The 68,879-nt window shown below is 48.2% G+C and overlaps 1 protein-coding gene, 1 long non-coding RNA gene and 1 other non-coding gene across 6 annotated transcripts; 2 read left to right on the forward strand and 1 right to left on the reverse strand.

Annotated features, from left to right (window-relative positions):
• The first annotated feature begins 18,161 nt into the window (after positions 1-18,161).
• Positions 18,162-59,438, forward strand: EMP2 (epithelial membrane protein 2). 4 transcript variants are annotated; one of them, XM_081559228.1, is made up of 5 exons: positions 18,162-18,224; positions 50,080-50,221; positions 53,287-53,383; positions 54,684-54,830; positions 55,891-59,438. In XM_081559228.1, the coding sequence occupies exons 2-5, from the start codon at positions 50,144-50,146 to the stop codon at positions 56,076-56,078; spliced, it is 510 nt and encodes a 169-aa protein (XP_081415354.1). In that variant the 5' UTR covers positions 18,162-18,224; positions 50,080-50,143; the 3' UTR covers positions 56,079-59,438. The 4 variants fall into 4 exon arrangements, with proteins under 4 accessions (XP_081415354.1, XP_081415355.1, XP_081415353.1 ...); XM_081559229.1 differs by having other exon boundaries at positions 53,287-53,377; XM_081559227.1 differs by having other exon boundaries at positions 53,287-53,370; positions 54,656-54,830.
• Positions 34,280-43,405, reverse strand: LOC145532983 (uncharacterized). Its single transcript, XR_014073739.1, has 3 exons — positions 43,369-43,405; positions 40,287-40,393; positions 34,280-34,556 (listed from the first exon to the last, which is right to left on the reverse strand). It is a non-coding gene; the product is annotated as an uncharacterized LOC145532983 (long non-coding RNA).
• On the forward strand, positions 36,388-36,459 carry TRNAQ-CUG (transfer RNA glutamine (anticodon CUG)). The gene has a single exon. It is a non-coding gene; the product is annotated as a tRNA-Gln (tRNA).
• Positions 59,439-68,879: the final 9,441 nt, after the last annotated feature.

The following is a 68,879-nucleotide window of genomic DNA, read 5'->3' on the forward strand; positions in this document are numbered from 1 at the left end:
TCCCCGGAGGTGGGAAGGACTGGAGGATGTGGCCCTGGCAGGGCTGATGGACGCCGGGCTGAGCTTGGACTGAAGATGCAGGCAGGGCTGCTGCGGCACTCACTGTCTGCCCAGGGCACCCAGGACGCAGGAAGTTCTCTTTAAGTCTTGGAATAATGCAGTCTTGCAAACAAGGACCAGCCTGCTGGCCGGGGAGCGGTGCTCTGGGATGGTGGTTGCCCAGGTAACCATCTAACCACTCTGCAGGGACCTGAGGATGGGTCTTCAACAAAAGCCCCACAACTACTCTCTCCTCTTCCAAACCGTGTGTGCGTGCTAAGTCCCTTCAATCGTGTCTGACTCTTTGAGACCCTATGGACTGTAGCCCGCCAGGCTCCTCTCTCCCTGGGATTCTCCAGGCAAGAATACTGAAGAGGGTTGCCATGCCCTCCTCCAGGGGATCTTCCCGACCCAGAGATCAAACCTGCATCTCTTGCCTCTCCTGCACTGACAGGCAGATTCTTTGCCACTAGCGCCACCTGGGAAGCCTCCCCTTCCAACCTAACCCCCTTCATTTTGTTTTCCTGGCAGGGGGCTACGGTGGTCTTCAGAAAACGTGGGTGGGATCTATCATTCCCCTGCCGAAACTCTTCATGGTTTTCATGTTGTCCCAACTGAGTCGGTAAAGAATCTGCTTGCAATGCAGGAGACCCGGGTTCGATTCCTGGGTCGGGAAGATCCCCTGGAAAAGGAAATGGCAACCCACTCCAGTTTTCTTGCCTGGGAAATCCCATGGATAGAGGAGCCTGGCGGGCTACAGGCCATGGGGTCGCAAGAGTCGGACACGACTGAGCGACTCAATCACCACCATCAACAAGTAAACTCCTGCCACAACCCCTGAGAGCTGCTCACTGCAGTCCCCAGCTCTCTGATCTCTCTACCCACCATCCCCACCCTTGCTCATTCCAGTCCTAACACCTCTGCTTTTCCTCCCCAGGGGACTCTTCACTTGCCCTTTGGCTGGTGGTTCTTCTCTTCCGCCTGTCACCCTTCAGAGAGGCCTTCCCAGATCAGCCTGCTTTAAACAGCCCTCGCACTGATGTCTCTGTCATCCTGTTTCATTTCTTTCCAACACGTATCACTATTAAAATAAGTCTCCTTATTGATTTGGTGTTTTTTTTTTCCTTCGTGGTCTGTCTCTATCCCCAGAAAGTTAAGTTCCTCAAGGACAGGAACCTTGCCTGGCCTGTTTGCTGTGAGTTCCTGGGCCCGGCAAGTGCTCAGTAAGTGTTGGCTGAATGAATGAATGCAAGAAATTAATGCAGATTTTCACAGCGCATAGGGGTTTAGAAAGAATACATCACCATCCCAAATAGAATACACGCCAAGGATGTATGTTGTTATACACGCTTTAGGGTGTGAACCCAATCTTTCAGCAACTCTATGAAGTAGGCGGTTGAAGTATTACTCACATTTTATAGATGAGAAAATGAAGGCACAGAGAGATTAAATGACATGCCCGAGGTCACATAGCTGTCAAACCCAGGCATAGCCAACTCTCTATGCTGTCTCATCTATGGGGAAACATGAGGTGTGATGCAAATTATTTATATAGGTTACACAAAACAGAGAAAGTCCATTTTGTTGCATGTGGCCACTCCCATTGAAGGGCAGGGAAACCTGGTGTGCTGCAGTCCGTGGGGTCGCAAAGAGTTGGACACAACTTAGCAACTTAACCAACTCCCCCATGGGTGTAATCAAGCTGCCGACAGCAGGAGGCAAGGGAATAAGGCATCCCCTAAAAGAAGTAGCAGAATCCTAGGGTGGAGCAACTCAGAAGCCTCTGTGTTTCCTGCCACCCCAGACTCAGTTTCCCCATTTCCAAAGTGCAAAGAGGATGGGATGGGTGCTAGGGGGGTGGAGATGACAGTGAGTGGGAGGCAGGCAGCAGGGCTAGGCCTGAGGATCTAGGTCAGAACCCGGAGGTGGAGTGCCGTGAGCACCTGCAGTTTCTGCTTGCCTGGTGTCCGGGTCCCCTTCGGCAGGCAGCACCCATTCTCTTTTGGGAGGTACACCCTGGCGGGACGGGGGAGGGGGCTGTCCAACAAAGTGCCCTGCCTGCCCCTGGCCGCCTGGTGGGCATGTGACCCAACTGAAGCCAATCAAATCCTCTCTCCAAACTGGGGGAGTCCCAGCTTGGGCGAGCAGGAGGAAAGGAGGAAGGCATACCCTTTCCAGGCTCTGCCCAAAGCGTGCGCATCCTCCTAGCTGGGGAGCCCGCTGTCACACTTACCATCCTCAGGAATCTTTGCCTCCCCACCTGACCTCATTTCTTACCACTTCCCCATCACTTGCCACTTTCCTGTAACACCATCACCTTTCTATTCCCCAGACCAGGCAAACTTCTTCCTGCCCCAGGACATTTGTGGCTTGCTGTTCCCTCCACTTGGAACATTCAGCTCCAGACCTTCCTTTGCACGACTGGCTTCTTCTCATCATTTCAGCCTCCATCAGAGGTGTCCTCGGAGAGGCCTGCCAAGATCTCCCGCTGAGCCCTGACCCACGCAGCTGGCCATTGTCTACCGCATCCTCTGATTGTGTTGCTTCACGCATCCATCATCACAGCTCAAGTTGTTTCGCCGATTTACTTGTTGGCTTATTTCTTTCTGCCTCCCCTCACTTGATGTCAGCCCCATGAGAGCCCTTCTCTGAGTATCTCACTTCCCACCACCTCCCCAGGCTTGACAGAGCTCCAGGCACTTGGTTGGTGCTCAATAAATAAATATTAACGCTCTCCTGGTGGCTCAGATGGCAAAGAATCTGCTTGCAATGCAGGAGGCCTGGGTTTCATCCCTGGGTCAGAAAGAGCCCCTGGAGAAGGGAATGGCAGCCCACTCTAGTATTCTTGCCTGGAGAATCTCATGGACAGAGGAGTCTGGAGAGCTACAGTCCATGGGATCGCAGAGTCGGACACAACTGAGTGACTAACACTTTTACCGCATATATATGGAAGCTGGAAAAATGGTGAACCTATTTACGGGGCAGGAATAGAGATGCAGACATAGAGAACAGACTTTGGACGCTGCAGGGGAAGGAGAGGGTGGGACGAAATGAGAGAGTGGCATTGAGACATATACATTGCCGTATGTAAAATAGATAGCTAACGGGAAGTTGCTGTATAACACAGGGGGCTCAAAGCAGTGCTCCGTGACAACCTAGAAGGGTGGGATAGGGTAGGGGGTAGTGAGGTGATTCAAGACGGAGGGGGCATATGTATATATACCTATGGCTGATTCACGTTGTTGTATAGCAGAAGCCAACACACTACTGCAAAAATCAAAAATAAATTTCAAAAATACAATTAAAATTTCAAAAGTTTACACATAAATAGCATTTGAATGAATGGAACAATGGAGTAAGTCTAACTCCAGGGAATCCTCACAGGGTATAATACTTCGAGGAGAGGATGAGGGAATTCCTTGTCCTGTCTTCGACCAGGAAACCTGGGGCCTAGCAGGAGAAGAGGTGGCCAGTGAGGACTCATTCCACCCGCTCTTCCTTCCCTAGGGGAGCAGAGTTTTACAGCCTCGCTTGGTTTGCGGTCACTTCCCACAATTGTGAGCAGAGTCTCCCCGAGGGCAGGGAATCCCCATCTGTAAGCCTCCTTTTCTCTTCTCCCCGAGCTTCCAGGAATGAGTCTTTGCTTCTCTTCTTTGCGAGAAACACGTGTGGCCTGAGGAACCTTTGAACACCTGGACCAGAGGCACCTGGGAAGCGGGAGGATGGGAGGACAGGCGGCCGACAGGCTGGGTCCTGCCCCATGCCCGTCCAAACGCATCGGCTGGCATGTGGGTGGTGTGGTCCGACTGGTTGGGTAAGGATAGGGTGTGGGCTGGCAAAGGTGCCAGCCAGTGAACTGCGACAGCCCCACCCTGGAGATGGGCATGCTCTGTAGGAAGACAGCTCCTCTCCAGCCCCATCAGCACTGACTCTGGGTTTAGGACCCTCAACTCAAGAAGCCCTGAGATTTCCTGGCATCTTTCCAGGAGCCAGGGAGCTGCTGGGCCAGACGACACTGCCATTTGTAGGGGCGTAGAATTTTCTGGGTTTCCCTGGTGGCTCAGTGGTAAAGAACTCACCTGCCAATGCAGAAGACATGAGTTCGATCCCTGGATCGGGAAGATCCCCTGGAGAAGGGAATGGCAACACACTCCAGTATTCTTGCCCGGAGAATCTCCATGGACAGAGGAGCCTGATTGACTACAGTCCATGGGGTCACAAAAGAGCCAGACACAACTTAGCGACTAAACAACGACAATAAGAATTTGCTGCCCTAAAATATGTCTCTTTGACATATTAATTATTTTAAGCTGGTTATTTTCTGGAAAACTCTGAAAACCAAGTAGGGGTTACCCTTTTGTCAGAAACATTTACATTAGGAAGGGGAATCTACATTTGCAAGGGTGTCTCTGCACCTGGAAGAGGAGGCTGACCAAACCTCTAGAAACTCTTAGCTGCAGAGCAAGCAAGGACTTAAATTTGCATAACGACCTTACCTTTGTTTACTGTGCCTTTCCTGGTCACTTCTCAGAAATGACTTTCCCACCCTCAACATCCGCTTTTGTCTTTAGCTGAACAAAGAATTTAGGTGAGGCTTTTGGTCATCTTGGGTTTCCCAGGTGGCTCAGTGTTAAAGAAATCTCCTGTCAATGTGGGAGACACAGGAGATTCCAGGAAATCGACGCAGGTTCAATCCCATGGAAGACCCCTTGGAGGAGGCAATGGCAACCCACTCCAGTATGCTTGCCTGGAGAATCTCATGGACAGAGGAGCCTGGCAGGCTACAGCCCATAGGGTCACAAAGAGTAGGACACGACTGAGCAACTAAGCACGCACACCCATGAAGATGGTATTAAAGGTGAGGGTTTGGCCTTTTGGGGGAATAACTCAGTTTTCCTGGGTCTCTTCCAAATATACACTTTTTTTTTACTTTTTACTTTTTTTTTACTTTTGTTTGAGTTTCTCCTGTTAATCTGTCTCATGTCAGTTTAATTCTTAGACCAGCAAAAAGAACCCTGAAGGATAGAGGAAAATTTCCTCCTTCCTGACACATACATACAACAGATACTTGTTGAATATCTCCTATGTGTTCCATAACATCTTATGGAAAAACCCAAACAAACTTTTTTGGCCAACCCAGTATTATGCCTGATAGTGGCTGTTGCCCTTGGGGGACCTACTTGGTGCCAGCTATTGTTTTAAGCATCTCATATGAACTAATTTGTTCGGCTCCCTTTGCAGCCTATGAGGCGGATACTGTCATCTCCTTTTATGGGCATACTGAGGTACAGAGAGGTTGAGAAATTTGTGAAAGTTCCACAACTAGAGGCTGAAAAAATTGTGAACATTCCTCAGCTAGCTAAGTTGTATTCTTCACAAATTCATCTAGATTTCGTTGAAGTCTTAACCCCTCAGAATGTGACTGTTTGGACTTTGGGTCTTAAGAGGAGTAATTAAAGTAAAAATGAGCTCATTAGGTTTTCTTAGAAGAAGAGGAGGTTCGGACACGCAACATACGGTTGCGTGAGGACACAGGAGAAGATGTCCCCCAAGAATCCAAGGAAAAAGCCTCAGAAGAGATTCACCCTGCTGACCCCTTGATCTTGGGACTTCCAGCCTCCAAAATTGTGAGACAATTTCTGTTGTGTGAGGCGCCCATCTGTGTTCCTTTGCTGTTCAGCCCAAACAGACTGACAGAGATGCAGAGCCTGGTGTGGATCCAGGCAGCTTAGAGTGCCTGTCCTAACCACCAAGCTCTCTCCATAGGCGCTGGAGGCATCTTAGCACCTGACTAAGTCTCTCTCCTCGTGGTCGTCAGAGAGACTGAATGGGACTTGGAAAGAGAACACCATTCTTCTTCTTTTTTTAAATTTTTATTTTATTTTGGCTGCAGTGGGTCTTCATCACAGTGTGCAGGCTTTCTCCAGTTGTGGGACGGGGGCTCTCTAACTGTGGCACATGGTCTTAGTTGCCCCACGGCATGTGGGATCTTAGTTTCCCTTCCAGGAGCTGAACCCACGTACCCTGCCTTGGAAGGCAGATTCCTAACCACTGGACCACCAGGAAAGTCCCTGAGAACAACATTCTTAAGCCATGATTTAGTGTTACTGATTGCATCCCTACGTATCCCATGAAAGAAACCATCACCAGGATTGCCAGGGTGTATGGATCTCACTTTGGGAAGTATAAACTGGACCGGTTAGGACGAGCCTGGGTCCCTGACAACCCACAGGCCCCAGTTCCCCAGTGGTCGACTCTCTCAGGTTTTTGCAGGATAGCTGAGCATCTTCAGATTCTCCAGACTGGTACTTAGCTCTACTGATCTGCGTGAACTAGACCACCAAAAGCCATCTCTCCGGGATCCCACCACCGGATCCTATGTGGACAGGCCCCTATGTGACCTCATGGAGTAGGGCAAGGCTTCTCAGTCTAATGTGCATCTTCTGGAGATCCTGCTTCAGTTCGGTCTGGGCGGGGCCTGAGATGCCACATCTCTGACAAGCTCCCAGGTGATGCTGCTGCTGCTGCTGGCGGGGAGGGAGGGTGACTCAGGATCTGGGCTCATGTGAAGACTTCAACAGATTCTGTGGGTCCCCACCATGCACCAGAAGCCAGTAGTTGGAGAGGAGGTTACTCCTTCTGGGAGTGGGAAAGTTTAGAGATCATTTTTGGAAAAAAACAAAACATCTCCTTACTTAATCTGCTAAAGGGTTCATTTGCAAATTTTCTGGCAAATCTGGGATCTGCCATGAAGGAGGTCCTGGAGTTAGCTGGTTCTAAGCCATAGGACCAGGGTTTAGTAGATTTTCATACTCCTGAAGCCCAGAGTAAGACTAGGAGCCTTGGCTTAAGCTCTACAGTGTGATGCAGAATTGAGGTGAGCTGAGGCCCCTATAGCTGCGTGGGGAGGGGATGAACCAACACTGATGAATGGTCAATGCCTTCTCCTTCTCTGAGAATCTTACACCCTGAGTTCTGACACTCCACGCTCCAATTCATTGCACAATCCTGGACAGATTTGAGCATTCATTCCAGAATCTTCCAACTCCTTCCTCAAGGATCACCCACTTTCCAGGATCAAAAGACACCTCTTCAGAGAGGCCTTCCTTTCTTAGATTCCCATAGCTATTCTGTCTGATACAATTCCTTCCCCCAGTCTGTTGTTAGACTGTCTTACAATTTTTTTATACTGTGATCACTGATTTTTTTTTCACTTTCTTAATAGCAATTGCCACACCTTGAAATTACGTGTTTGCTTCTTTATTTATTTATCTCATGATTCCTCCACCAAATTGTACCTTCCCCTGGAGGACCATGTCATTTTCATCCATCCGTATCGTTCATCTCCCAGCACTGTATGGAGCCTGGCCCTTGAGAGGCCCTAGATTAATAGTTGTTGGATGAAGAAATAAGGACACCACCGCTTCTGAACTTTAACATCCATATGATTCATCTGGGGATTTTGTTAAAATGCAGATTCTGATTCAACTGGTCTGGATGGGGCCTGAGAGTCTGCATTTTTTTTTTTTTTTTTGACTGCTCTGGGTCTTCATTGCTGTAAGAGGGCTTTCGCTAGCTGTGGTGAGCGGGGCTACTGTAGTTGCAGTGAGTGGGCTTCTCATTGCAGTGGCTTCTCTTGTTGCAGAGCACTGGCTCTAAAGCGCAGGCTCAGTAGTGTGGCACAGGGGCTTAGTCGTCCCAAGGCATGTGAGATCTTCCCGGACCAGAGATCGAACCCTGTTCCCTGCATTGGCAGGCGGATTCTTAACCACTGGACCACCAGGGAAGTCCCGAGAGCCTGCATTTCTCACAGGTTCCCAGAGGCTGCTCAGGCTGCTGGTCTGTGGACCATGCCCTAAGTAGCTATGACCCAGGGAAAGTCTGTCCTCATCAGCCATCCAGCCAGCCCACCATCCACTTCCCCTTCCTCATTGCTCAGTGGAGAGGTCTCAGAAGGAAGAGGCTACTGAAACCCAAGGAGGATTAATAACGGAGTAGGAAAAATTCCAAGGAGCTCAGGATTAATGATGGTGCAGAAGCTTAGCTAAGTGTAGCACACCAGGCTGGCAGCTTACATGACCTGGATTGTCTAGACCTGGGAGAGCTGGACAAGGATGGTCCCAGGATCACTCCCAGCAAGGACCTAGGCTGTTTCAGGACTGGAAAACCTAATCCTTGCCTTACCAGCTTGTCTCCATTCTCAATGCCAAGTTCACCGTATACGTCCCAGCAGTATGACACATCTGACGTGGATATTTCAGTGGTGGGTGCTCCACATTGCCTTGGTGACAATATCTGTCCCCCACCCACCAGATTACTCACACACAGTGCTCTTTAGCAGTAGAGAGATGCGCAGCTCTCCTGGGATCCACCTCTGTGGGAAGGTAAGGTGGGCTTCCATCGGCCAAGAAAACTTTTCTCAAAAGGATGTTAACTCACACATGACTAGGGTATTGGGAAACCCGATGTTCAATTTGACGCTCAGTGACTATGACCACATTTGGATAAAGGACTAATGCAGAGTTCCTCAAACTGTGGTCCACACATCATCGCATCAGAAACATTTTGCAATTGGGGATTGTTGAAAGACCTTATTAAATATGCAGATTTGGGGGTTTCACCATCAGACTTACTGTTCCAGCACTTCTAGCAGGGGGAGTGGGATGTGTGGAATTTTCATGGTTCATAAGTTCTCCCAGGTGATTCATTTGTGCTGTCTCCTTTCAAACTCAATGGGCTCATATATCTGCTTCCTTCTCAGTCTGTGTAGTTTTTATGTCCTTTTGTGTCAGTTCTATTGTGTATATGTCTTTGATCGTCAGCTGCCTTAAATCCCTTTGGAAGCCAGATAGCAGAGTAAATACGGAAGGCTTCAAATGTGACCGGGTGTCCCAGGGATCCAGCCCTGCCCCTTTGATGCTCTTCTTGCCAGTGAATCTACCATCAAAGCGAAGCTCACACAGAAGCTGCCCGATGAGCCTTCCTTTATACCTGAATTGAGCCAACTGGTCCCTGTGTTTTTAGGAAACATTTTCAGCTCTTCAGGAAACATCTGCACCCTTGGACATGCCAACGGACCAAGCCAAGCCCTTCACACTGGCTCAAGACAGTGCCCATTACAAGTGAGCCCCAGACCCCTCAGACTTCTATGTAAGGTTATCTTTTACAGCTCCCTGAAGGGACTTCTGAGTCTCGTTTGGGTTATTCTTCTCCCAGACCCAGCATCATTCTAAAGTGGGAGTAAAATCTTGGGTTCCAAGTTACTATCATTTCTCACCTCCTAATTTCTCTGCCTGAGCCCACTCTCACCAACCCCCAACCTTCACACAACAGTCAACCAGGGCTTTCATGGCTCAGCGGTAAAGAATCCGCCTGCCAATGCAAGGGACACTGGTTTGATCCCTGGTCCAGGAAGATCCCACATGCCTCAGGGCAGTTAAGCCTGTGTGCCATGACTACTGAGCCGGCACTTTAGAGCCCACGAGCCACAACTACTAAGTCCACGTGATGCAACTATTGAAGCCCGTTCACCCAAGAGCCTCCACAAGAGAAGCCACCACAAAGAGAAGCCCCCTTACCGCAAAGAAGAGTAGCCTCTGTTCACGGCAAATAGAGAAAGCCTGTGTGCAGCAATGAAGATCCACCACAGCCAAATAATTGATTCAATAAACAAACCTTAAAGACATAAAAACAATCAAACCACGTCACTACTGCCTTAAAACCTTCAACTGTTCTCATCACTCCTAGAATGAAGTCCTCAAACTACCTTAGCTCAACTGCCTTCTCCAACCTCATCCTCATCCCCCCCGCCTTCCCAGCCACACTGGCTTCCTTCAGACCCTCCTACCTACCACATTCTCACCCACAGGGCCTTTGAATGTCCTGCTTCCTCCCTCCCCTTTTGCCCAGCCAACTCCTAGCTACCCTTCAGCACCACCCTCTCAGGGAAGCCCTCTCTGATATTTCTGTCTGGGTTAAATCCTGTTACTGCAGGCTCAAAGAGCACCATCTTCCTTGTCCTTCATAACACAATTATTGCATTTGTTTGAGTGATTACTTAATTCATTAATTCACTGTAGTAAGGGTGCTTGTGCACCCATTTCCGTAGGACAGTTCTTATTTATGACTATTGTCCCACTGGAATTATCAATAGCATCCCTTTCTAGTTAGGGAGTTTGGGATGGACATGTACCCACTACTATATTTAAGATGGATAACCAACAAGGACCTGCTGTATAGCACAGGGAACTCTGCTTGATGTTATGTGGCAACCTGGATGGGAGGGGAGTTTGGGGGAGAATGGATACATGTATATGTACAGCTGAGCCCCTTTGCTGTTCATCTGAAACTATCACAAGTCACTGTTAATCAGCTATACTCCAACATAAAATTAAAAATTAAAAAATAGCATCCCTTTCACTCTTAAGGGTCTTCCCTGGTGGCTCAAATGGTAAAGAATCTGCCTGCAATGCAGGAGACCTGGGTTCAATCCCTGGGTTGGGAAGATCCCCTGGAGAAGGAAATAGCAATCCACCCCAGTATTCTTGCCTGGAGAATTCCCATGGACAGAGGAGCTTGTCTGGCTACAAGTCCATGGGGTCACGAAGAGCTGGACACGACTGAGTGACTAACTAACTCTTCTTTTCACTCTTAAAAGTGTCTTACTTCAGATGATCAATTGTGTGGCTGTCCCCATGACAGCTCACCCCCCCAGACTGTAAACCTTGTGAGGACACTGCTCATCCTTGCACTCGAGAGAACTGGGCAGAGCCGGCATGGCTATTGATGCCCTACACTTGATAGTGACATAGCATCACTCCCACCATGTTCTGTTGGTTGAACAGATGAGCCCGAACTCTCAATGGACTGAGTATTTTAAAGAATTTTCAGACAAGTCTTAAACCCCCTACATATCCCCAAAGACTTGAGTTTCATTCACTAACTCATTTGTCAAATATTTATGGATTCTGGTGCTCCTGCCTCTTGTCAGGAGTTTGGGCATGAGAGTTCCTAGCTGAGAGGTAAAGAGTGAAATCTAGCCTGTTCACTAAGCCATATGCCTGGCTTGGAGTTGTGTCTGCTTGGAGGAAGGAGCACCTTTTCCCCTCTTTGTATGAAGGTGACCTCTTTATGGGCTTCTGTGGTGGCTCAGATGGTAAAGAATCCGCCTGCAAAGTGGGAGATTCGGCTTTTATCCCTAGAGCAGGAAGATCCCCTGGAGAAGGGAATGGCTACCCCCTCCAGTATTCTTGCCTAAAGAATTCCATGGACAGAGGAGCCTGGTGGGCTACAATCCATGGGGTTGCAAAGTCGCTACTAACTGAGCAACTAACATATACACTATGGCCCTCTTTATACCACTCTGTATGTGCCAAAAGGATGCCTTTTTTCTAAATCATTAGGTTGGAAGGGGCACTTTTCCTGATTTTCATAAACGTGCTGTAAATACTAGCAGAGACCCTGACTGATCATCTGCGACGTGTCAGACATGAATGAAAAAGCCACGGGCAAGACAAGAGGTGGCCTCTGCTGCTGGGGACCTCATGTTCTATCGAGGAGTAAAGACAATGAGTGAGAAAGCACATAAATAAAAAATTAACAAATATAATTACAGATTATAAACAGTGTGAAGGGAGAAAAGTCCCATCTCTGAGCGCCTCCTCTGTGCTGGTTGCAGGAGGCAGAGGCTGGACAGCAGGCTGCCTTATCCAGGGCTATAACCTCTCAGGGGCGGTCATGCAGGGGAGCAAACACAAATGGGCTGTGTCCAAAAGGATTTCTATCCCAGGTAAGGAGGGAATTCCAGACTATTCAGGTATAAGAACATGACGATCAAGAAGTGCCCAGAATGGTTTGAATACCTTCTTGTCCAGAAGCATAGAACAGACAGGAATTTCTGGGTCTCCTCCTGTCTTGTCACTCTTTGAATTTTGAACTGCTAGACCGTGAGTGTGGTGTGCACATGTGTGCCTATGTGTATGTGTGTGTGTGTGCGCCTTGGAAATTTAAGGCATCCTGATTTCTCTATACCCAAAGATTCCTAAGGACTTGTGAGCCCGGCTTCAGTCCTGAGGCTGGAGTTGCCTGGCTGGGTTGACAGTCACTCAGCTGAGGGGAATGTGTCCATGGTTTTACAGCCTAAGAGACAACCCACATACACAAACATACCCAGGAATCTTAGAAAGAAAAACAAAACAAAACAAAACTCGTATCAGTGTCAAGCACAATAGTGAGTGCAACTGACCAGGGCTGGTTAGTAAGTTCCAGGGAGCAAAGGTTTTTTGACCAGCTCGTTCACTGCTGTCTTCCCAGTGCCTGCCACACCGAAGTCACAGTAAGTACACTTTAAGCAAATGATTGGAAAAATATTGTTTTCCTGACCAATTGCTTGGCAGAAAGAAAGGAAAGGATGTTTTTAAAAAAATAAAAAATAAAAATATTTAGAAAAGTACAAAGGATGCTCTCATAGACTGAAGGAATAATATTTATGATTGTACTTAAGATCCCAGGAAAACAAGAGCACACCCTGGGACACTATTAACAACAGGAACTTTTTTCTTCTCCTTTTCCTTCTCGGTGTCCAACTGTACTCTGTCTTTTCAGAGATGGGCCAAGAGAACTGGCCTCTATGCACCTTGTGTGTTGGGAGACACGTGGGGATTTGCTTTCGAACTTGCCCAAAACATCCACTGGGCCATCCTGGACTCCAGACACTTGGGTGGTAACGGCATGGGTGGTGGGAGCAAACTCCCACACTTCCTGTTACTCTTTCTGACTGTATTTCAGGCAAATTCAAACCTGGGAGTGCTCTGAAGCTCTGTCCCTGTGGTGCCAAAACTCCTGCTGCAAACGAGAAGTGCAGTTGAGCAGCCAAACATTTTTGGGTCTCAGTGCCAAACATTTCTATAATGGGAAAAACTCAGACTCAGCCCTCAAGTTCTGCTCACAGTACATTTGTGCTTATTACATGGTGGAAAAAAGAAAGACGTGAAAGTCCCAAACAGCATGGGTGTGCTCAGTCGCTAAGTTGTATCTGACCCTTTGTGAACAAATGGACTCCTCTGTCCATGAAATTTTCCAGGCAAGAATACTGCAGTGTGAGTCTATTTCCTGCTCCAGGAGATCTTCTCCACCCAGGGATCGAACCTGCGTCTCCTGCATTGGGAGGCAGATTCTTTACCACTGAGCCACCTGGGAAGCCCAACAACATGGCATGGATAACATTTCCAGAGGTTTGGAGAGTCTATGGCTCTTGTCTTTGGTGATCAGTCATCAGTCAAACGGACAATATTTGTCTTGTGAATTCTTCTTGCGCTGGCAAGAAATTTGATGATAAAGAGAAGGGGTGGGACCCAGAGCTCCAAAGTTTAAGTGGGAGGACATGAGAGCTTGTTTCTCTGCTGGAAACCATTGTCTCCATCCTGCCCCCGACCCTGTCTGTGGAGGTGGGCGACAGGGAGGAAATGGTCTCCAGAGAGTGTATTTCTCAGCTACATACTCTGGGAATTCAGATTTCCTGAATCTCTAGACAGCAGGCACGAAAGGGCTTTTCCCAGATGTCTCTATGTGCAAGAAGGGCAGGCAACCGAACCCCGTCTAGAAGTGCTGATGGCAGGATTTGGTTTGCAGGACCCTACTCCATATCTGGAAGAGGAGCCAAGAGAAAATGTTGCTTGCCAGGCCTTTGGATGTGCTTGTCATATTCCTACACCGAGAAGCATTTAGCACTGTAAGCTGAATGCAAAGATAGAGTTGGATCCTGAGGGGTGAATGACTTGCCAAGACAACGCGGCTAGTGGGAGATGTTTTTGCTGCTTGGCTTCATGACTTGCTTTGCCAATGAAATGTGAGCATGTAGAAGCTTTTAATAGCCAGTGAGTGGTTCATCATCTTTTCTTCCCAATTCCCAGAGACCAGCAATGGTCCATGTACAGGCTGTTCCATTGGCCTGCCTCTGGAAGTAAAGATGATACGGACTCATGGTCAAAATCAATCCAGAATGGACATGTATTATGACGAAGATATAGCAATACTTTGCACATCGCTGGTGGTTCAGTGGGTAAGACTCCGTGTTCCCAATGCAGGGGGCGCAGGTTCGATCCCTGGTCAGGGAACTAGATCCCACATGCTACAACTAAAGAGTTAGCATGCTGCAACTAAAGATCCTGCATGCTGTGACTAAGACCCAGCACAGCCAAATAAATAAATGAATATTTAAAAAATGGGTAGCAGAACCTTAAAACACTCAAGCCAGAAAAGACACGCAAGAGGTCACTAAGTTTTCAACTACTTTCTATCTCCACTCCTGAGCCAATGCCCCAGCTTTCTCCATGTTCTTTCATGCTTTCAGATACCTTCCTTACATTTCTCTCTCCCAACATGAGATGATCTTTTTATCAACCAGCTACAGCTGGGAAACTGACAGCCATGATGCTCCAGTGACGTGCAAGAACAGACATCATTTCTCATTCACACGTCCACAGCTTGGCTGGCGCACTTCTGCGTCCCACATGGAAGTTCTGTGGGTCACGTAGGGAGCATCTGCTCCCATGTACATTTTTCTGGGGCCAGTGGACTACTGGAAGTTTATTCTGCTCATACAAATGGCAAAAGCACAGGAGGGCAAGACCTACCACTCAAACACGTTCCGAGCCTTTGCCTGTGTTGGGTCTGCTAATATCTCACTGGCCAGGGCCAGTCACATGGCTTAACTCAAGGCCAAGGGGGTTAGTACGCTCTACTAGCCACGAGATTACAGCTGCAGTGTGGATATACTGCTCCACAGTGGGATGAAGAATTGGGACTCAGAACTCAATCAAATACACTCTTACTCCCCCCCCCCACCATGCTGAAGTTTCAAACTTACTACTGAAACACCAGGAATGGGGATACAGTGGTTATAGCGTAGGTTTCGGCCTCCGCTTTTCCTGGAGCGACAGATGTGTATTTATTTATTTAATATTTAATTTTTCATATTATTTTGGCGGTGCTGGGTCTTTGTTGCAGCCTATGGGCTCTTTGTTGCAGAGCGTGGGCTTCTCTATTCTCTAGTTGTGGCGTGCAGGCTGAGTTGCCTCTCGGCATGTGCGATCTTAGTTCCCCAATCGGTGATCCGACCGGCGTGCCCCACATTGGAAGGTGGATTCTTAACCACTAGACTGCCAGGGAAGTCCCCAGGTGTATGTTTAAAGAGAGAAAAATCTAAGAGGTACAAGTAACAGGTAAATTGCTCAGGCAGGTGGGGCTCTGGAGAAGGTTTGGAAACAAGTGAGAGATACAACCCATCATTCCTTTCTCTGGTCCTAGAGAAGCATCTTGGTGTCTGGCCAGGTTCTTCCCTGTGTGGGGTATGCCCCACGGGCAGGCAAATGGGAGGTGTTTTTTTGGTGACAGGAGGAGGCATTGACCAGCCTTGAATCATAGAGTGAGAATGTATCCCCTTTGCCAATGATCTTGCAGTAGTTTTGATGACAAGACAGTCTCCTGAGCTAGCTTGACTCTACCACCTGTCTTACACATGCTGATCTCCCTTTTTCACAGATCTTAAACCTCAGGCTCATAGACTCTTTCAGGCAACAGTATCTGGTTAGAAGGTACTAACACTGTTTTCTCTGGGTAGTGTTTATATTTGTCTTCTATTTTTGGTAGTTGGGCATTGGTTTCCTGTTTACCATATGATATAGGGCTTCCTTTTTTAAAATAAATATAGTTAGATAAACAGAGTTGATTGAAAGAAAAATGTTAAGTGAATACTGGTTTAGTTGGCCTGTAGATATGGCAGAAATCATGGTGTTTTGTAAATAGGGATACAGTGAGAGGAGTGAGAGTGAGGTTTGCTACAGTCAGAGTGGGTTCAAATTCACACTCCATCTCTTGAATAGGGCCTTTGGGTGAGTTACTTAGGTAGCTCCTCTGAACCTCAGTTTCTTTATGGGCTGTTGTGTCGTGTTCATGATAGAGTTCGTGGCACAGTGTGAGGGCTCAGCAAACAGCAGAAACACACCTCTCCAGCCTCTACCTGGACTGTACATTCTGGGAGACCTTTGGGTTTTTCTGTCTCCCAGATGGCCACGGGACAGGCAGGCATCACTGTTCCTGCTGGTGGTGGGCCCTGCACAGACCCCCTCTACAGCAGCCAGACCCCCTCTCCTCCCCTTTTATGTGGGACTTCAGTTCACATGGACACCTTCCTGGCCCCTTGCCAGCCCCACAGAGAATCTCTTGCTTGGGAGATGAAAGTCTCGATTAGTCACAGAATTTCAAAATGAAAAGAAATGTGGGATGTCAGACACTTGTCTAGCTGGGGAACCTCGAGATGGGGCTTGGAGTGGCCCTTTGAAGGCTGCCTCAAATTGCCTAAGGATCTCTAATCTAGACCCAAGGAAGCTATCCCCTTCCACAGTTTCCCAACAGGATTGACGACAGACTCATCAGGGGACTTCCCTGGTGATCCAGTGGTTAAGAATCTGTCTTCCGATGCAGGGTACACCAGTTGGATCCCTGGTGGGGCAACTAAGATCTCACATGCCTCGGGGCAACTAAGCCTGTGTTCTGCAACTACTGAGCCCACACATTGCATAGAGAAAGTCTGGATGAGGCAACGAAGACAGAGCACAGCCAAAGAAAAAAAACTTCAGAAAATTTAATTAAGCATGGTTTCCCAGCCAGACCAATTATCACACAATAAGTTAGCATTTCTTAAAAGAGTTTCTAATTCTTTTGTTACTGGCACAAGTCCATTGCCTTATATTTTGGGGTGTATATGAGTAACATTAACCTGTTCAATTAAAAGCTTAAAAACCTACCATAATATTGTTGTGGTCCTGTTTTGGAATTTCTTTAACTTTTTCAACAGTAAATCCTCCCTCCCTACGACAGCTCACCCCCCACAGATGGGAGTCAGGCCCCTCTGACCTTTTCCTTTATCCCACAAGAGCCTCCAGGGCAGATTAACCCTCTCAGTCCCAAATGGGGAAACTGAAGCTGGAGAGAACAGTTTGTCTTTTGATGTCATTTCCAGGGACAATAAATTCCAGGACTGTGGGTTCAAAACGTGTGGTGGTTTGTGTGAGGCAGACTCTGGGGTCTATGATGGGGTCCCTGGTTGCCCAGCCACTTCCCACCAAGGTCAGGGACTCTTTGTCAGAAAATGAAAATAACCATAGTTTAGATTGGTGGTGGTTTAGTTGCTAAGTTGTGTCCCACTCTTGGGACCCCATGAACTGTAGCCCGCTGGGCTCCTCTGTCCATGGGATTTCCCAGGCAAGATTACTGGAGTGGGTTGCCGTTTCCTTCTGCAGGGGATCTTCCCCACCCAGGGATCGAACCCAGGTCTCCTGCATTGCAGGCAGGTTCTTTATCAACAGAGCCATCAGGGAAGCCTATAGCTTAGATTAACTGAGCTTAGATTAACTATGTACCAGGCACGCTCAGGTACGACCCTTTCCGGTTTTACAGTAACCTAAGGAAAGCGGTTCTACTGCGACTTCCATTTCCAGAAGGGGAAAATGAGGCAAGAAAGATTAAAGACAAGATCACTACGTTGAGAAAAGTGCCAGCGAAGGGGTGCTAAAGTAGGGAGTCGATTCCAGAACGCTCGTCCTTAACCCCCACTGGAGGGGAAGAGAAGAACGGGGAGAAGACGGGCAGGAGAGGGGCTGCTGCTGCTGCTGCTAAGTCGCTTCAGTCGTGTCCGACTCTGTGCGACCCCATGGACTGCAGCCTACCAGGCTCCTCCGTCCATGGGATTTTCCAGGCAAGAGCACTGGAGTGGGTTGCCATTGCCTTCTCCAGCAGGAGAGGGGGGAGAAGGGCAAATGCAGCGCAGAGAGCCTTCGAGCGCCCACTCCTCCCTCCCTCCTTCCCCGCACCGGGCTACCAGCTCTGCCCCAAACTGGCCCAAAGGAGCGCAGGGAGGCGGGCTGGGACTGGGGGCGCTCCCCGGCGCCGGCCTTTCCCTCCCGGGTCCCCCAGCCGCCTCCCGCGGTCCCTCCCCTTAGGCTCTCCGGGCTCCTGACATCACGCCCCGGGAGGCGGGGTCGGGGAAGGAGGGGGACGTGGGGAGGAGGCTCGGCGCCAGCGAGAGGGAGGAGGGAGAGCGCGCAGTCCCAGCCCAGAGCTTCAGAACAGCCCGGCGGCCTCGCCTCGCGCCCCAGCCCGTCGGTCGGTCCAGCCGCCCGCGTCCGGTGAGTCGGGGGCGCGCCCAGGAGCCGCGCGCAGGTCGGGGCAGGGGGCTCCGGGCAGCGAGATCCGGGGCAGCGGGGGGCGCGAGCCCCTGCAAGTACCTGACGCAGGGAGATCCCTGCGATTGGTGGGGCGCAGGGAGGGGCCTGCGGAAAATCCACTGTTCCTCCGCCAGATCTCACGGGGGCCGACTTCCCGCCTGCCCCCGGCCCGCCCTGGATCCCGAATTTCACCCCCGGACTGCTTCCTTCGCCTTTCGCGCCGAGGCGGGCGGGAAAAGTTTGGGGAGGAGTCAGGGCGACTCCCCTCGCCCCCGCCAACTCTACTCCCAGGGCTCTGGGAGTCCCAGGCCGCCCCCCTTCTCGTCGTGTGAGAGTCCCCGGCGCCTTGGCGCGGGTCCCCCGCCTCGTGGGAGCGCGCAGGACCTGCTGCGCCCAGGCTGGGTCGGTGGGTCACTCTCGGCCCTCGGCGGCGGCGGCGGCGGCTCCCTTGCGCCGCCCAGCGGCGAGGAGCTGCTGACTTCGGTCTGGGGCGGTGGAGGGGCTTGGGTGACGCCTCTGTGCCCTCTCCCCTGCGGTTGGACAGGGAAGGAGCATTGAGGGCCCATCGGTCCAGAGCGAGAGGAGGCTAGCGCTCGTGTATAGAAAGCCTATACACTCTCCCCAAACCCGGGGTCCTAAACCCACCGGTAAAGAATCTGCCTGCACTGCAGGAGACCTGGGTTTGATTCCTGGGTTGGGAAGATTCCCTGGAGAAGGAAATGGCAACCCGCTCCAGTATTCTTGCCTGGAGAATCCCATGGACAGAGGAGCCTGGCGGGCTACAGTCCACGGGGTCACAAGAGTCGGACACGACTTAGCGACTAAACCATCACCACCAAATCCACCCCAGGGAGGCCCTGTTTGGGGGCTGACACCTGTAACTGAGGGAGACCCCACATTGCAAAGCCCTTCCCTCCGGGCCCCCGAACCCACCTCTGGCTTTGGAACAAGAGTGACAGCCCAGTTTCAGGTTTGGGAAAATGGTCAGTGCCCCCTCCCAGGCTCCAAAGCGGTGCATGTGAGTTGCCTGGGGTGATCTTTGAACTTAGCTGTATCTGAAACTCAGAGACCAGGTAAAATGTGACCGGCAGAGTGAGGAGTAAGGTAAGGGGCTTGGAGAGGGTCTTCAGAAGCCAGCGGCCCCAATATTGTATGCCTTCACTGATAGGAGACACCTAGAATAGGCGAGTTCATAGGGACGGAAAGTACAGTAGAGGTTAGCTGGGCCAGGGGAGAGTGATGGGGAGTCCTTGTCTAATGGGTACAGAGTTGGGGTATAGAGATTTGGGGTATAGATAGTGGTGATGGTTCTATGACATGGTAAATGTATTTAATGGCACCGAATTCTACACTTTAAAGTGGTGAAAATGATTAATATTATGTTCTGTATATCCTGCCACAATTCAACCGAGTCTGCAGCCACTTCTGTGCTTCAGTCTGAATCAGCTAGAAATCTGGGAGGCCAGTCACGGTTGCCGGCCACCTCTCCCCAGAATTTGGCCTCAGTATAAGGAAGTGGAAGGAGGGTGAGGAAGGGACCGGAGCCAGGTTTCCCCAGGAGTCTGGAAGGGATGAGGAAGGGAACCGAAGCTGATGGAGCCTCTGGAGGGCATGACTCCCTCCAGCGCTCCTTGAAGCCACCCGCCACCCACCCGCCACCCTGCGCCAGCCCCTCCACGCTCCCTGGCTGCAGGTGGGAAGAGCCAGGCCAGAGACCTTAAATCAGTTTCTCAAGGTCCTCGAGCTAGTAGGTGCCTAGAGCCAGACTTTGAATCTCCATCTGTTTTCCCCAATCCTTGCTCATAGTTCCACCTGGAGATGCCCTGGTGGGTATTGGAGAGGCAGGGGGAAGGCTCTTCTGGGGAAATCAGGGCCCCGATGCCCACAGGGCCCTTGGCAGATGTCAAGCCTGAGGCAGAAGGAGGGCGTGGGGGTGGCAGGAGGGTGCAGAACCTGTTTTCCCACCTAGGGTTTTTGGATCAGTGTCCTCCACCCTCGCTGGGAATTGGGGAGTGGGAGGCAGGGAGCGGGCCACATAGCTTGTAGCTGCCTCTGTCCTTCCAGTGGGGAAATTGAGATTCACCAGAAATCTGGGAACAGGTGACTGTGTTGGAAGCCACAGAGGGGGCCCAGAGGGTGGGTGAAGGCAGGGCCAGGCCAGTGAGACTGGTACTGCACTGCCCCACCCAGAGGGGAGAGGCTGAGCCCTCCTCTGCCTTCCAGGCCCCAGATCAGGGCACAGTTTGTGAGGGGCTTCCCAGGTGGTACAGGGGTAAAGAATCCACCTACCAATGCAGGAGACATAGGAGATGCGGGTTCGATCCCTGGGTCAGGAGGATCCCCTGGAGAAGGCAATGGCAGCACACTCCAGTATTCTTGCCCGGACAGACCCCTGGACAGAGGAGCCCGGTGGAATACAGTCCATGGGGTCGCAGAGTTGGACACAGCTGAGCACACACAGCACACAAGAGGGGCTGACGAAGGTCCGTGGCAGCTAGTCGTAGATCCAGGGCACAACCACCCTGTTCTCCCTGCCACGCCCCTGCACACACAGGTCTTGTCTGAGGCCCTGTGTTTGTAGAATGGAAGTGAGTGTTTCACCTAGATTTTCTCTCTCTGCCTTGTGCATATTATCTTCAGGGCAGAAGCTGAAAGCACGTGTGTGTGTGTGTGTGCACAGACTCTCAGTTTTCCAGCCACAGCTGATTCCCAGAAAGGCTCAACTGGCCCATGTCTCATCCCAGGCCTGCGCATACTCCCCTGCCCTCCGGGCCCTTCCGGTTGACAGGGGCACAGCGGAGGCTGGCTCTTTGTCACAGTGAACTCCGTCAGACGTGCCCAGGAAGGGAAGTCTGTCGAGGCAAAAATACAGGAATGCCTTTCCAGGCCAGATGGGGTGGTGGTGGATTGCTGGCTGCTTGGCGGGATTTGTTTGGAAGGCAGGAGTCCAGCCGACTGTCCTGGGGAAGGCAGCTTGGTGTGTGTGTGTGTGTGTGTGTGTGTTGCAACATGTGGCTGCTGCCCAGCTTTGTGGGCAAATGAGGCCTCTGATCCTGGCTTCGGAGGCTAAAGTGGTGCAGAGGTGGGTTCTCCAGTCACGGGGTGGTGACAACCATCCCCCCAAAGAGGGAAGCAGAGTCCTTCCAGTAGAGGCTGTTAAAGGCTGACAGCAGGACTCCAGGACACGGGGATGGGCTCCAGGGACCTCTTACTGCGCGACTGGCAGCAGCAGCTGGAATGGGGAACCAGGGCAGCTGGCACCTTAAACACAACTGGGACCTGACCCTTGGATGTTGGCGTCATCTCATCCACGGAAGAATGGGGAAGGGGTGGGGGTGCTGGGAAGAGGAGGCACCCCTTCTCACCCCAGGAGTGATGGAGCCTGGCTCCCTGCAGGAGTCACCCCAAAGTGCAGTTTTGGCAGGACCAGCCCATGGCTGGGGATTGTCAGATGCGTCTGGCTCTTGTTAGGGACAGGCCAAGGGGGGGAGTCTAAAAATACCCCAGGCAGAGCTGCCACCCAGTGAGAGCACCGGCCTGTAACTGGACAACCACAGCAGCACTAGCTGTCCCAGCTCCAGAGTCACTGGGGCTCTTCCAGGCGGCTAAGCCCTGGGCAGAGGCTGGGAAGGATGAGAGCGCTCTGGGCCTCCATGGGCCAAGATCAGAGTGTTTCAGGGGCATAAGGGCCTTACTACGGATATGAGAGTTGGACCGTAAAGAGGCTGAGTGCCAAAGAACTGATGTTTTCAAGCTGTGGTGCTGGAGAACACGCTGGAGAGTCCCTTGGCCTGCAAGGACATCAAACCAATCAATCCTAAAAGAAATCAATCCTGAATATTCATTGGAAAGGCTTATGCTAAAGTTGAAGCTCCATTACTTTGGCCACCTGATGTGAAGAACTGACTCATTGGAAAAGACCCTGATGCTGGGAAAGATTGAAGGTAAAAGGAGAAGGGGTGACAGAGGATGAGATGATTGGATGGCATAACTGACTCAATGGATGTGAGTTTGAGCAAACTTTGGGAGATAGTGAAGGACAGGGAAACCTGGTGTGCTGCAGTCCATGGGGTCACAAAGAGTTGAACACGACTTGGCGGTTGAACACCAACAAAGGGCCTTAAAAAGTCCCAGTGTAACTGCTAGGGATGCTCAGAGAGGTGGAGTGACTCACCTGAGGTCACTCAGCAGGTTGGCAGCAGTACCTGGACTAGAACTGGGTCTGGAGACTGACTGCCAAGGAGCTGGATGACTGGGAGTTGCCAGTGGGTTCCTAGGCCAGGTCCCCTTATGGTCCCCCAGGTCCCAGGGACCCTTATGACACATGTCATCCATCCAAGATGTTGAGTTTCCATGCTCGCATGCTGATCAATGAAAGGTGGGCCAAGAGCCCTGCTCAGGCAGTGGGTCACTTCCCACTGGCCTTGGGTCACTCCCAGCCACAGCTGTTGGGCTCTGGGAATATCATCCTTCCTCAGGCAGGAAGTAGGAAGACTTGGGGGCTGGAGAAAAACCGTCTTCCCATCTAAGAACACTTGGTTTTTTCACATGGTATCTCCAGGGCTTAACAAGGAGTTGTTGACCTGAATAGTTAAATTCCTAGGACTCTCACCTTTTTGGGAAGCTGGGCTTCAGTTGATCTAGAAAGGGATTGAAAGTGAAGAGATTCTCCAACTTCCTGCCCTCCTTGAACAGGTTAGATAACATCAGCTTCTAGAAGCTTCCTAGCACTCCTGGGTCTAGAGCTGAGGGATATCAGCTCTTGATATTTGGATATTTGGTACCAAGATTGCTGCTGCTGCTGCTGCTGCTAAGTCGCTTCAGTCGTGTCCGACTCTGTGCGACCCCATAGATGGCAGCCCACCAGGCTCCTCTGTCCCTGGGATTCTCCAGGCAAGAATACTGGAGTGGGTTGCCATTTCCTTCTCCGGTACCAAGACTGAGCTGAGAAATTTGGATGTGAAACATCTCTCACCCTGCAGGATGCAGAGAGGGACTGGTTAATTCCCTCAGTGCAAACTGCTTGTAAGCCTAAGATCAACTAAGTTTCTCCAATAGAGAAGTCCCTTTGAAGGTTTCCCTTTCTGATGCTTTTGATCGCAAACTTCTCTGAAGAGCTTTCTTTCCTTAAAATGAAGTTAGTTAACGATTTTTGCAATGAATACATATGACCCAAAGTCTCATTCATCTTATTCTAATGAATGTTTCCCAAAGCATGTTATCGCTGGTGGTAACCAAGATCATTTTAAAAAGTTCATAGCTGAATGTGAGACAACAAAAAAAGAGTAATTATGTGTTTTTCTCCATTGATATTTGGGGGAAAAAAAACACAAACAGAACACAAACCCATAGTTTCACTGCTGCATAGGGTGAAACACTGAAGTTGACATTTTAAACTCTAAAGCATATTTTGAAATAACGGAAAGGTGTCATTAATAAGCAATGATGATCCTTGGGTTTGGTAAAAATCTTAGTGCAGAAGGGCCTGCCTTTGGGGAGATGGCATAAGTGTAAGTGTTAGTCACTTGGTCCTGTCCAACTCTTTGCGATCCCACGGGCTATAGCCTGTCAGGCTCCTCCATCCATGAGATTTTCCAGACAAGAATATTGGAGTAGGTTGCCATTTCCTTCTCCAGAGATGTTCGTCCTTTTGACAACAGTCCTGAAATATCTGTGAGCTCCCCGCCCAAGCTCCTCTTCTGCAAAGAGGCCCCAACGTTCAGCTTCAGACCTGATGTGCCACTCAACTTCCGAAGGAGTCTCTGCATCTTTGATGAGGATCATCATGCCCCCCAATGCCTTGGATGGTTGTTCCAGGGATCGGAAGAATTGGAATATTGATGTTCATGGAAGTGGCTGAAGGTGTTTGTGGTTTGCTTGAACCAAAGGAAACCTGAGGGAGAGTCTGGCTTGCCCACTTTCATCCTGATGGCTGTTATCACATGACTCTGGGCAGGGAGCCATGTAGGCAAAGGAGGATTTCCCTCTCTTCAAAGGAGGTTTCAGTCCTGTGAAGAAGATTGTGGGTACAAGGATGTATGTGCCAGGAGTGGAATCGCGAGATGGGGTTTCAGGGGAGCCCATGTCATGGTGTGCAAGAGTTTCCTTAAGCCTGTCAGACTGGAGATGGGCTTGGAAGAGTCTCTAGAATTCTCATGGGCAGTGATGGCTCTGGGTTTTAGAAGGGAGGGAGAGAAAAGGCAGAGGGTGCAGGCAGAAGTCTTGCTGGAGCAGATGCACACGTCTCGTTAGCCTGCAGTGCGGGAGGGGAGGGCAGGGCTGGGGGCCGAGCTGGATGGTGGAGATGAAGGGGGCTTCCCTCCACATCCCAATGAACCTGGCTGGGGAAGCAGGAGTGATGATGTTCACGCTGCAGCACTGGGACAAAGAGAGAGAGAAAGGGGAAAAGTGGAAGTATCCTAGAAGCAACTAAATACCCATCAGTCACACTAGGGAGTATTTTACAGAAGTTAGGGCTTCCCTGGTGGCTCAGATGGTAAAGAATCTGCCTCCAATGCAGGAGACCTGGGTTCGATCCCTGGGTTGGAAAGATCCCCTGGAGGAGGTCATGGCAACCCACTCCAGTATTCTTGCCTGGAGAATTCCATGGATAGAGGAGTTTGGCGGGCTACAGTCCATGGGGGTCACAGAGTCGGACAAGACTGAGCGACTAACACCTTACAGAAGTTAAAAAGCGCAAAATTCAGAGTCTTCCCTTGGCAGTGCAGTGGTTAAGACTTGCACTCCCAATACAGGATTCTGTCCCTGGTTGGGGAACTAAGATCCCACATGCAGAGTGGCCAAAAAGCATAAAAATTAAAATTAAAAAAAGACAAGATTCAAGGGGGGGTAGAGGGTAGGGGTAAAATAGGTGGGGGGGATTAAGAGGTACAAACCTCCAGTTATTAAGTAAATAAGCCACAGGGATATAATGTATTTAACTGTTAGACTTATCATGATGGCTATTTCATAATGTGTACAAATGTCAAATCACAATGTAGCACACTTGAAACATATTGTACATCAATTATATTCTCAATAAAAATTGTTTAAAAATTTAGATCTCAGAGAAAAAAACTTGGAGGTTCATCTCTGTGTACAAATATAGAAAGGTCGATAAGTAACAAAGGTATATATGGGAAAACAGGCTATTTACATAAAAGCAAACAGAAAGTAACAGTGTTCCTATGGCCTCTTATGTGTTACATGTATGCAACGAAAGTTACTGGAAGGACATATCAGAATCAATCAGTATGGCTGCCCGTGGGGACGGGGAGAGGAAGGAATGGACTGTGGGACTCCAGTCTTGTTTGTTTCCGAGAAAATATATTCAAGAGTCACTTAAGTGTGGTAGTGGTGGTGGTGGGGCGGTCGCTAAGTCATGTCTGACTCTTTTTCGACCCCGTGGACTGTATCCCGCCAGGCTTCTCTGTCCATGGGATTTCCCAGGCAAGAGTCCTGGAGTGGGTTGCCATTTCCTTCTCCAGGAGATCTTCTTGACCCAGGAATCAAACCTGGGTCTCCTGAATTGCAGGTGGATTCTTTACTGTCTGAGCCACCTAGGAAGGCCTAATATGTGTACATGAAGTTCAGTAATAATGAAATAGTCTTCCCTGAATTCGGTAAGCAGTATGAGTTTTGCAGGTTTGGAGTGGGGAGCTTTTAGAGGTGGGGGGCAATGGTAGGCAGACTAGGTGGGGGCTGTGTGGTAATTCAATGGCAAGGTAATCAGGACATGTGCCATTCAGCCTCCATGGAACATGCCCCTTGAAACGTCCCTTTGTGTACCTCTCCTGGCCATGATGATTTTCCGTCTGGATGCTGTTAACAGACAAGTGGTAGTTTGGGGAGGGGGTAATATGGTATATTTAGGGTGTGTTAAGAATCCACCTGCAATGCAGGAGATGAAAGAGACTCGGGTTTGATCCCTGGGTTGGGAAGATCCTCTGGAGTAGGAAATCCTCTGGAGTAAGAATACTCCAGTATTCTTGCCTGGAGAATTCCATGGACAGAAGACCCTGGTGGGCTACAGTCCACGGGGTCTCAAAGAGTGGGACATGACTGAGCACACACACGCAGTAGGGCCATTATGAGATCCCTGAAAGGTATCCAGGAGACCATTAGGAATGGGAGTCTGGGGCTTTGAAGAGAATTCAGAGAGACAGATAAAGGGTCTGGAACTGTGCTGTAGGTTGGTGTTTGAGAATAGGAGAAAATGACTTACATTTTGCCAGTGTTAACAGCAATAATTTGCCAATACTGTTACCATAGCATTTATAGGGTGCAAAGCAGTTTGGGCCACTTGCTTTACAGCCTCTATCTCATTTATAATGAATAACAACCCTCTGGGGTTAGGAGTATCATCATCTCTGCCCTACAGATGAAACGGAGTCTTAAGAGTTTTGTGTCCAGGTGGTAAAGAACCCGCCTGCCAATGCAGGAGACACAAGAGACATGGGTTCAATCCCTGAATGGGGAAGATCCCCTGGAGGAGGAAATGGCAACCCACTCCAGTATTCTTGCCTGGGAAATCCCATGGACAGAGGAGCCTGGTGGGCTACAATCCATAGGGATCGTGAGGAGTTGGACTTGACTTAACAACTAAACAACAAACTCTCGGACTCTGCAGACCTTGTTCCATTGGATGGTTCATTGGGTCCCATCACATCCCTCTTTTTAACAGACATCTGAGTCCTCTTGAAAAAATCCTGGTCCTTTGGGCCGAGAAAGTGTCTTTGCTGCCGATGTGTTGATGGATGTCTTAGATGCCTGTGTTCTTCCTCTCAAGTCAGCTTTCTCAGTCCTGAGGGTCCTGGACCACATGAGGGTCCTTTGCCTTTAACAGCCTGGTCACAGAGAACAGAACTCACCCCCACCCCTGCCCTGGGCAAAGCCATCTTGATTCCTGTGTTTCAGATGTGTGTGTGGAATGGAGAAGGAATCCTCTTCCTAAGCCGTGATCACTTCTGTTACTTCCGATAGTCTTAGTTTGAGGAACCAGATCTTTTGACTTCCCTGGGGTTTCTCCAGCACCCTCTAGCACAGAGCTAAGTGTGCAGTGCTTGCTTAGTTGTATTTGATGCTTTGCAAGACCCTGAGCTGTAGCCCGCCAGGGTCCTCTATCCATGGGATTCTCCAGTCAAGAATACTAGAGTGGGTTGCCGTTTCCTCCTCCAGGGGATCTTCCCCACTCAGGGATCGAACCTATGTCTTTTGTGTCTCCTGCATTGGCAGGCGGATTCTTTACCACTGAGCCACCTGGGAAGGGTGCAGTACGTGCTCAGTAAGTCTCTGCTGTGTGAATAGCTGAGGGAGGCCGTCCCCCCAGGAGTCCCTGGTTTTCCTGCTTTTCAGCCCACCCCAGGGAGGAGTGGCAGAAGGGAGTCCCCCTGCCTTGGATGAGAAGCAGGCTGGAGGCTGCAGGGGTGGAGACAGGCAGCGTGGGGAAGGGCTGAGGGCAGCTGCTCCCCTCTCCTCCCTGTCCCGCAGTTGGTTCAGGCCCAAGTGGCACAGTCAGCATCCCTCTATGTCAGCATGACATGGGGTCACATTCTTCTAGGCCAGAGCCCAAAAGAGCCTTAATCATCAGCCCTCCCAGAGCACGGTCTGCATGCCCACAGGCATTTGGAGATGATTTCTGTAGCATACAGGCAATGTTACAAACTGTAATACGCTCGTGTTTTTTTTTTTTTTCATGTATTACTAAAATGTAAGTCACTTGAAAAGTGATATTGACTTTCCCTTTACAGTATAATACACATTGAAGGGGCTTCCCTGGTGGCTCAGTAGTAAAGAATCTGCCTGCCGATGCAGGAGATGTGAGAGACTCGGGTTCAATCCCCGGGTCAGGAAGATCCTCTGGAGGAGGAAATGGCAACCCACTCCAGTATTCTTGCCTGGAAAATTCCCTGGACAGAGGAGCCTGGCGGGCTACAGTCTATGGGGTCGCGAAGAGTCAGACACGACTGAGCACGTATCACTGTCACAAAATAGTGAGTATAATTCTCTGTGCTACTGTTTTCGTTTCCCTGGGGTGTTTACCCAGGAGTGGAATTGCTGGGTCCTATGGATGTGAGAGTTGGACGGTGAAGAAAGCTGAGTGCCGAAGAACTGATGCTTTTGAACTGTGGTGTTGGAGAAGACTCTTGAGAGTCCCTTGGACTGCAAGGAGATCCAACCAGTCCATCCTAAAGGAGATCAGTCCTGGGTGTTCATTGGAAGGACTGATGTTGAAGCTGAAGCTGCAATACTTTGGCCACCTCATGCGAAGAGTTGACTCATTGGAAAAGACCCTAATGCTGGGAAGGATTGGGGGCAGGAGGAGAAGGGGACGACAGAGGATGAGATGGTTGGATGGCATCACCGACTCGATGGACATGGGTTTGGGTAAACTCCGGGAGTTGGTGATGGACAGGGAGGCCTGGCGTGCTGCGATTCATGGGGTCGCAAAAAGTTGGACACAACTGAGCGACTGAACTGAATGAACTGAACTGATGCTAACCAGGTGGCGAAGTGGTACAGAATCCACCTGCTAATGCAGGAGATGCAAAAGACTCAAGTTCGATCCCTGGGTCTGGGAGATCCCCTGGAGGAGGTAATGACAACCCACTCCAGTATTCTTGCCTGGAAAATCCCGTGTGGACAGAGGAGCCTGGCAGACTGCAGTCCATGGGGTCGTAAAGACTCGGACATGACTGAGCACATGCACACATATGGTAAACTCTATGTTTAATTGCTTGAGGACCAGCGAGACTTTCCCACAGTGGCTGCAGCATTTTACACTCCCAACAGCAAGCAGTGGATGAAGTTTCTCTGCTTCCTCAAGTTTTAATTCTGTGCTCAGCCCTGTCCTAGTTTCTGGTTCCTAAGAAATTTCCACTGGTGGAATTCCTATAGGTCTAGAGCAGGTTGCCGGGGGCCAGGCTCCTGGGTTTAAGCAAGGGCCCACCAAAGGTTCTGGGCTGGGCTGGGCCCAGCTGAGTAGGCGGGGGGATGGCGGGAAGGAATGAAGGACATACGGGGACCACCTGGAGAACTGGACACTGTGGAAGGCAGAGCCCTCCATAGGGCTGTTTTCTGCATGATGCTGGAGTGATTTTAGGTGCTGCTGGATACCACATCGTGTAGTGTGTTGGTCTCTCAGCTGTGTCTGACTCTTTGTGACCTCATGGACTATAGCCTCCCAGGCTCCTCTGTCCATGGAATTCTTCAGGCTTGAATACTGGAGTGTGTTGCCATTCCCTTCTCCAGGGGATTTTCCCAACCCAGGGATGGAACCCGGGTCTCCTGCATTACAGACAGATTCTTTACCGTCTGAGCCACCAGGGAAGTCACTTGGTGACAAAGTGGTTCTCTTTTCAGTTGTCTTTCGGTTCTTCTGATTCCATCAAGGGGAAGATGCCTCTCTGACTGTAATTTTCCTTCTTTTTTTTTTTTTTAAAGCTATATTTCTTTTTATTAGTCACAATATCACAGGCAGTATGCACTCTTTGTGTCTGGCTTCTTTGACTGAGCAGAAGGTTTTGTGACTCATCCACGATGTGCACGCAGTAGGTGTTCCTTTTGTTCCCTTTTCATTGCTGAGTAGCGTTCCATTTTATGGCCATGTCACACTCTTGCTTTGTGTGTGTGTGTGTGGTCACAACACATGCTTGCAGGGTCTAGTTCCCTGAGCAGGGACTGAACCTGGGTCTGCTGCAGTGAAAGTGTGGAGCCCTAACCACTGGCCCACCAGGTATTCCATCAAGGGGAAGATGCCTCTTCAATTTCTAGTTTTCCTTCTTTAACCAGACAGAGCAGGTCTCCACACAGCCGTTTGGAGGACAACAGCATTGAACCAGAACTTGTTAATTTTTTAAGTGGGGGTGGCTATTAATTTTCACAATCAACAGATATGGCAGGTCATGCTGATTTTCCATTATCAGGGAGCCAAACTATTTCTTCTTGAAATACCTGTATTTCTCTTAGGGAGTGGATTTGTTTAATGACAAACATGAAGTAAAATCTTACAGTGGTACTCAGGAAGGAGGTAAGCCGATGACTGGAGTTTGGAGAAACCTTCTTCTAATGTTTAGGGCTCCAGTTATCAGGTGCTGTGTCAGGAAGTGGTGAGGTCTCCAGCCCCAGGGCTCATACAAATGGAGACTGGTTGCTATAAAAATAATCCAGGCAGAGGCAAAGGCAGGGGTGATTCTGTATGATCACACAGCACCCTTTAGCTGCGACTGCGTGAGTCTGCAGTTCTCATTGTGTGGGGTCCACTTCCCAATTCCACGGCTGGATGGTGTCATAGCCACAGATGCACATCATCAGAGGTGGCCCAGTTGAACGGGCAAGAGGTCTGAGGGGCTGCCTTTCTTTCCAGCCAGGCAACCTCACAGTTTCCCCCCTCCATCCTGGGGCATGCTGGTGGGAAAATGTTACAGGGTGATTCCAAGTTCATGAGGATCACTCCCCAGCTGGCTCAGCATCTATCTGGTCTTAGATGTTAACAGAGGGCATCCCTTCCTTTTGTTCCTTTTTCATTGTTGAGTAGTATTCCATTTTATGGCTGTGTCATACCCTGTTTTGTGTGTGTGTGTGTGGCCACACCACATGGCTTATGGGATCTAGTTCACTGACCAGGTGCCCCCAAACCCCTAATTAAAGGACATGACCTGCCAGCTCTCAGGTTAGTGAGTGTGTATGGGCTGCATAGGTATCCCAAAGGAGTGCTGTTGTTTTAGTCAGAGTTCTCCAAGAAACAGAGCAAATAAGATGTGTATACATTTGTGTGGCAAAGGATGTGATGGTTAGATAGCATCACTGACTCAGTGGACATGAATTTGAGCAAACTTCAGGAGATAGAGAAAGGCAGGGAAGCCTGGTGTACATGGTGTACATGGGGTTGCAAAGAGTTGGACATAACTTAGTGACTGAACAACAACAACAACTGTATATATGTGTGTATACACCTCTCTCCATATTATATATAGAGAGAGGTTTATTTTTAAGGAATTGGCTTATGCAGTTATGAATGCTAGCAAGTCGAAAATCAGTAGGGTAGGCTGGCAGGCTGGGCACCCTGGGGAAAGCTGATGCTGCAATTCAGCTCCAAGGGTGCTGGGGGTGGTGGTGGAGGATGTAAGTGTTTTGTTCTAGTTGAACCTTCAACTGATCAGACGAGGCCTACCCACACTGTGGAGGGCAATCTGCTTTACTCAAAGCCCACTGATTTAACTCTTCATCTCATTCAAAAACACCCTCCCAGAAACCCTGTGGCCCAGCCAAATTGACACAGAAAATTAACCATCACAGTTGCTTCCGGTAGACTAGACACACAGTATTAAATAAGATAGTGCTGTGTTGTGCTTAGTCACTCAGTCATGTCCAACTCTTTTTGACCTCATGGACTGTAGCTCACCTCTGCTCATGGGGATTCTCCAGGCAAGAATACTGGAGTGGGTTGCCATGCCCTCCTCCAGGGATCTTCTCGACCCAGAGATCAAACCCGGGTCTCCTGAAGCCCTTTTAAATCATTCCTTTTTAAACTCCCTCCCAACCCTCCAAGGAGAAAACCTCAGTTTTGTGCTATTATGTCTTTAATTGAACTTCCCAAACACGTGGGATGTCCTGTTGCTTCAGCAAAGAAAGAAAGTGAGCCTTGGACTCAGAATTTTCAAAGCAACAGTTTCTAGCTGGAACCGAGTGACGTTCTGTTTTCATTGTATATTTCTTTCTTCCCTGTTGACTGCCACCTTTCCATTTTGGTTGTGAGATAAGGTTTCCTTTTGTAAAGAGGTAAGTTTGAAGAATGAGTAGGCTACTAGTAACAAAGGTGGTACACAGACACACCGGAGATGCTGCACGTGGTGCAGGAATGACTGGTTTGGAGGGACATTCACACAAGCACAGTGAGGATGGTGCCTGAGGAACCCCTAACTGTCCACACAGCTTGAGCTGTGGTCTGTTTGTACTTCTTCCCTGCTGGAGACACCTGGGTGGTTTATTTCCCCTGGGTGAATGCCCCCCGAGAATGGCAGTGGATGAGGGGAGGATGCTGACTCTGTGGGGACGGGAAAGGTCTGAGGGTGGCAGTTCTAAGAACTCCTTGACCATGGTGGTGGCTGTGATCGGTGCATGTACATAGCACTTGTTGGGTGCCAGATGCTGTTCTAAGCCCTTTCACTCTATTATCCCCCAGTGGTCCTAGGAGGTGGGCATATCATGGTCATTCCCATTGTACAGATGAGAAAACTGAGGCACTGAGTTGTTAGGCTGCTAAACTTCAGTCCAGTCTGGTTCTGTTTGCGCTCTTCTGTGTTTTGCACATATTACTTTCTGCTCATCTTCTCCCCTTTATCCCCTTCGTGTGTTAACTTACCTGGAGGTGGAGGCCTGGCTTCCTGGTCCTGGGGCTCCCTGGGTCTGGCTGAGTTGTAGGCATTGATTCCCAGTCCCTAACTTGCTGGCAGAATTCACCCAGTTTTAAATGACAGTTTAAGAAAGACAAAAAAGCTGTTAAAGTGAGCACCACTGATATCCTGGGGGTTACTTGGAAGTCACTAACGCAAGATGTTCTGTGAAGGGAAGAACATCCCTAACCTGATGACTGTCAGGATGACAAGCACCCCGAGTCTGACACCTGCCTCACCTCAGCCACTTAATCCAAATGACATATTGTGTGCCTGCAGGTCCCAGCCCCCTCTGGGCTGGGGTGAGGGTGTGTTGGATGGCATAATTATAGGGAGCTCCTTGGATGACAGCAGCCGGCAGGGAGCCCTTTAATTGATGGGGTCAGACAGCAGTCATTGGCAGAATGGTGGTTATTAGCTCTTCTGCCAAAGCTGTGCAAATTAGCAGACACTCACCAAGTGTTTGCTGAGTAACCTTGGGCACTGGGGATAAATAAGGCATGGTTTCTGTCTTTGAGGATCCCTGAATCTAAGAACATAGTGTTTCTCTTGTATCAGTTAGCGCTTGCTGTGTAACAAACCATCCTGAAATGCACAGGCACATCCCAATTCATTGCCCTTCACTTGATTGCACTTTGCAGATTCTGTGTTTTTGTGTTTTTGTTTTTTTATAAATTAAAGGTTTGTGGCCACCCCACGTTGAACAAGTCCGTCAACACCATTTTCCCAACAGGGTTTGCTCATTTTGTGTGTGTCACATTTTGATAATTCTCTCAATATTTCAAATTTTTCATTGTTACTATATTTGTTATGTGATCTGTGATCTTTGATGTTAGGACCACGATTTGCTAAAGTCTCAGATGATGGGGGCTTCCCTGGTGGTTCAGGCAGTAGAGCATCTGCCTGCAATGCGGGAGACCTGGGTTTGATCCCTGGGTCGGGAAGATCCCCTGGAGAAGAAAATGGCAACCCACTCCAGTACTCTTGCCTGGAAAATTCCATGGATGGAGGAGCCTGGTAGCATACAGTCCATGGGATTGCAAGGAGTAGCACACGACTGAGCAACTTCACTTTAGATGATGGTCAGCAATTTTTGTAGTAGAGGATTTTAAAATTCAGGCATCTACATTGTTTTTCTTTTAGGCATAATGCTATTGCACACTTAATAGACTACAGTGTAGTGTAAACATGGCTTTTTTAAAAACTTTGTTTTTTAATATTTATTTATTTTGTCTGCGCTGGGTCTTTGTTGCTGCCCACAGGCTTTCACAGGCTTTCTTTAGCTGTGGCAAGCAGGGACTACTCTCAATTTGCAGTGCACAGGCTTCTCATTGCAATGAGTTCTCTTATTGCGGAACACGGGCTTCTGAGTACACGTTCAGTAGTCGTGGTGTATCGGCTTAGTTGCCCTGCAGCATGTAGGATGTTAGTTCACTGGCCAGGGATCAGACCTCTGTCCCCTGCCTTGGCAGACAGATTCTGAACCAGTGGACCACCAGGGAAGTCCCATGTAACTTTTATATGCACTGGGAAACAAACAAACAAAAATCACGTGACTCTGTTGGGATATTTGCTCTATTGAGGTGGTCTGGAACTGAGCCTGTAATATCTCAGAGGCCATAATGTCTTAAAAGAGAAAACATTTATTTAGTTCAAGATTCTGCAGGTGGGCAGTATGGCCTAGGCTCAGCGGGGCTCTCTCACATCTCTGTGGCCAGCTGGGGGGTCAGCTAGGAACTGGCTGATCTTGGTGGCTCTTGCTGGAGAAAAGCTCATCTCTGCTCCACGCAGTCTCCTACCATCCATCAGGCCTGGCTGGGCTCGCTCCTGTGGTAGCCCAGATAGGAGGTACATGAGGCCTCTTGAGTCCCGGGCTCAGAACTGGCCCTTTTGCTGCCTTCTGTTGATAAAAGAAATCACCCAGGTTCGGTGGGTGGGGAAAGAGATTCCACTTCTTAATAAGAGGATTCGATTTGCTAATAACATTTAGTTAAAACCTTTTGCACGTATGAACATGAGAAATCTTGGTCTGTATTTTTCCTGTTGTGGAATGTGTTGCCTGGTTTGAGGATCAGGGTGATCGCTGCAGGCCTCATAGGATGAATTGGGAGCCATTCCCTCCTCTTAGATTTGTTTGGAATGTGTGTGTAGAGTTGGTGGTATTGATGTTGTTGCCGTTTAGTCACTAAGTCGTGTCTGACTCTTTGCAATCCCATGGACTGTAGCCTGTCAGGCTCCTCTGTCCGTGGGATTTCTCAGGCATGAATACTGGAGTGGGTTGCCATTTCGTCCTTCAAGAGATCTTCCCGACCCAGGCATTGAACCTGCATCTCCTGCATTGGCAGGCAGATTCTTTACCACTGAGCCACCAGGTAAGTCCAGAGTTGGTATTATTCTTCCTTAAATGTTTGACAGAATTCACCAGTGAAGCCATCTGGGCCTGGAGTTTTCTCTTCGGGAAGGGACTCCAGAGCCTTGATAAATACTTCTTTCTTCTTGTGTGGCCAAACGGGAAGGAAAAGTCTGGCTCCACTTCTTTATTTATTTATTTTTCAATATGTTTTTTTCTGTTGAAGTGTAGTTGATTTACAATGTTTGTTAACATTTTTTGACTTCTTAGCACAGCCCCTTGCCTGAACCACCACCCATCACGTTTTTACCTTCATCTGGACCCTCTCCTTTTCCTTTTTAATTTAATACATTAATTTCTAAAAACTTTTAATTTTGTATTGGAGTACAGTGTTATGATAGATTTAGGTGAACCACGAAGGGACTCAGCCATCATATACATGTATCCATTCTCCCCCAAACTGCCCTCCCATCCAGGCTGCCACATAACATTGAGCAGATTTCCCCGCAGGACTTCCTTGGTGGCTCAGACAATAAAGAGTCTGCCCGCAGTGCAGGAGACCCGAGTTTAATGCCTGGGTCGGGAAGATCCCCTGGAGAAGGAAATAACAACCCACTCCAGTATTTTTGCCTGGGAAATCCCATGGATAGAGGAGCCTGGTTGGGCTACAAGTCCATGGGTCGCAAAGAGTCAGACACGACTTAGCGATTAAACAGCAACATACAGTAGGTCCTTCTTATCCATTTTAAATACAGCAGTGTGTACAAGGACCCTGTCCTTTTCTCACCGGGCTTCTCCAGCAGCTTCCCCCAATTCTCCTCCTCACTCATCCTTCTGATCGTGGAATGTTTTTCTTCTAGAGGCAGGTCTTATTCCTCTCCTGCTTCCAAGCCCGCCCCATCTCCCCACTGCCTCTAGGGTAACACTCAAACTTACAAGCCCCATCGAGCGTCTCACCCGGCGTGGAGTTCTGGCTCAGCCTGGGGGCCCTGCCCAGCCCTTCTCATGCTCACTCTGGTGATACTTCTGTGCCTCAGAGCATCCTGTTCCCTTTGCCTGCAACACCCTGTCCCCACGGCTCTGCCTGGCAAGCCGCCCGGCCTCTGAGACTCAGCCCAGATGTCACTTCTTCCATGAAGACTCAGATGCTGCCCCCACCCTAACACAGGGCTAGTCACCCCTTCCTCTGCGTTCTCATAGCATGCATGTCATCACATCATGCTTATTTATTTATATGTCCTGATCTTTATGTACCGGGCAGCTCCCAGGAGCTGAGGAGCCTGCCTTTCTCACCTGTGTGTCACCAGGACCTAGGGATTGTAGACACTCTGTGAATGCTGGTTGCCTGATTAATTGCTCTTTTTAAAAACAACAGGGCCCTGGTTCCATGGTGTAATGGTGAGCACTCTGGATTCTGAATCCAGTGACCCGAGTTCGAGTCTCGGTGGGACCTTTCTCTTTTTTGGACTTTCCTGGTGGCTCAGACGGTAAAGTGTCTGCCTACAATGTGGAAGGCCCAGGTTCTAATGAAAACAATAGAGCACCTATGGCTGATTCATGTTGATATATAGCAGAAATCAACACAATATTGTAAAGCAATTATCCCTCAATTAAAAATAAATAAATTTTAAAAAAACAGTGGGGGAATTCCCTGGCAGGCGAGGGGTTAGGACTCCATGCTTCACTGCCGGGGACCTGGGGTTCAATCCCTGATCAGAAAAAAAGACAACTCCCCCCCAAAATGGGTGACAGGCCAGTGCTCCAAAGGCTGGGGTTTGAGCCCTGACTCTGCCACCTGCTAACTGGATGATGGGGACGAAGCCCTCAACTTGACTTCTTGCCTGCAAAGTGGATCCTAGTCCTTGCCCATCCTTATGATGGGGCTGTCACTTCACTGACAGGTATTTTTATCCCGTGTGCAGTGAAGGGAAGTGCTTTCAGCCTGGAGGCCTCATGAGTGACTTTGTGCTCTGCTTCCCGTGTCCCCAGTGTGTGTCACAAAGCGTGACCCACATTGTGGTCCTAGAGTGAGGGCAGATAATGACGACCAGCCTCCAAAGCCACGTGTGGACCCAAGACTTTGAACCGATCTCTTGATCAGGACGGAGGATACCTGGATCCCAAAAGGGAAGAGAAATTCAGATTTAGGGTGGGCAAGACTTACGGTTTCTCTGATGCCAGATTGTCTGTCTTCAGATCCCAGCTCCAGCCTCTGCTAGCTTTGTGATCTTTGGGAAGGTGCTTAAGCTCTCTGAGCCTTATTTTCTTTACCTAACTATTGCACCTGTATCATAGCTGTTTTGGTGAAGAATGCCTAAGTTAATACATGGAATGAGCTTAGAACACTGCCTGTCACATTCCAGGCAATAAATATCAGCTATCGTTATCGTCAATGCTGTGGTTATCATTATTCCAGTGGATTGAAAGGCTGAGGTCTACACAGACAGAACCATCCTCAGTGGCTTCTGCCCTGGAGCACTGCCAAATCCAGTGTCCTCGGCCTGTTGCCATATTTGGACAGAGCCAAGCGTCGGCTTTGTGCCCAGAAACCCCAACCGCAGTGAGCACAAAGCAGGGCCGCCTGGGGCCAAAGGGCTTCCGCCATCCCCAGGTCATCTCGACCGCCTGGCGATCCCAGGCTGGCTGGTGTCCAGAGACGAGGACCGGAGGCTGAGCTGACCTCTGCCTTCCTGAAAACAGGCCAAAGCTGCTGTCCCCTCTGAGTGCCAGGGGAGCTGGGTTGCGGGTGCTGGGTTCCAGCCAGCCTGGGGGGGAACCGCCGGCTTCAGAGTGGGCCTGGGGATGCCCCTGGCCGCGTGGCCTTCCCCAACCTGCTGGGCAGGAGCTGTAGGCGGAGCCCTTCTGGACCGGGGGACCTCAGACACCAAACATCGCAGGTCTGTTTTGCAAAGTTCTAGAGCTCAGGACTGTCCTTTTGCTTACAATTCCGGGAAAAGGCTGCAGCTCAGCTGAGAATGGGCCGTGGCGTAAATGGTAGGAAGAACCCCTGAGGGCGGGGTTGGAATCAGGTGGACAAGTGGTCATCTCACAGCATGTTCTCGCCCCGCGGGAAGCCGCCACCCTCTGGCTCCCCTGCACGTAATGACTGAGGCCAAAGCAGCTTCCTTTAGCTGCAGCAGGCAGGTCCGTGCTTCTTGCGGTGGGGGCTTGTGTTTTTGTGAAGGAGAAGGGGAGGGGACACTCACATCGCCCTGGGGAAGGTCCCTTGGCCTCTCTTCACCTGAAAGACCCTGTCGGTGATGTCCCACCATAAACGACAAATAAGATGGTGCTCTGGGGGGAATGGGGGGCCAGTGAGTCAGCAGCAGGACTTTCTCCACACACAGTGCTGGACGTGCAGCACACACACACACAGAGACTCAGACACAGAGACACACAGAGGCACATAAACACACACACAGACATACACACAGAGACAAAGACACACAGAGACACACAGAGACACAGACACAAATACACAGACACAACACACGCAGACACATATGCGGAGAGACATACAGACACACACAGACACATATACAGAGAGACATACAGACACACACAGACACAAATACGCAGACATGTACAGACACATACACAGAAACACACAGAGACACACACATAGACACACACAGACACACACAAAGACACAGATACACAGAAACATACAGACATACATGCACACAGACACAAATACAGACACACACACAAACACAGAGACACAGACACAGAGACACACAAACACACACGCACACATAGACACACACATAGAGTCACAAGACACACACACAGACACAAACACATTTCAAGCAAAGCCGGGTCCAAGGTGTAGCAGGAGGGCACCTCTGCTCAGGAAGCATTGAGGAGATGCCAGTTCTTGCTGTATCCTGGTTGTTATCTGAGGTCTGGAGGGACATTTCTGGGAGTACCGTCCCTTATCCCAAACCATCAGCCTTTTTTCTTTTTAAACCATCAGCCTCTAGAACTTGAAATTCACTGACCCACGCACACTCGGTGCTGGTGCAGAATCCCCGGGGCCCCATCTCCACCTCCCGGTGCCTCTCCCCTCCACCCCCTTCATTCCAGGACTGACGCCCAGAGGATGCTTGCTCCTGCTCAAAGAAACACATTTCCTGCTCCTTCTATTCCAGCTACTGATTCTTTTTCCTTAAAAAATCTGAAGTTCTAGTATCTTGTGTTCTCTCTTATTTCTTGTGACTATTTTTCTGGCTGTTTTGTAGAATGGGGAGTAGTTAGGCCTTCAGTCTGAACTTACTGCACCATGATTCCTACAAGGCACCTAAATCAAGGTGGGGGATCCAGGTGAGACATCCCACCTGAGTTTCTGGGTGGAAAGGAAGCACATGGTGATAAATTTCGAAAACAGAACAGACTCCATTCTCTTGTGTCTGAATAAATTCCCTTCAAGGAAAGTACTCTATCCAAAGTCCAAACCAATCTCAGAGTAGATCAATAAAGACAACACATGCTTCAGCTGGGCTGAAGAAGTAATAGGATTAAAAGTGCAAGAAACTCTATTTTTAGTACAAATGACAACTAAAGCATGGTTTTTAATCAAGCCCTCTCTTGGTTAGCACAGTCACATCTCAACTTTAGCTAATGGCCAGGGCAGAGAGACATTGCCTTCCAAAACCCCTCCTGCCTCATACAGAGGTTGCGGGAAATCCAGCCAAAGGGAAGGATACAAAGATGACCTGGGGGACTTCCCTGGTGCCAGTGGTTAAGAATCTGCCATCCAACGCAGGGGATGTGGGTTCAATTCTTGGCCAGGGAACTAAGACCCCACGTGCCATGGGGCAACTAAGCCTGTGCCCTGCAACTACTCAGCCCTCACGCCACAGCTAGAGAGAAGCCCATGCGCCACAACAAAGATCCAACACAGCCAAATAAATTAATGTTTTTAAACAGATGACTTGATGCTGCCTGTGCCCTGATGCCTTCTTTTTATTAAGCCCTAAGCATGGGAGGCAGGAAAGTGGGTAGCAGGGAAAGTGTCCTGGATTTGGAATTAGAAAAAGAGGGGTTAGAGTCTGTGAACTTTGGTGAATCATGTGACGCCTTTGTGAGCCTCAGTCTTTCATCTGTAAAATGGGGATAATGACACCTTGCTCTGCCAGCTTCAGAGAGTTGACCCAGAGATCCAATGCAAGATACGCATTGTAAACTGCAACTTGACCTTTAATCATGAGGAGTCTCATTTCGTGTGGGATGCCCCTCTGGGCACCACCCCCTCCCCAGGGGGCTTTATCTCCTACACACCTTGATGCTGGCATCCTGTGCCCTGGACATAGGAGAAATTTGCTGGTCTCGCGTGAAGGATGTTTGTCTTGTTTCTCCTGTGACAGGGAAAGCTGCTGAGGCTGCACCTGACAGAGAGCAGAGGTGGACAGAGTTGGGAGAGAGGGACTGCTGGAGATAGTATCCTGCAAAGGAGGAGTCGAATCACAAGCCCATAACTGAAACCCTGCATTACTTTGCATCTGGGGTTCTGCAGTAGAAGTCTTGGAGTGATGAGTTTAGGAAGAACTGAAGAAATGGGGGACATAGATGGAGCCATAGAGGGAGCAGGGAAAAGACAATTAGTAATGCTCAGGAAAAGAAGAGTTTTGAAGAAAAAGGTGCATGGTACCCTAGTTGGCTCTGCAGTGTATGACATTTACATGGTCATAGCATAAATGAGAATTACTGATGTATGAAAAGACTGTATTGCCTTCCCAAGTGGCGCTAGTGGTAAAGAACCCACCTGCCAATGCAGGAGACATAAGAAATGCGGGTTTGATCCCTGGGTCGGGAAGATACCTGGAGGAGAGCATGGCAACCCACTCCAGTACTCTTGCCTGGAAAATCCCTATGGACAGAAGAGCCTGGCAGGCTACAGTCCATGGGGTAGCAAAGAGTTGGACACAACTGAAGTGACTTAGCCCGCTCACACAAGACTGTATCGGAATGGCGGGGTAGGAAGGTGGAGGGTGATGATGATGAAAACACTCAGGAAGTCTGTATTGTTTGTAATAGATGAATCAGGAAAGAGAAGTGTATGAATATTGTTTGGACATACAAAACTGCTGGGAAAAGAAACAGCTGAAAAGGTTAGAAGTGATTGCTTCAGGGGATCAGGACTGGGGCAGGGGCAGAGACTGTGGTTTTCATTATATGCCTTTGCTTCTATTATCTTACCCCCACCGCTTAATTATCACATTATGTCGATCAAAACATATTTTTAAAAGAGAAGTTCAGCAAATTGTGGGACTTTGATTTCTAGACAGGAACTTGAGAAACTCAACTCGTACAGTCTCCCAACTGTACGTTTACCTTTACATTCAGACTGGCTCAGAGGGTAAAGTGTCTGCCTGCAATGCAGGAGAGACCAGGGTTCGATCCCTGGGTCAGGAAGATCCCCTGGAAAAGAAAATGGCAACCCACTCCAGTACTCTTGCCTGGAAAATCTCATGGATGGAGAAGCCTGGTAGGCTGCAGTCCACGGGGTCACAAAGAGTTGGACCCGACTGAGCAACTTCACTTTCACTTTCAGACAGGTACACGCCCTGCCGCTCAGACTGCCCTGCTCAATGCCTGAAGAAATCACAAAAGGAGAAACAACATCTTTCAGACCGCCTGGTGACATTTGTGCTTGGAAATGGCAGAGGCTTTGGGGAAATAGTCGTTGACCATTGAGAGACTGCTGGGCGCCTTCTGAGGGGTCTCCCACTGAGGTCAGAAGGGCAGTTGGAGTCAGGGCCAGGAGACTCCCTGGTTCTGCTCTTGCCTCTGCCTTGCCATGGGATCTCAATGTGTTATAGCCCTTTCTAGCTACAGTTCCTGCCTCTGGACCCAGGGCCTTGAGTTTTCCCAGGGCTTTTATATAGTTCTACATTTCTAGAAATGACAGCAAATAGCTTTCTGTGCGCCGAGCACAGCAGGGAACAGAGGGGCAATGGATAACAATTGCGTGAACAAATAAGATACTTTCGGACAGTGAAGATCCTCCGAAGAAAACTGTATAACTCTTAATTATGTCGAATTGGTTCGTAATGCTTTTCAGGTCCACGATATTCTTCGACTTCTCTGTACATTCATTCAGTTAATTTCTGAGAGTTCGATATTGAAACTCCAACTAAAAATCTTAATTTATCTACTTAAATATATAGTGGAACTATATGTAACTTTGTTCTGTATTTTCCAGGTCTCCTGTAAATGTTATCATATTTTCATAATTTAAAAAATAAAAAAAGGAAAGAAAATAAGCCAGGGGGATGGGATAGATACCGCGGAGATAGATACTGGAGGAGCGTGGCTATTGGGTGATCAGGATCCAAGATCCTGCAGAGAGGATGCTTAGCTTGAGACCTGGACAGTGTGAGAGAGAGCCAGCTGAAGGTAGAGGGGACATGGTACTCCTGGGAACCGTGCTCCAAGGAACCGAGACCAGACCCAGCTGGCCGAGCGCTGAAGCCCACGAGGACAAGGGGAGGCAAGAGGGATTCGCATTCAGTATGACGTTTTTGGAAAGGAAAATAAATTTTTGTGAATGGCAAAGATAAATTTGATGCCACACCCTGGGTTTGGTGGGCCAACCTTCACCCAACATCTAGCCCATGGAGCTGTCTGTTCTTCAGTATCTCCGAGAGGGTCCATGAGACACAGGGCAGGAGTGAAACATGGGAAGGAGAGACCACCGCTGGGGAGAGCCGTGGATATGGCAGAGGCTGGTCTGTATAGGCCAGAATTATACTTCCAGGGGAACTGAGGGATGTTATTAACTCAAAAAAAAAAAAAAAAAAAACACAGGATGTCAAGGCTTATCCACCCACACAGTCCTCACTGAACAGTTGGTCCCGTACTTTATACTCCTTGAAGACCTTCTGAAGATCAAGGCTGGCACAGTGTCCAGTATTGCTTGCAGTAAATTAAATTTGATTTAAATTGAATTGAAAATTAAAAGTAAAATAAAGTAAATCTACTTTCCTTTGACCCAACACCCCTACTTCTAAGAATCTGACCCTCAGAAGCACTAACACAAGCATGCCAAGAAATAAGTACAAGGATGTTCACGGCAGTGTAGTTTGGAGTAGCAAAAAGTCTGGAAATGCCCTAAATAGTCATCACTGGGGAACTAGTGGAGTAGATGTTGGCATCACCACCCAACAGAACCCCAGGCAACCATTTCAAGAATGAGGTGGACTCACATGCGGGGGGAAAAAAATGATCTCTAGGGATATTATCAAGTGAGGAAAAACTAGGTTGGAGGATGGGTTCTCAGTTCCACAACCCTGCCCCCATCCCCCGCCGAGCCCTGGACACCCAAGCCAAGGGAAACTGGAGCTCTGGGAGACAGACATACCGACTCATTATCTAGGGACGAAGTGTGGGGAAGGACAAAGAAAAAACCTTGTGAGGGAGCCTGTCAGTAGCTGAGCTCCACCAATCCAGAAAGTGGACACGGATGCACCCTCCAATCAGAATCAAAGGAGTTGAGTGAGGGGCGGGACCTGAGGCCAAGACTGTTGCCCTGGTGCAGCTCCCTCCACACTGGAAACCAGAGGAGTGGGGAATAAGTGTTCCCACCTAACAAATATTTCTGGAAGGATACACAGGAAACTGGGAGAGTGGGTCCCTAAAGGAAAGGAGCTTGAAGACTGAGTCAGGGCTAGTGGTGAAGGGGGATTTATTTTGGTATAGAGATGCAAGAGCAGAGGGTCGTTTTTTAGTCTCTCTTCAAGGTTCATGGGTTTTTTCTAGGTATGAATAATTGCCTCCAAAGGGTCTGGTGAGGTTACCAAGCCATGCCTCAGGTCTGAAAGTTTTGTCATTGATTTACCCCGTTTTGTTTTTCACTGGGGATCTGAATTCCAGACACCATCCCTGGGGAGAGGGGGCATGTAGCTCCGAGGGTAAAGCATCTGCCTACAATGCGGGAGACCCGGGTTCGGTCCCTGGGTCAGGAAGATCCCCTGGAGAAGGCAATGGCAACCCAATCCAGTACTCTTGCCTGGAAAATCCCAGGGGCGGAGAAGCCTGGCAGGCTACAGTCCATGGGGTCGCAAAGAGTCGGACAGGACTGAGCGACTTCACTTTCTTTCTTTCACTTTCACTGGGGAGAACTAAGTAGGTGACATTTGCTTCTCTTCTCCCTAATTTTCCTGGACTCTTAACGGTTCAAGCCAATCAGTAGCCACCTTTGTATGCCCCTAGACTTTTCTCTTACACCGGTCTCAAGACCTTATTTAACCTCTCATAAAAACTTGCTCTTCTCTGTAGGAGCTTATTTCTAATGTCTGGGATTACAACTGAAATCACTCCCAGGTGTTAAAGCAGTGCTTCTCAGACACTAGGCATTTGAGAACCATCTTCAGGATTTTTGCTAACATTGAAGACCACCTGCCCTTTTATTTACATAATATTTTTCTTAAAAAAAAATTTTTTTTAACTTTTTTATTTTGTGTTGGGATATAGCTGATTGACAATGTTGTGATAGTTTTAGGTGAACAGTGAAGGGACTCAACCATAGATATACATGTATCCATTCTCCCCCATAATTTTTCTTAAATGATTCACTAAAACGTCAATAAAGTTGTTTTAAAAGGTGACTTTCTATCACTACTATAAATGCTATTACTTCTTATAAAAAGAAAGAACTTCAAAAATAAATATAATAAAGTCTAAAAATATTGTTAAATTCTAGCTATGCTCTGTGGCCAGTCCAAAGGTCTGCTTTTTCTTTGTGTTTAAAGGAAAATTGCTAAGTGTTAAGAGACAGGCTTCCCCTGGTAGCTTAGTCGGTAAAGAATCTCCCTGCAGTGCAGGAGACCCAGGTTTGATCCCTGGGTTGGGAAGATTCCCTGAGAAGGAAATGGCAAACCACTCCAGTACTCTTGCCTGGAAAATCCCATGGACAGAGGAACCTGGCAGGCTACAGTCCATGGGATTACAAGAGTCAGACACGACTTAGCGACTAAACCACTACCACAGAGACAGGCCAGCACCAAGCCGCATCTTTTTCCTTGATGGACTTGGAAAGATTAGAATGGGGACTTTATTACTATGTGCTTCACTGTTATGTAATGCCATGTTAATAAACCATCCAAAGTCATGCCCTATAACATTTGAATTTCACACTTTAGGGAAGAGTTAAAGTCTTTGTTTCCTGTTTCAGAAAGGTTTAGTTATGCATCCTTATGTATTTATGCCATCTGAACTGAACAATATGTAAAGCTATTATCACCCTGGAATTACTGGCACTGCTTGTGATGCTGGCATTTTGGCCTTCCAGTTGATATTGAAGTAACGTGGCATTCAGTGTGGTAATGCCCCTTTTTTTGTGAGGATCAGAAATGCAACTACTTGAAGGCAGCATAGGATGGCAGCTAAGAATGACGCAGGCCTGGACAAAGGGGAATTTGTCCTTTTTGAAAGAATTGGAAGAATCTGTGAGCTGGTTCATTGAGTTCTTCCAAGTGATGATGCGCACACAGAATGGCGGCTGGGAACTTGGCTCCTGGATCATTGCTCATGAGTCCTGGGTCTCAGAGAGCAGCCCCGGTGTGAGCTCATGAGCCTTGGCCAGTCTCATGAGGGAATAATGTGTCCTGTGAGTGAGAGTGAGCAGAGAAAGGGTGGAGGGTTTTGTGCAATGCCTCTCTCTAAGTGAGAGAGTTAGTGTCAGAAAAAGGCTATTTTATTCTTTTTAAAAAATGTTATTGAAGTATAATTGATTTACAGTGTGTTAATTTCTGCTATACAGCAAAGTGATTCAGTTATATATATACATATACACTTTTTTTATCTTCTTTTCCATCGTGGTGTATCACAGGATATTGGATATAGTTCACTGTGTTATACAGTAGGACCTTGTTATTTATCCATTCTATATACAATAGTTTGCATCTGCCAATCCTGAACTCCCAATCTTTCCCTCCCTACCCCTTGGCAACCACAAGGCTGTTCTCTAAGTCTGTGAGTCTGTTTCTTTTTCGTAGATCTGTTCATTTCCGTTGTATTTTAGATTACACATATAAGTGATAGCATATGGTATTTGTCCAAAAAAGCCTATTTTAAGTGATTCTATTTCAGAAATATCAGTAGATGCTCAAACTATTGGGGTGACATTTTAATGAGAGACTGGATCTTAAAGTTGACTCAAAATATCTCCCTAAATGTGCTACAACAGGGGTGAACCTAGAAAATACTACCAAATGAAAGAAGCCAGACACAAAAGGACAAATCTTGTGTCATTTCATTTTTTATGAAATATCCAGAATCAGCGAATCCATAGACAGAAAGCAGAGTAGTGGTTGCTGGGTGCTGAGTGGAGGGAGGAAGGGGGAGTGTCTCCTTAATGGGTACAAGGTTTCCTTTCAAGGAGAGGAAGTGTTCTGGAACTAGACAGTGGTGATGGATGTACAACCTTGTGAATGTACTAAATGTCATTAGTAGTACATTTTAAAATGATGTGCATTTTTATCACAGTTTAAAAAATACCTCCCCAGAAGTTACTTTTTAATTACAAAGGGAAAGTGCACAATGGAGAAATCTGGTGACCTTAACCCCTTAATCAAAGTCAGCATCACCAATAATGGACAGCCTCCTGGTGGAACACACCAAGGTCACATGAGTGTGTAATATTCTTGCCAAAAGAACATGCTGCTGCTGCTAAGTCGCGTCAGTCGTGTCCGACTCTGTGCAACCCCATAGACGGAAGCCCACCTGGCTCCCCCGTCCCTGGGATTCTCCAGGCAAGAACACTGGAGTGGGTTGCCATTTCCTTCTCCAGTGCATGAAGGTGAAAAGTGAAAGTGAAGTCGCTCAGTCGTGTCTGACTCTTAACGACCCCATGGACTGCAGCCTACCAGGCTCCTCTGTCCATGGGACTTCCCAGGCAAGAGTACTGGAGTGGGGTGCCATTGCCTTCTCCAGCCAAAAGAACATACCCTGAATCTAATCATTAGGAAGCATTTAAAAATGGAGACTTTCATGTACTGATGAACCTATTTGCAGGGCAGTAATGGAGACATAGACATAGAGAACAGACTTATGGACACAGCGGGGGCGGGGGCGGGGAGGGGAGGGGAGAAAGGAGAGAGTGGAACGTATGGAGAGAGCAACGTGGAAACATATATATTACCCTGTGTAAAGTAGATAGCCAATGAGAATTTGCTGTGTGACTCAGGAAACTCAAACAAGGGCTCTGTAACAACCTAGAGGAGTGGGATGGGGAGAGAGATGGTAGGGAGGTTCAAGAAGGAGAGGACATGGGTATCAGTTCAGTTCAGTCACTCAGTGGTGTCTGACTCTTTGCGACCCCATGGACTGCAGCACGCCAGGCCTCCCAACACCGACTCCCGGGGCTTGCTCAGATTCATGTCCATCGAGTCGGTGATGCCATCCAACCATCTCTTCCTCTGTCCTCTGTCGTCCCCTTCTCCTGCCCTCAATCTTTCCCAGCATCAGGGTTTTTTCCAATGAGTCAGCTCTTCCCATCAGGTGGCCGAAGTATTGGAGTTTCAGTTTCAGCATCAGTCCTTCCAATGAATATTCAGGACTGATTTCCTTTAGGATTGACTGGTTTGATCTCCTTGCAGTCCAAGGGACTCTCAAGAGCCTTCTCCAACACCACAGGTCAAAAGCATCAGTTCTTCGGCACTCAGCTTTCTTTATAGTCCAGCTCTCACATCCATATATGATGACTGGAAAAACCATAGTTTTGACTAGATGGACCTTTGTCGGCAAAGTAATGTCTCTGTTTTTTAACATGCTGTCTAGTTTGGTCGTAGCTTTTCTTCCAAGGAGCAAGTGTCTTTTAATTTCATGGCTGCAGTCACCATCTGTAGTGATTTTGGAGCCCAAGAAAATGAAGTCTGTCACTGTTTCCATTGTTTTCCCATCTATTTGCCATGAAATATTTGCCATGAAATGCTATGGCTGATTCATGTTGATGTTTAGCAGAAACCAACACGATATTGTAGAGCAATTATCCTTCAGTTAAAAATAAATAAATTTAATTATAGTAAATAAATATGCTGCAAGGATATATTGTACAGCACAGGGAATACAGCCAGTATTTTATAATAACTTTAAATGGACTATAATCTCTAAAAATATCGAATCACTGTGTTGCATACTTGAAACTCAAATAATATTGTGAATCAACTATACTTCAATTTTGAAAGGAAATATATTTAAATTCTTGTTTAAGTTTCAATATATTCTATGCCTCTAGAAAAAAAGGAAGAAAGGAGACTTTCTACAAAATAAATGGTCAGTACTCTAATATCAGTGCTAGGAAGGCCAAGAAAGGCTGAGGAACCATAAAGAGATATGACAACAAAATGCAATGCATTATCTTGGATTTGACCTGGACCAAAGAAATAGCTAAGGCCATTACTGAGATTATTGGAGAAATTTAAATATGGACTGTAGATGAGATAAAAGTACTATATAATGTAAAATTGGGGGGATTAACATGCTGTGATTATGTACAGTGATGGCCTTGTTTTTTCAGAGATGCACACTGAAATATTTAGACATAAAGTATGGCATAGACAGAGTGAGTGAGTGAGAGTTGCTCAGTCATGTCCGACTCTTTGCGATCCCATGGATTGTAGCCTGCCAGGCTCCTCTGTCCATGGGATTTCCCAGACAAGAATACTGGAGTGGGTTGCCAGTTCCTTCTCCAGGGGATCTTCCCAATGCAGGGACTGAACACAGGTCTCCTGCATTGCAGGCAGATTCTTTACCATCTGAGCCACCACGGAAGCCTACTATTAAGAGACATTTCTAAGTATAAAGACAGGTCCACTTAAAAAGTATCAGCAGGTACATGCTTGACTTTATCTTATCATCTATAGACAATACGTTAGAGTATGTAATGAAGCCCATACATCTTTTCCAAAGTAATACCCAAGACAGAAGTAGCAATAAATTTATAAATGACAGTCATCAATCAGATGAAATAATTTAGATGAAGCTTATCTCTCTCAAAGAGATGGCATAGGCAACCTACTCTCAAATGGTGCAGAACACAGTGTGTGTGGGGCCAGGATGGGGTATTTGGAGGGAGAGAAAGAGAGGGTCAAAAAAATAAAATCAATCCACTGAAAACTGGTGCTATAATATCATAAAATAGTGAAAACAAGGTCTGATTTGAATTGTGTTTTTAAAAGTGAAACTAAAAAATAATTTTATGTTCTACAGAATTTTGGTAATGGTAACTGGTCACAAATGATTGGGATGAAAGAAGAATGAATCAGGTATTGATTTGGAGGGTTGGTAGCATTCACTCGTTCAACTGGATTAGTTGATGTGACATTTTTACTTGACATTTTCGTGTTGTTTGACCAAGATGATGGTCATTTTTTAAATAAATATTCAAAGACTTCATCAATTTTCCCAAGTGTTGCTTTTTGTCCTTTGATATTCACAGCATTCTTTTGCATGCTTTCTTTCTTTGCTTTCTTCTTTGGATTTTTTCGATACAAAGATGTATGCCCGGGAATGGGCTTGCTGGATCACATGGCAACTCTAGCTTTTTAAGGAACCTCCATACTGTTTCCCATAGTGACTGCACCAACTTACACTGGGATTAATTTTATAAATAGGTCATTAGGAAATAGTTTCCTAGTTGATGACGTTTGCTTTGGTACATGGCAAGGCAGCAGGGACTGTGATAATAAATACTCAGAAAGTGAGCTTGCTCTGGGGCTATGAAGTCCCCACAGCATTGCTTGGCGGTTGGGGGATCCGAAACAGTATTTTAGCACACTCAGAGCAGCTCCTTCCTGCCCTGGTGCTCACAGTATGCTGCTTTGAAGGCTGCAGTGCTCTTCTGAATTAGGGATTGGAATTGATTCTCACTCCTCTTCCTCCACGAGGAATATCTGGCCTCTGGATGCAAAAGAGAGCGGCTCCTCATGCCAGACTTTGTCCAATGAAGTCTCCAGGCAAAGGAAAGATGGGAAGAGCTGTTTAAGCTTTTCTAAAATCCCATGAAAGTTTAATTTTTCACTTTCCTAGTGCTTTGTCACTGACAAATTTGGATTTCTTTCACCCTGTTTAGCACATCTCCTCTGGGCTTTAAACGCTGCTCTGCGCACCACCCCCCACCCTGGTGCCCCGTGAAAATGTTGGTGCTTCTGGCCTTCATCATCGTCTTCCACATCACGTCCGCGGCCTTGCTCTTCGTCGCCACCATCGACAATGTAAGTTCCCTTTCCTTCTGACCTTCCCAGAACCCCTGGATCCTAGAGTCAATAGAAGCAGGGTTGAGAACTCCCACAAGCTGATTATAATTTGGGGTTATTCTCCCTACCAAGGGCTTCCCTGGTGGCTCAGCTGGTAAAGAATCCATCTGCAATGTGGGAGACCTGCGTTCGATCCCTGGGTTGGGAAGATCCCCTGGAGAAGGGAAAGGCTACCCACTCTAGGATTCTGGCCTGGAGAATTCCATGGACTATAAAAGTCAGCCACGACTGAGCGACTGTCATTTCACACCCTACCAAGGCACACCTATCTCCTCAGCCCATGCCTGAGGACTCTTGGCTGAAGTGTGGGATTTTGAAGCATCTCATATATAAGTCTGGATGGGCAGGGACCTTGGTCCACTCATCCCTGAGTCCCCCACAGATGCCTTAGCTATAGGAAACCCTTTGCAGATGTGACTTAAATTCAGCTCTCCTCAGGTCATTTTCTCAACTTCAGAGCTACTGTCATTTTGGGACAGCAAGGAGATCAAACCAGTCAATCCTAAAGGAGATCAACCCTGAATATTCATTGGAAGCTGATGCTGAAGCTGAAACCTCAGTAGTTTGTCCACCTGATGCAAAGAGCCGACACACTGGAAAAGACTCTGTTGCTGGGAAAGATTGAAGGCAAAAGAAGAAGGGGGAGGTAGAGGATGAAACGGTTAGACAACATCACCAACCCAATGGACATGATCTTGAGCAAACTCCTGGAGACAGTGAAGGGCAGGGGAGCCTGACGTGCTGCAGTCCAAGGGGTTGAAAAGAGTCGGACATGACTTAGCGACTGAACAACAACTTTCTTTCTTATGGGTGCTTCACACATCATAGGGTGTTTAGCAGCATCCCTGGTCTCCAGCAGCACTCCTGGCCCTAGTTGTGACACCCCAAAATATCTTCAGACACTGCCAAATGTCCCCTGGTAGGCAAAGTCACCCTTGCTTGAGGACCATTGCCCTAGATCCCTCAGGTGACCCATCCCAGGTAACCTTTGCCCCTCTTGCCTCTGACATCTCCTTACCAACAGGATTCTTGTTGCAAGCCCACCTGACCATGCCCTTCCCAGCAGAGTGGAACACTCCCCACTCTGACCACGTACCCATGAAAAATTTAATTTTTTTCTTTGAGTATCCATATAGCAGGGGTACATTTGATAAATAACATATTGGCATAGATTAACATCCCCCCTGGCAATGAAGTTTTTAACCAGATGTTCCCTATGGCCCATATCCTGATCCAAAGGCCTGGCTTCAGTCCTGATGGCTTCAGACTGTGGACATATTTAGAGTCAGAAACTGCTCAGGAAGCCAGAAAGGGCACTGTACAAGTAGCCTCCAGGTCAGTCTGCATAAAATCATATAATTGACTCCTGTCAATTCATCATAAAAATAATAATAGCAACACAGACCAGGATAACACCTGTCACTTAGAGGCTGCTTACTCTGGAGCTCCTACTCGCGGCCTTTTGATGTGCATCATCTCATGTGATCGTCACCCCAAGTCTACGAGATCCATCCTCTCCTGGTACTATTTTATGATGAGGGACCTGGGCCTTAGGACAGTTAGGGTGCCTTTTGGAATTTACCGGACAGAAAGTGGTGGAGCTGGGATTTGAAGCATTCCAGAGGCTCCTGGTTCTAGATGCCCTAAGGGAGATGAATGATTGGGTTTGGGTTGGGGTTCCTGGGGGTTCTGAAAGAACTGTCATGAGTGGCCAGGCAGGGACCACATTGTTAAAGCCTTGGGAACCTACCATTATCCAAAGGGCCCACTCTGTGTGAACTGAATGGTTTTGAACGTGCTTTTACAATCTTTTTCTATTTCTTGCATCTACCCTTTGGGATCCTGAAAAGGTCCCAGACATAGTGAAAGGGATACACTAACGTTAGGGGCAGAAAAGCCATCAGCCACAGCACCAGCTCATCCTCTGGGTGTTTCTGTTACCATGGGCCTTACTGAGAAGACACAGGGGGCATTTTTACCAGTCGATGAGTCACTCGATCTTGGTTATGTGTTAGGAATTTCGCTTGGCAGTGTCACTGGGGCCCCTAGTGAGAGCTCAGTGACCGACCGTGGCCTGGATGGATGGTGAAGGGTTGGAGAGAGTCCAGTCTTTGGGTGGATGGAAAGCAGAAGGGAGGTCGTGCATGCGTGCTAAGTTGGTTTAGTCGTGTCCGACTCTTTGTGACCCCATGGATTGTAACCTGCCAGGCTCCTCTGTCCATGGGGATTCTCCAGGCAAGAATACTGGAGTGGGTTGCCATGCCCTCCTCCAAGGGATCTTCCCAACCCAGGGATCGAACCCACATCCCTTATGTCTCCTGCATTGGCAGGTGGATTCTTTACCACTAGTGCCACCAGGGAAGCCCAGAAGAAAGGTCATCTGGGGGCAAAGAGCAGCAGGAACACAGAGAGAAACAGGAGCACTTGAACAGAAGGCAGGAGAATCTTGTTTGATCATTTCATTCATAACAGGCTTCCCCCCAAGATAGTATCCTTTCTCTCCTCCCCTCCAGCTTCGCCCCTGCAGTTCCAGGGGAATTCACCACCATCTGCTTTTATCATCACCAGCTGAGCCTCACCTCCTCACCCAAGTCCTGGGACAGCCTGGACCTTCCCTATCAGCACCCCAGCAGCATGGGTATCACCTGGGAGCCTATTGCAAATAGACACTCCCACCCCAAACCTCTTTTTCTCTTAATTTTTAAATTTAATTTAGTTTAAAAAATTTTTAACATTACTTTTTGGCCACATGCACGTTCAGTCACTTCAGTCGTGTCTGACTCTTTGTGACCCCATGGACTGTAGCCTGCCAGGTCCCTCTGTCCATGGGACTTCCCAGGCAAGAATACTAGAGTGGGTAAACATTTCCTCCTCCAGGGGATCTTCCTGACCCAGGGATCAGACCCATGGTTCCTGCATTTCAGGTGGATTCTTTACCACTGAGCCACCAGGGAAGCCTTGGAAGGCCTTTGTTTTCATAGTGAACAAACACCTTTTCCCTGTGTTTCCCTGTCGTGTTCCAGGCCTGGTGGGTAGGAGAGGAGTTTTTTGCAGACATCTGGAGAGTATGTGTCAACAACACGAACTGTACGGAACTCAATGACTCTGTTCAAGGTGAGTGTGAAGCTGATGGGAGAGCATTGAGTGAAAAAAGACCCCTCGGGAGAAGGGCTTCCCTGCGGTCTGACCCCTCACCCTTCCTTCGGTCTCAGCCTGTGCAGAGGGGCCTGGCTGCTGCCCAGGGCAGGGGGAGCAGGGTCAGCATAAGCTGAGGACAAGAAGAAGGGGGAGCCAGAGGCTGGAGGGCACCAACCCCAGCGACACTGGGCCCCACCCTTCTCTTCTCTCTCGACAGAGCAGAGCTTCTCTCCCTCACCCCTTCTCAGCTCCAGCCCTCATCTAGAATCTTCTTCCCAGTCCTCTAAATAGCTCAGAGATATCTGTGTCACTTTCCCACATCTCAGCAGCCTGATGGGCAGAAACCCAAGAGCTGTCTCCTTTAAGAGCTGTGTGACCTTCCCTGGGGCAGGTCACCTGAGCACTGTTTGGACTCTTAGTAACCTCAGCTGTCAATGCAGGTGACAGCAGTGGCTCTGCCGTGCTGCCTCGGTACATGAGCTACAGTAGAAAGATGAGGTGAAGTGAAAGCCGCTCTGTCGTGTCCAACCCTTTGCAACCCCACGGACTGTAGCCTACCAGGCTCCTCTGTCTGTGGGATTCTCCAGGCAAGGATACTGGAGCAGGTAGCCATTCCCTTCTCCAGAGGATCTTCCCAGCTCAGGGATTGAACCTGGGTCTCCTGCATTGCAAGTGAATTCTTTACCAACTGAACCATCAGGGAAGCCTCAGAAAAATAAAGGGTTTTGTAAATACAGAAAATCGCATCTAAAAACATGTCAAGCCCTCTTCTTCACTGTGGAGTGAATGGTTCTGTTTTCTGTTGCAGAACTGACAAAAGAGACACTTTGGCTGATAAAACACTGGACAGCCAGTTGAATTTGATATCTCAGATAAACAATGAAAAATTTAGTATAATTTAGTACTAAATATTACATGGGACACACACTAAAATAAATTGTTGTTGTTTATCTGATGTTCAGACTTAACGAGCACCCTGATTTTGTGTTTGTTTTTTTCCTAGAATCCTACTTAGGGAGAAAGGGACCTTGCTCACTGGGGTGTAAAGTCTTACCATTCCATCAGCAACAATGGCAATATTCATAATAAAAGCAAAACTACCAAAAGGAGGCATCATTTACTGAAGGTTTACTGGGAGGCACTGGGCTAAGTCCTTCACATAAGTGGTCTCCTGGCCCTGTTTCAAGATTGGGAAACTGAGGCTCTGGAGCTGTCACTGTGCTCCCCAGGGGCCCAGTGGTCTGTGGTCCTTAGTCATGTACTCTTGCCCTTTCTCCTACAGACTTCTCCACGATGCAGGCGGTCCAGGCCACCATGATCCTGTCCACCATCCTCTGCTGCATCGCCTTTCTGATCTTCGTGCTCCAACTCTTCCGCCTCAAGCAGGGCGAGAGATTTGTTTTAACCTCCATCATCCAGCTCATGGCTTGTAAGTGAAATGATGGGCTTCCCAGAATAAACACTCCCTTCCCAGCCAACCATGAGTATTCTGATGGGAGGAGCGTGGCAGGTGAGGGATTGGAAAGGAGGGGTCAGCAGCTGGAGTGTTTTTTGCACTTCAGAATTTGGATTCAGTTAGAGCATCAGGAAAGGTGTCCTAAAAATGTGAAGCCTGAGCTAGGATCTGTAGGGTGAGTAGGGGTTGCTGCCTTGGTAGAGAGGAGAGAGGCATGGCTCTCCCCCCAAGGAAAATCTGGGTACTTAGCCTCATTGTACCACTAATATCTGTGAACGCTGATGGTTCAGTAAGGATGTTTTCAGCTGTGATTAAGAGAGGAATCCAATTAGCAATGACTTCAGACACAAAAACTTTACTTTTTAAATATAACAAATAGCTTGAAGGTGGAAGGTGCTAGAGTTGGTTTGGCAGCTCAGCAGCAGCATCAGGAACCCTCCACTCTTTCCATCCTTCCATGCTGTCATCTTCGGAGTGTCAATGATGGCCTCCTCATGGCCCCAAAAGGGCTGCTGCAGCTCCTGATATTCATCCTGACCTAAGAGTTTCTAAAGCAGTAAGCAAGGGAAAATACAGCATCAAAAAATGCTTTCTCCTCTCTCATCTCCCTCTTTTCAGGGTGTAATAATTTTCACCGTAGAATTTCCTGTGGCCAGAACTGTAACATATAGAACCATAAACTATAACAAGTAAACAGGACAGGATGAGTAGTTGCGATAGAGACCGAATGTGTCCTGCAAAGCAAACTACTTCCTGCCTGGCTGACCCATGGCCTGGAGCAGTTATGACCTTCTGGGCTGGGTAGCTGGCTGTCCAAACGACACTGGACTCATCCAGTAAGAATGGGCAGCTGGATGGCTACAGGGCAATATTCTGCCACAAAATACTAGTTGTAATCTTTCCAAGAGACTAAAATAAATGCCTACTAATACTAAAACCTAAAATTGGTCTTCAGCTCCGACCACAGTCCCCTTGGGTCCCCGGTGCACGCTGTGGTATGTGATTTATTCGGGCCCTGGCTTTCTTCCAACAGGCCTGTGTGTCATGATCGCAGCTTCCATTTATACTGACCGGCGCAAAGACATTCACAACAGGAACCATGAACTGTATGCCCAGACCTCGGGCGGCAGCTTCGGCTACTCCTTCATCCTGGCCTGGGTGGCCTTTGCGTTCACCTTCATCAGCGGCCTCATGTATCTGATACTGAGGAAGCGCAAGTAGAGCCCGGGAGCGCTTTCGCCGCCGTTCAGAGTCCACGTCCAGATAACCGTTTTGTATATAATCAGTTTTTTCGTGTGTGTGGTTTTTCTAGCAAACACATTGTTTCCTTTAAAAGCCAAAAGAAGAGAAGTTTTTATGTTCTTGAGAGCAGAGCATAGACTATGAAGGCTGGAATTCAGAACTCCCGCCCATCCGAAAGCGTCAACACGACAAAGCCAAAAATCTTGCAATGCTCAAATCCAATAGTGTTCAGCAGGATCTTTCTTCACCACGGGATGTAATGGAATGTGACAAGAGGCCGAAAAAGCCAGGTCTTGGGGGCATCTTCCCCTAGGTTTGGGCTACACTGAGCCCCCCTCCCTCACCTCTGCTTCCTGTACTGAATCTCTGTGTGTTTAGTGATGGAAGGTGGGGAGAGGGGGTCTGGGTACAGGAGAAAACCTCCTTGGATACTTAGCCAAGTTCCCCATGAGAAACGGGTATAGGTCCCCCCGGTGTTCTGTCTACATCCAGACCAGAGCCCCAACCCTCCTGTCATGGACTGGCTTCTGAAAGTGCCACCCACGTTTGCTGACAGTGTCACCTGCTTGCCTTAAGGAAGGTGAGCTTTAATCTGGGGGTCTGATTTAGGCTCACACGTGATCCCCTGGGCACCTTGTAAAATGCAGGCTATCTGGGTCCCTCCCTAGACCTACAGAATCAGAGTCTTCGGGGATGGGGCCTGGGAACCTGCATTTGTAACAAGCTCCTTGGTGATGCTCAGGTGCCTTAAAATTGAGGACCACAGCAGTCTCAGGGCCAGGTGAGCAGAACTGCCTCATACATGTTAAAGATCTCATCGTGTGGAGATGGGGAGGTGGGTCTAGACTGCACTGAAAGCCCAAACCTTGGCCTCCATCAGCGGCTCATTCTTCACTGCCTCTTCCACAGCTGCTCACATCTGGACCACCCAAAGTCCAGTCCCAGGGCTTGCATCCTGACAGCCAAACACCCTGGGGTGGGGGGTGGGGGGGCCGGGGAGGATATAGCTTCCTCCCTACCCTAACTCAGAAGGCCTCTCCCTTCTCCTCCTGCCCTGCCTTCTAAGGCTACCCGGCCTCTACTAGGCCCCACTTCTGGAGCCATAGAGGACCATTCACCATTCATTCATCTGTCCACATAAGTGATGGAGTGTTGGTGCCAGGCGCAGGGGAAACCGTGTCCAGACAGCCTGTCTCCTCGTGGGGCTCATTGTCTAACGGGGGAGACAGATGAAAAACCGATTAGGGAAACGAATTGCAAACAGCGGTGAAGGTTGCCAAGAACACAACCAAGGATTCAGAAGAGAGGTCCATGGGACCGGAGGGGACCTGCACTGTGCCTGCCTGGGTTTAAAAGCTCCGAAGGGTTTAGATCAGCCTGAATATCGCTCCGCTCAGCCAACGCAGGTGGTGCTGATGGAGCCCTGCAGCCCGCATGGCACCCGGAGAACGCTTCCTTCCCTGGAGGGGCCCAGGGTCCTGACAGAGAATGAAGCCCCGGGAGGGCCCCAGATTGCTGTGGTTCTCACACTTCAGTGGGTGCCTCTCGTGGGACGCTGCCTGCCAGGGTCCCGCTAAGTGCAGCCGGGGACTCCGAGGCTGCACAGAGGAGTAGGGCTCTGGGAGGATCCTCAGCGCTGTGAGGTGGGGGGCAGCCCGGGGACGCCAGGACGTGACTATGGGAGAAACCCTTTGCCCCTCACTGCCTTTTCCCTCCCGTGTTGTGAGCCTGCTGCTGGGAGGTATGCCTGGGACCCGTCTGCGCATGTCAGCACTGGTGCCGTGTAAATGACCTCCTGCTAAATGAAGCATCAGCCCACTTCCCGTGCAGCTGGGGAAATGTCTGGTTTAAGTCATCCAGGGTCTCCATGGATACCTGTTTCATGCAGGACCAGGTTTTCTCTCCATCTACCCGTTCACTCCATTCAGTTTCAGCAGAATATTAAATGCTGTGTTCCAAGCACTGTGCAAGGCTCTGAAAACACAAGCCAATCCAGACATCCTGCCTGAGACAGGCACCCCCCTCCCTGCAGAGAGGCCGCCAGCATAGTGCAGGGGGGCATGGGGCCAGAGGCAGGACAAATGATCACTTCCTGCCTCAGTGGAAAACTCTCATTAGTCCTGTTTGGGGTAGGAGTGCAGGTTACACCCTTGGGCTTGGCGGGATGCTACATTCATCTTGTGGAGGAAGGTAGCTATCAGTGCCCCAGGCTTTCTGCTCAGGTGGCTTGTCTGTAACTCCCTGATAGCCACAGTGGAAACAAGCAGAACCCCTTAGAATCAGAAATCAGAAAGCTTCATTCCCAAGCAATAAATGAATTTCCTTTTCCAAAAGGCTTCAGGAGTGGTATCTGAAATGACCCATGGATTTTCCTGGCCCGTCTCTCCACTATTCCTGTATAGCATTCAGTGCCCACATCCATCTGGGATGCCAAGGTTTTGTGAAGCAACAGAGAGCATCCTTTCTCCCCACGATGCGATGTGCCCTGGGGAGGTGGAAAAGCGGTGATGGCATGAGCAAGACAATACCCAACCTTCTTACCCATCGGGAGGTTCAGCCCTCACTTGGTGCTTATGATCAGTTACTCAAGGACAACAACAGAGACAATGAGCTAAGACATCCAAGAGGCAAATGTTAGGACCAAATGTATTACTGATGACAACTACATTTGAGGGAACTGTAGTTTGCATGTTTTAGGACATTTTTATAAAGTACTGTAATTCCTCCTTTGAGGGGCTATGAATGAAGACAGACTAACTCATTTTTGTTACTTGCATTAAAATTACTTTAGGTCTCTGTTCAAATAAGTTTGGAGAATGCTTAATTTGTTGCTCTGCGTGAACGTATATACTCATACCTGAATACAGGAAAATTGGAGACATCGCCCCCCACCCTGCCCCATGTTCTCTGCAATGGGTTGTGTGCCTCTGTGCATCCCTAATCAACAGAATGAAGCCCTAGGATGCTCTGTATTCACTGGTGATGAAGAAACTTAACCCCCCAAACCTGTATGTAAGCACACTAAATGTGGTAGCTTGAATAGATGCTGTAGCCTCATTTAAAATCTGCCTGGATGGGAATTACTAAACTCGCTAATAGTTGAAAGATTACTTACAATACAGCAAGTTGGACAGTTTTGTATATTGGGGAGGGGGGTGCAGTGGTGATGGGGAGATGCTAGCGAAAGGTGTAGAGGTTAAGTTTGAATCTTGATTTGGGGACAAATGTGATTTTAAGAGTAGTTAGATACTTTATACTTAATGTGCCTTTAAAGTAGTCCATTTTCTATGTTTTGTATAATCTGAAACTGTACATTGAGAAATAAAGTTTAAAACCAAATTTCCCAGAGCAGTAGACTCCAGTGTTCCCAACGCTGCCAATATCTAGAGGAAGAAGCTGCCACGGTGAGTGGCAAGGTCCTAACGTGTGGCTTGTACAGAGAGCTGGGAGAGGCTGAAAGTTGGTCATAGGAGGGTTTCTCAGTCCGTCTGCTTCTTTCACAGGCCAGCTTTCTGGATGAGTGACCGACAGTGACACAGGAGCCCGCCCACACATCGAAGGGCCCCACGCTTGGTTAATGATCAGCTAGCACCATCTTAAAATTGTTAATGATATTTGGACAAACAGCCTCACGTTTTCCTTTTGCGATGGTCTCCGCATGTTATGTAGCCAGTCCTGTTCTTCAGTTTGTGTTTAAAAGACTTCTGCTTTAAAGGGTTGGGTGATGATGAAAAGACTATCATAAAAACACACTCTCCCCGCCCCCACAAAAAAAGAAAGAAAAATTAAACCAGAGCTTTCACTTTTCCCTAAAGAATGCCAAAAGTTATACATTCATGAAATGAACCATACCCCTTGCCAGGAGGTACGTACCCTGAAGTCACAACCACTCCAGGGTCACTTGGTGATGTGTTGATATCCATCAGGCCCAGTGTGGCTCCTTATGGCCCAGCAACCTGTGACTTAGAGTCATCGCAGGGTCCCAAAGGCACCCAGTGTGGAACAGGGAGAAAGGAACAGGAGGTGTACAATAAATGATCCAGTTTGGAAAATGGATGAGCAGGATAAACATCAGTGCCCAGTGGTCCATGCATGGTTTCCCTGCCGGTTACTAGTTCTAAGAACTCCCTTCCATGGTGGGAGGAAGACCAGGGGTTTGTCAATGCAGGATCTGTTTGGTTCCACTCAGCTGAGAAAGATTAAGGGCAGGAGGAGAAGGGGACGACAGAGGATGAAATGGTTGGATGGCATCACCGACAAGAGTTTGGGTAGGCTCCGGGAATTGGTGATGGATAGGGAGGCCTGGCGTGCTGCAGTTCATGGGGTCGCAAAGAGTCGGGCACAACTGAGCGACTGAACTGAACTGAACTGAACTGAACTGAGCTGAACTCAGCATGATGATCTCTCTAGTCCATAGTCTTCCAAGGCTGTATCTAAGGTGGGCGTGGGGAGGAGGCCCTTTACTCCTTCTTGTGGGTACAAAGGGTCTCAGTAGTACCTGGGGGTTGAAGGCTCTCAGTTCCTCTGACTGTGCAAGGCTAAACCAGTCAGAGCTCTCATGTGGGTTTTTTTTAAACAACAGACATTTAATATCACACACATTTTGACAGTCAGGGATCCAGTAGCAGCATAGTAGGGCAGTTTTGCTTTATGGTCTTACATGAATGAGATAGACTTCATGTTTGGACCTGAGAATTCCTACCTCTCAGTCTTATGCTTCAGTCTCTTCAAGTCTTCAGTCCAAGTCGTGTCCCTGGGCTGATCCTTTGTCTGATGAAGCATGCTACAGGATCTGACATATCTTTTCCTGTCACCCCATATATCTTCTGCCCAGGTTTTTGCCTTCACACCACAGACCCTTAGTCTATACTAGGACTTAGCAAACTACTGGCTTGCTGGCCAAAGCCCTGACTTTTTGTGGTCCTCAAACGCGGAATGCTTTTTCATTCTTAAAGAGTTATTTGGGGCTTCCCTGGTGGTCCCAGTGGTTAAGAATCCACCTGCCAATGCAGAGGTCATGGGTTCAATCCCTGGTCCAGGAAGATTTCACATGCTGTGGGCCAGCTAAGCCTGCGTGCCACAGCTAACTGAAGCCTGTGCGCTCTAGAACCCATGCTCCACAGCAAGAGAAGCCGCTGCAACAAGAAGCCCATTCGTTGCAGCTAGAGGAGCCCCTACTCATCATAGCTAGAGTAGCCCTGCTCACCGCAACTGGAGAAAGCCCACACACAGCAACAAAGACACAGAGCAGTCAAAATTAAATAAATAAATAATTTTTAAAACAGAGTTATTTAAAAAATGCAAAAAGGAGAACGTATGTGACCTGTAACACCTAAAATATTTATTATCTGGCCCTTGACAAATAAAGTTTACCAGCCTCTGCTTCCGAATCTGACTTGATATCCCCGCAAATCTCCAAATCACTGGATTCTCCACCAATTTAGATTGCCAGTCTCAGGCACAAAGAATCTCAGTAAAGCCATATTTTCTTTCATTTTTGTCATTAAATGAACCATCTTTGGCCCAGGATTGACTTTTTCTTGCAGGAGCGTCCTGCTGGGTTTCTACAAGTTTTTCTGATGCTCACAACATCCACGGGTACATGGCTGGTGTGAGATGGGTGACAGTTTAAACCATGGTTAAACCGTGGTCCATGGGCCAAATCCAGGCAACCACCTGGTTTTCTAAACACAGTATTATTGGCACATAGCCACGTCCACTAATTGGCATACTGTTTGAGGCTGCTCTCAAAGGCAGACTTGAGCAACTGCAGAAGAGACCATATGGACCTAACTGTGAAACCCTGACTAGCTGGCCCTTTACAGAAAGCTTTCCAAACCTTGGTGTGAACCAAATGTTTTGCAAAAGCAATGCCTGGGCCACCACCTCCCAGCCTGGAAAGTGGGTCCCAGCTGCCCTCTGTTCCACCAATGTCTATGGCTTGTGGCACCCACATTCTGTTTTAGTCAGGGTCCTGAGTTGCAAGCAACAGCGACTCTGGCTGATTTAAACAGAAAAGAAGGGACTTCCCTGGTGGTTCAGTGGTTAAGGCTCCGTGATTCCAACGCAGGAGGGGATGCCCTGGTTGGGCAACTAAGATCCCACATGCTGCATGTGTGGCCAAAAAATAAATAGAAAAAATAAATAAAAATGTTAAACTAGAAATCTATTAAAAAGAAGTCAGGAAGTCACCCCCATCTCCCTACACCACATCGGATGGTTCCACAGAGCACAGTTTTCTAAGGAAACTGCTGTCACCACAACATGATGCTGCTTGCACCAAAAACTTGATCTTATGAAAAGCATCTGTGCTACCCTGACTGCTTTAGAGTCAGAGCTGGGCACGGTGCATCTGATTGGTGAAGACTGGGTCACATGGCCATGGCCTTGCTGCAAGGGAGGCCAGGAGATGCTTAGCAAGCATCTTCAGTTTCTACAGTGGGAGGTAAGTTCTGCAGCCCACAAAGACCCAGAAAGAAGGGAATGCCCCCAACAAAAGAGGGAAATTCAGACACTGGGCAGACAGAAAGGATGGTGCCTGCTAAACCCCATCAGAAGCTCGTTTCTTACTGTCCCACAGCTAAGCTAATGCTAATGCTAAGTCACTTTAGTCGTGTCCGACTCTGTGCGACCCCATAGACAGCAGCCCACCAGGCTCCCCCGTCCCTGGGATTCTCCAGGCAAGAGTACTGGAGTGGGTTGCCATTTCCTTCTCCAATGCATGAAAGTGAAAAGTGAAAGTGAAATCGCTCAGCCGTGTCTGACTCTTAGCGACCCCATGGACTGCAGCCTACCCGGCTCCTTCATCCATGGGATTTTCCAGGCAAGAGTACTGGAGTGGGGTGCCATTGCCTTCTGTTTACCAAATGTTATTGATCCATACGCCATCTGCAAGCTCTTTGCTCGTAGGTATGTACATTCTGTGCTATCATTGACTGGACATTTTTTCCCCCTTAAATCAACTCTCTTTTATATAAATGCATTTATTCAGAAGAAAAACTAAATTTATAATTTATTTCAAATTCATAAAGTTGGAGATCAACATCAGTTGCCATTCATTAGTGACCCAGTTAGAAATGAGAGGGGCTTCCCAGGTGGCACTAGTGGTAAAGAATCGACTGTCAATGCAGGAAATGCAAGAGACACAGGTTTGATTCCTAGGTCGGGAAGATCCTCTGGAGTAGGAAATGGCACCCCATTCCAGTGTTCTTGCTTGGAAAATTCCATGGGCAGAGGAGCCTGCTACACAGTCCATGGGGCTCCTAAGGGTTGTATACAATTGAGCAATAAAAATGAGATACAATTAAGAATGTTATTAAATGCATATTTCAAATGGTTGTTAGTAGGAGGTTTTGAGTCTGAGGACTACTCTTTCTCTTTTTCTTAAAGAATATATATTTTTAATACTTATTTATTTGGCTGTGCCAGGTCATAGTTGCAGCATATAGGATCTAGTTCCCTGAACAGGGATCAAACCTGGGTCCCCTGTATTGGGAATGTGGAGTCTTAGCCACTGGACCACCAGGGAAGTCCCCTTGCTCTTTCTTAACTAAGAAAGGAGGTTAGAGACTTCCCTGATGGTCCAGGGGCTGAGACTCTGTGCTCTCAATTCAGAGGGGCCAGGTTTGATTCCTGGTCAGGGAACTAGATTTCATGCCACAACTTGGAGTTCACATACTGCAACTAAAGACTGAATATCCTGTGTGCCACAAGTAAGACTGAGTGAAGCCAAATAAATAAATTTATATATATAAATAAATATATATATATACATATATATATATAGCAAGGAGGTTAGTAACAGAAGTGCAGGTGTTAAAAATGATCAGGACCATACCTACTTGATCTACTCAAAGCCAGTGAACAGTGAAGGATAAGTGAACAGAAAAAGATAACTTTCTCTTTCGTGATGTGACTTCAGGTACCAGGTGAATCTGTTAGCTACCACTGGTAGTATTTGCCGTGTAGTTTACTTTCAAACCTGTCATAATTTCCTGGTGCTGCTTTAAGAGATCACCACAACCTGAGTGGCTTTAAAACAACATAAATTTATTATCTCACATTACTGCAGGTCAGAAGTCTCAAATTAGTTTCGTTGGGTGTTGGCAGGGCTGGTTCCTTCTAGAAGCTCCAGGGGAAGAATCCATTTCTTCCCTTTGGGAGTGTGTGTCTAAATCCACCTGCATTCCTTGGTGCATGGCCCCTCCCTCCATCTTCAAAGCATCTTCTCTTCTCTCTGACCTCCTAGGACCCTGTGATCACACTGGGCTTGCCCTGATAATCCAGGATAAACTTCCCATCTCAAGATTCTTAACTTAATCACATCTTCAAAGTCTCTTTGCCATGTAAAGCAATACATCACATTTTCTGGGACTAGAAAGTAGACATCTCTGGGGGGGCCATGATTCACCTACCACAACCCCCCTTCCAGTCTAGTCATTCTTACATGGATGCATTGGAGGAGTGTGCTGTCACTCAGTCGTGTCCAACTGTTTGCGACCCCATGGACTGTAGCCAGCCAGGCTCCTCTGTCCATAGGATTCTCCAGGCGAGAATAATGGAGTGGGTTGCCATTCCTTCTCCGGGGGATCTTCCCAACCCAGGGATTGAACCTGGGTCTCCTACATTACAGGCAGATTCTTTAACATCTGAGCCACCAGGGAGGCCCTGGACTGGGGGAGGACATGTGTAATACAAGAAAGCGTGAACTTTGATGTCCTCACTGGTGTAAGGGAATTCACACTTGTGCTTTGTTCCTCCCTTTTTGGATTTCCTCCGTCTCCTCTGTCTGAACTGGGTTTCCTCTCTCAAGCTGACCTTGTAGGACATCCCGATGCAACAGGAAATTAGAAATATATTTTTTGGGAACTTCCCGGCATTTTGGGAACTTCCCGGCGGTCCAGTGGTTAAGACTCCCACTTCCACTGCAGAGGGAGTAGGTTCCATCCTGGTCAGGGAGTTGAGATCCTGCCTACCACACTGAACGGCTGAAAAAAAAAGAAAGAAAAAGAAAAGAAACAAGTATTTTGGTTTAGCCACACTTGGGCGTATGATCAGATGCTTCCAGCTTCCAAGAAAGCCCGTCCTTTCTCCCTCCTCTGAGCATAGCTCCCCCTCCAGCTTCTGTGCTCACAGGGCTCCAGGTGGAAGGGGCTGGAGGAAGTGCGTTGTGCAACCCCGCACAGATGGCTTGCAGGAGTGGCAGCCCTGCCAGGTGTCTGGAGCTCACTAATTACAGAGCCTCTCTGGCTTTAAGAAACTGAGGTTTCTGACTCATCACCCATGGGGCAGGAGCTTTCATTTGCCTGTTTCTGTTCTGATCATTGCTTTCATTGCCCCCCATCCAAGGCCATGGCCCAGGACTTCTGCGACCAACCAAACCCTCCATGGGAGGCAGTGTAAACCAGAGTTCTGACCCGACTGGGCAATTAGGAGGCAAGAGGCTTGAGTCAGCTGTTTAGACTCTTGAAGCCTCATGTCCTAATCTGCAAAACCAGAATGATACTTAGTCCCTGGGTCTCCCCTTCCCTGAATATTTGTGGAGCACCTACCATGTGCCACACATTGGGCTAGGCACCGAGACACAAGGTTGTATCACACAGAATAGCCCCATGCACCCATGGAGCCTACATTGTCGTGGGGGAGGGGAGCAGACAATAAACAAGAAAAAGAATAAGTAAAATTACAAGTCAGCAGCAGAAACCAACACAACATTGCAAAGCAAATATCCTCCAATTGAAATAAATTTTCAAGAAGTTTGAAAACAGGAAAAAGCTACACGTTGGGATATAATCTGTGAAGGAAATAGTGTATTATAAAGAGAGCAATCTGGGCTGAGTGAGGACTCAGTGATGAGATGACATTGAAGCTAAGACTAGGAAAGCTGAGAGTGAGAAGGAATGGGCAACAGGACCAGGCTGTATACAGGGGAATGAGGATGAAACAAGATAGTGCAACAGTGTTCATACAGGACCTGTCACCACGTGGGGGACACTGTGCTTCCGGACCTGCCCAGAACTTCAGCTTACAAAGTGCCTTCGTGTGAATGGTATCATTCGATTCTTGTGACCACCCACCCAATAGAGAGGGTAGACCCTGCTGTGCCCATTGTATTGGTGGGAAAGTGATGGGAAGAGCAGTTAAGTACAGCAAGGGGGTAAAGCCTTTCCCTTTGTCTCTGATCTCCCCAAAGTCGCCTGCTTTGAATGACAGTGCATACGTGCTTAGTCACTCTGTTGTGTCTGACTCTTTGTGACCCCCATGGACTGTAGACTCCTCTGTCCATGGGATTCTCCAGGCAAGAATACTGGAGTGGGTTGCCATTCCTTTCTCCAGGAGAATCTTCCCGACCCAGGAATCGAACCCAGATCTCCTGCATTTCCAGATTCTACACTGTCTGAGACACCAGGGAAGACCTTGACTAACAGGGGACACTTGCAAGATAGTGGATGAGTTAGCTACTGCTGTGCAACCACAGCCACAATCCATACGACAATCAGTGTTCATTGTTCACGTGTCTGGGACCAGCTAGGATTTGAATGGGCGGGTATGCTGACATTGGCTGGATATGCTCACAGGTCTAGGTGTTGGCTGGTAATGCGCTTGGCTGAAGTGACTGGGGCAACTCAACCTCGTTCCTAAGTCCCCTGTCCTGTATCAGACTGACTCAGGTATCGTCTCTTCTGATGGCAGAGATGCAGGAGCGCAAGCGGCAACATAAAGCCTCTTAAGCTTGCAATTAAGATATCATTATTCTCTGCCTTCTATTGGCCAAGCAGGTTACAAATCTTACCCAGGTTCATAGGTGGTGAAATCAGCTCCCTCCTTCAGGGAAAGGAATACAGAGGTGAGGGCAGAAGCAAAGAATTGGGGTCTTTAATGTAATCTATTAGTGCAGGCTTCCGTTAGGGTCACAAAATGGAGAATTGTGTGTGTGTGTGTGCACATGCGTATGTGAAACAGTTGAATTGTTTAAGGCACACATGGAATGTTTGTGAAAGTGCAGATTCTAAACTAAGCCTGTTAAATCTCTAAGAGCATGATTCAGAATCTGGTTTTTATAAGCCCTTCAGTTTATTCTGATGATCATAAACAGTCTGCAAACTATTATTTTAAGGGATCAGGCCCTATGTACACAAGTCACATGGGTTTTCATTTTACATTTGGAGGTAAATACTGGAACAAGAAGTATTTTACATATAGACGTGAATATGCATCTCTACTCTGCCGTCCAGAACATGTGTCCAAAATTTATCCTGCTTCTGAAAGGCCAAGTGGCCAGAGTGAAAGAGAAGGTAATACTACCACCCTCTAGTGGTGGTTTGTGGCAACACAATAGAGCCGTAAAGCACTAAGTATGTACAGTAATCCTGAAGGAGAAAGTGACAGCCCACTCCAGTCTTCTTGCCTGGGAAATCTCACGGACAGAGGAGCCAGGCGGGTTGCAAATCCATGGGATCTCGAAGAGTCGGACATGACATAGCAACTTAACATATAAAGCCATAAAGCAAAGATATTTTCTTTCACATCCAATATAGCCAAATGCAAGACAGCTGATAAAAGCTAATGTGAGTTATTCCTCACTGCTTTACAGTTTAATCTATTACTACCAGGGCATGGCTGTGTAGCTGTTTTCATTGACCTCAAGTTATTAATTTTCAGCTCAGTTTTAAAATCTGTACTCTTTTCAACCAGTAGAATATGACAACATTGAAGGAGATTTACAGTTCGCAGCTGGATGTCAGGGTAGAATTTACTATTCTTACTTAAAAAGAAGATATTTTAAGTGCAGGACCACTTTGAAGTCATTTTGAATAATTGTATTATGAAAAGTACTTGTAAATGTTTTCTTGCAAAAAGTTTCCTTGTAAGAGCTCCATATTATATATATGAGGGTTTCTCAACACTGCACTGTTGACACTGGGGGCCAGGTAATTCTCTGCTGCAAGGGCTGTTCTCTGCATGTCAGGTGTTTAGCAGCATCCTTGGCCTCCACCCACTAGATGCCAACTGCACCCCTCAACTGACACTGACTCACTGGAAACGACCCTGATCCTGGGAAGGATTGAAAGCAGGAAGAGAAGGGTTCGACAGAGGATGAGATGTTTGGATGACAGCACCAACTCGATGGACATGAGTTTGAGCAAGCTCCAGGAGTTGGTGATGGACAGGGAAGCCTGGCATGCTTCAGTCCATGGCGTCACAAAGAGTCGGACACGACTGAGCAACTGAACTGACTGACTGAAACTGTCTCTGGAGCTTCACCAGTGGCTCCGCCTGCAATGCAGGAGCCATAGGAGATGTGGGTTTGATCCCTGAGGTGGGAAGATGCCCTGGAGGAGGGCATGACAACCCACTCCAGTATTCTTGCCTGGAGAATCCCATGGACAGAAGAGTCTGGCGGGCTACAGTTCATAGGATCGAAAAGAGTCGAGCACGAGTGAAGCAACTTAGCACGCACGCATGCACACACGCATGCACGCACGCACAAACTGTCTCCAGACATTGCCAGATGTCCCCTGGGGAGGGAAGGCAAAATTGCCCCCAGCTGGGAACCACCTCCGCTGTAGGGCTTTATATACCAGGAAATATGGTAATTGGCATCCATGAGGAGGCCGCCAGGGCCCACAGCAGGTTACAGCATTGAAGGAAACTGGGTGAAGGTGAAGCCAATGACAGCCTGCCACACTGTGGGCCCTGACCTGTCTTTGAGCAGTACAGGATGTTCCTGGTCCCGAAGCTTAAACTGCACATTAGCTCAATATTTGTCATCAACTAGAA

The sequence above is a fragment of the Giraffa tippelskirchi genome, chromosome 13, assembly GCF_054371585.1.
Source record: "Giraffa tippelskirchi isolate mGirTip1 chromosome 13, T2T-mGirTip1v1.2.pri, whole genome shotgun sequence".
Classification (NCBI taxonomy): Eukaryota; Metazoa; Chordata; class Mammalia; order Artiodactyla; family Giraffidae; genus Giraffa; species Giraffa tippelskirchi.

Coding starts and splice junctions, on each gene's coding strand:
- EMP2 (XM_081559227.1), top strand. CDS start 50,144: ATGTTGGTGCTTCTGGCCTTCATCATCGTCTTCCACATCACGTCCGCG. Junction 53,371..54,655: donor GTACGGAACTCAATGACTCT/GTTCAAGGTGAG, acceptor TGTGGTCCTTAG/TCATGTACTCTTGCCCTTTC. Junction 54,831..55,890: donor CATCATCCAGCTCATGGCTT/GTAAGTGAAATG, acceptor TTCTTCCAACAG/GCCTGTGTGTCATGATCGCA.